This window comes from Salmo salar, chromosome ssa17 (assembly GCF_905237065.1).
Source record: "Salmo salar chromosome ssa17, Ssal_v3.1, whole genome shotgun sequence".
In the NCBI taxonomy this organism is placed as follows: domain Eukaryota; kingdom Metazoa; phylum Chordata; class Actinopteri; order Salmoniformes; family Salmonidae; genus Salmo; species Salmo salar.
Genome location: NC_059458.1, coordinates 4189755 through 4261425, shown reverse-complemented (window position 1 = coordinate 4261425; position 71671 = coordinate 4189755). Strand labels below are relative to the sequence as shown.

Below are 71671 nucleotides of genomic sequence, written 5' to 3'. Positions count from 1 at the left end.
TTAAAACGACAAGAAAACATTAGTAATGTTCAAATAACTTTTTAAATATTATATTGAAAATCCTATACATTCTGTCCTCTGCATCAACAAAACTCTCTCTAGCCTATATCTTGTTAAGTGTGTTCAGGTGTGTTGGTCGAGCCCACTAATTGGCCACACCCGATTTTAATGAGTGCTTGTTTCCCTTTGAAATGGGGTCTGTTTGAATAGACCAAAATGAACAGCTTTGTATGAGTTTAAAAAAATACTAGCTCCATCCTGGTGGTGCAATGGACTAATTCCATGGATAGAGAACAGAAGATCATAGGTTCAAATTGCACTGATGCTGTGCCACACATTATTAATGCCAAAGCAAATTAATTTCCATGTGTCCTATCTGTGCCTGGAGTTCAAAACCGTTAACCTAAGCGAGCAGTCCTATTGAAAAATTCAGTGAATGTTTTATGGAAGTTATACAAAAAAACTCTAAATAACCTCTAATTTCGGTTCTCAGAACAATAACAAAACCTCACAGGAAAACTTTCAGGAACCCATAGTAAAATGTTCTCAGAACCTCCCGGTTACCTAAAAATTAACGTTCCCAGAACAAGTTTAAAAAACGTTCAGTTTTACCGGTCAGGAAACGTATGACTTCGTTCCCAGAACCAATGGGAAACCAAAGACGTAGGTTCCCACAACTTCCAAGGAACCAAATGTGCTAGCTGGGTGTGTAGGAATATATATGGTGACTGCTGTGCTACATCCTGAGAGCATTGGCAGAGAGAGGCATGGAAAAATCTAACGGGGTATGCGTGCATACATTGAAGGGTATGTTTTTTTTCTAATGGAGGAGGAGAGGGACATGGCTCCAGTTTTTTGTATGCTGACTTTGAGGTGTGTGTTGTCTGTGTTCTGCAGGTGAGCTGATACTAAGGTGTGTGGGATCGAGGTGAAAGAGGAGTTCGCTGGGAATCATGTGATTGGACAGCGATGTTTACCTGCATCATGTGACTTCACAGAGAAGATTATACTATAGAGTCTCCATTATGGCTGTTGTGATGTGTATCTCTCTCCTCCTATTCCTGCTCCTCCTCTTCCTCTCCCTCACTCCTCTCCTCCATCTGCATGCCTTCCCCTGGCCACAGAGGCACCACCTCACCCACACACAGACACACAGACAGATGTACAGGTTTCACACACATCCCTTTAGGGGCCTCCTGGGCTCTGGTAGGCCTCAACGCTGGAGCCAGAATGGCCGACTCTCTGGGTTGGTTTCCAGAGCTGAGGGGCTCCATACTGGAACCTGAGGAAACTAAGAAACAGGACTACACAGACGAGTTTCAAGGAACTATCGGTGAATACCATGATTTGCTGGAAAGCCCTGAGCAGTCACCTAAAACTGTCCCCAGACAAACAGGGCTGGAGACATTCAGATTCACAGAGGCAGACAGTGTCACTGCATGGATGGAAATGAAACCTCCAACTGGGACCTTATTTAGGAATGGACTACCAGACAGGATCCAGGATGGAGATCTTGAAAACGAGCTAAAAGAGATCAACACCAGGGGGAAGGCTGGATCCCCACTAACTCCTTCACAGGATGGACAAACTCCTCTGATACATCTGTCACTCCCACAGAATGGAGATAGTATTGGTAGACCAACACCCATCCTTCTCTTTCGCTCTGACTATACAGAGACCCCAGGCTTTAATCCACTCACTAGGCCTACTTTACCAACCCCAGTGACAGCACAGCTAGGCTCCACTACTGACCCGGACCAAGACCAACCCATAGCCTTGGCCACAGACAAAGGGTTGCTATCTCTGGACCAACCAGCCACCCCACAAAGAGACATGATGGAAGGAGATATCGTGATGGAGACTGGAGACTTCTCAGAATTGGAGGACTACACAGAAAACCTCACAGATACAGGAACAGGCACAGGTAAGACGAACTTCTCAAATCCAACCCACATTCCCGTCTTATGTCCGCTTTACAATACCCTCAGGATGTTAGTAAGAAAGAATAGGATATTGATCAGAAATAATTGTCCTATTTTTCTATTTTGTGTAACACTGGAGGTGAATTAACTGATGTACTGTGGAAGTGTGACGAGTATCCCCTTATATATTTTCCCTTCATGACATCCTACCTCTGATGTTAGGAAATGTGTATTTTATGTTTACATGCCTCTGTAGCAGTACATAGTAGTAGTAGTATGTTTTCTGTTGAAGTGTGTGTTGGAAAGCGATGGGACTTGTCTGCTCTGTGTCTTCTCTGTGCCACAGTGTGTGTGTGTGTGTGTGTGTGTGTGTGTGTGTGTGTGTGTGTGTGTGTGTGTGTGTGTGTGTGTGTGTGTGTGTGTGTGTGTGTGTGTGTGTGTGTGTGTGTGGGATATGTATTCTGCTAGCAAACACGGTTGTTTTATATTCACAGGGCAGTTTACTCCACGCCTCCTCATCTCCCACTCCTTCAATCCCCGTTCTCTTCTCCCCTCTCTCAATCCCCCCTTCATCTCCCATTCATCTCTACCACTCCCTCTCTCTCCTCTGTCCTGTCTTCTTAAACAGCTAAACTGAGGGAGACTGTGAATTAATTCCATGTGAATAACAGTAAATGAGATGAATGGCAAAAACATAGCTGGACTGGTAGTTGTGGGACATCCCGGAGTTGCCTCTTCACTGTTGACGTTGAGACTGGTGTTTTGCGAGTACTATTTATTGAAGCTGCCAGTTGAGGACTTGTGAGGTGTCTGTTTCTAAAACTAGACACTCTAATGTACTTGTCCTCTTGCTCAGTTGTGCACCAGGCCTCCCACTCCTCTTTCTATTCTGGTTAGAGCCAGTTTGCGCTGTTCTGTGAAGGGAGTAGTACACAGCATTGTATGAGATCAGATACTCAACTAGTCTAAAGAAGGACAGTTTTATTGCTTCTTTAATCAGAACAACAGTTTCTAGCTGTTCTATCATAATTGCAAAAGGGTTTTCTAATGATCAATTAGCCTTTTAAAATGATAAACTGGGATTAGCTAACACAACGTGCCTTTGGAACACAGGAGTGATGGTTGCTGATAATGGTCTGTACGCCTATGTAGATATTCCATAAAAAATCAGCCGTTTCCAGCTACAATAGTCATATACAACATTAACAATGTCCACCTTGTATTTCTGATCAATTTGATGTTATTTTAATTTAATGGACAGATAATGTGCTTTTCTTTCAAAAACAAGGACATTTCTAAGTGACCACAAACTTTTGAACAGTAGTAAGTGTATATATATGTGTGTGTGTGTGTGCGTATGTATATACAGTTGAAGTCGGAAGTTTACATACACTGAGCCAAATACATTTAAACTCAGTTTTTCACAATTCCTGACATTTAATCCTAGTAAGAATTCCCTGTCTTAGGTCAGTTAGGATCACCACTTTATTTTAAGAATGTGAAATGTCAGAATAATAGTAGAGAGAAAGATTTATTTCAGCTTCTATTTCTTTCATCACATTCCCAGTGGGTCAGAAGTTTACATACACTCAATTAGTATTTGGTAGCATTGCCTTCAAATTGTTTAACTTGGTTCTAACGTTTCAGGTAGCCTTCCACAAGCTTCCCACAGTAAGTTGGGTGAATTTTGGCCCATTCCTCCTGACAGAGCTGGTGTAACTGAGTGAGGTTTGTAGGCCTCCTTGCTCGCACATGCTTTTTCAGTTCTGCCCACAAATTTTCTATAGGATTGAGGTCAGGGCTTTGTAATGGCCACTCCAATACCTTGACTTTGTTGTCCTTAAGCCATTTTGCGACAACTTTGGAAGTATGCTTGGGGTCATTGTCCATTTGGAAGACCCCTTAGCGACCAAGCTTTAACTTCCTGACTGATGTCTTGAGATGTTGCTTCAATATATCCACATCATTTTGCTTTCATGATGCCATCTATTTTGTGAAGGCCACCAGTTCCTCCTGCAGCAAAGCATCTCCACAACGTGATGCTGCCACCCCCGTGCTTCATGGTTGGGATGGTGATCGTCGGCTTACAAGCCTCCCTCTTTTTCCTCCAAACATAACGATGGTCATTATGGCCAAACAGTTCTATTTTTGTTTCATCAGACCAGAGGACATTTCTCCAGAAAGTACGATCTTTGTCCTCATGTGCAGTTGCAAACTGTAGTCTGGCTTTTTTATGGTGGTTTTGGAGCAGTGGCTTCTTCCTTGCTGAGCGGCCTTTCAGGTTATGTCGATATAGGACTCGTTTTACTGTGGATATAGATACTTTTGTCCTTTGCTGTTGTTTTGGGATTGATTCACACTTTTCGCACCAAAGTACGTTTATCTCTATCTCCTTCCTGAGCGGTATGATGGCTGCATGGTCCCATGGTGTTTATACTTACGTACTATTGTTTGTACAGATGAACGTGGTACCTTCAGGCATCTGGAAATTGCTCCCAAGGATGAACCAGACTTGTGGAGGTCAATGTGGAGGTCTAATTTTTGGGGGGAAGTCTTGGCTTATTTCTTTTGATTTTCCCATGATGTCAAGTGAAGAGGCACTGAGTTTGAAGGTAGGCCTTGAAATACATCCACAGGTACACCTCCAATTGACTCAAATGTAGTTAATTAGCCTATCAGAAGCTTCTAAAGTGATGACATCATTTTCTGGAATTTTCCAAGCTGTTTAAAGGCACAGTTAACTAGTGTATGTAAACTTCTGACCCACTGGAATTGTGATACAGTGAATTATAAGTGAAATAATCTGTAAGCAATTGTTGGAAAAATTACTTGTGTCATGCATAAAGTAGATGTCCTAACCGACTTGCCAAAACTATAGTTTGTTAACAAGAAATTTGTGGAGTGGTTAAAAAACAAGTTTTAATGTGTGTATTTAAGTGTATGTAAACTTACGACTTCAACTGTATGTTGGGTATAGTGTGTATATTTTTGTTGTATTGTACAGGCGCATTTGGAAATGAGACCTAAATCTTAACATGTCTTCCCTGTTAAAATAAAGATAAAACAAACTCACGCACACATGCATGTGAAGAGGAGGGACCAGAGGTCTTGTCGCAGAGCTCCTATCCCTGTACTGTATTTACTGTATTTCTCTATGAAGAGGCAGTAGGCAGGCACATAGGGAATAGAAGTGTCTACATTATTCAGATGGTATGTAATCATAGGGGACAGACATATGGAATGTGTATGTGCACCTACAATACTATGTTATAAATTATGTAATGTTAGTGAGTGTGCCAGTTTCTGCGATTTATAAATAGTTCACAAATGAGAACAGCAATGGGGTCAATACTACCTAATCTGCCCCCCCCCTCCATCTCTCTCGCTCCCCTGGCTCTCTCTCTCTCTCTCTCTGACCCAGTTAGAGATTCCCAGTTACAAGCATGTACTTTTGCAATAGATTACACCACACTCGCTGATGTTTCACCCTATGAAACGCCTCAGATCTGGGGATAGGGGCAAGGAGTTGATTTGGGCATCAGTTTCAACCATCTTTGTTTCTGTTTTACAGGTGTGTCTCCAGAGGAGGTGTGGCCTAAGTCAGCCACCAATGAGACACCTATCCTCGACTGCAGCCTGGAGACCAAGGCCACACCCTGCAACACAAATCTATCCTGGAGCCCTGTTTACCCTGATGACATCATCTCAAATAAATCCCAGCGCCCCATTCTGTCTCTAACCCCTCCTCTCTTCGTGCCTCTGTATTCTGATTGGAACTCAGCTCTGGCCACCTGGGGCTTTGCCTGGGAGGTCCACATCTACGGTCTGGGATCTGTGTTCGCTGCATTAGGTCTGATATCTGTACTCTGCCTGTTAGGCCTGCCCCTGCGCTGCCCCCCGGGAAGCCCCTACTTCACCCTGCTGCATCTGTTCCTCCTGGCCACTGGAGGCACTAGAGCATTCACTCTGCTGTATGATGCTTATAGTCACCAGGACCGCCTGTCTGCTCTGGGCTCTCTCCTACTTTCTGAGCTACCCTTACCCTGCCTCACCTCTGCCTTCTCCCTCTCCTTCCTCCTCCTCTCCCTCCGCTCTCGCATGCACCTCTCCCTCCCTTTCTCCCTCTCTCTCTCTCTCCCTCTCTCAGCTCTGCCCCGGCCCTGTCTCTTGTTCTCCCTCTCACTGTTGCACTTTGGGGCCTCCCTGGGTTCCATAACTCTCTTCCATGTCTTCCCCAGCCTCCCTGTCCTCCTCCTACTCCCCCAGGGAGTGTTCATCCTACTCTGCCTCCTCCTCTCCTGCTCCTTCCTCCTCTTCTACTGCTTTGTACGACAAGACACCAAGCATGTCCAACGGCTGAGTGATGGTGAGGGAGAGGTAACAGGTTCCCCGGTGTTGGTGGAGAGGCCGTCCCGCTGCCCATTCGCTGAGGCTGGGGAGTGGAGCAGGCGGCAGGGGCTGGGGTGGGAGGGTCTCTGTGCCTGTTAAGCTGTGGGGGGCTCCAGCTGTATGGGATGTTACATGCAATGGGGTTTGGAGGGGTGAGTGCTGGGGCGGGGTTTCAGCCCTGGCCTTGGTGGGGCTACCAGCTGGGCTGCAGGCTCTGTGAGGTGGGGGTGTGTCTGTCCTTGTCAATCATCGGCACTCATCCCCTCCTCTTCTGTTGCTCCAACTCTAACTCCTGCCCCTGGACTAAACCCAACTGCAACCCCCGTCCGGGGTCCTGGGTGCAGCTGCCCTGTGGCTCACCCTCAGGAGGGCCTAGCCACCCCCTTCCCCTCTCCCCAGCCCTCCCCCTCACTACCCCTGGTCCCTGGGGCAGGAAGAGAAGCTGGTGGTGTGTGATGTCATCAGTAAGTGCAAGTCTGAAGCGTTCCCCCCTTTATACACTAATGGACCCCCCTCAAACGGACTGAACCTGCATCCTAACCCTAACACCCACCCCTGACCAGACCAGAACCTCCAGACACCCCCACCTCCCTGACCCTCCCAGCCCACCATGGATGCCTCAAGCTGGGGTTGCATCCCAGGGCTCTTCCCAGGCTAGTCTAGTTCTGGACACTGACTCCACAATGTACCTGCGCCCCCCCTCTCCAATCGACCTGTCCCGGAGCATAGACCAGGCCCTGTACAACGAAACCCTGTTCCCCCACAGTCTCTTCAGTCATCCCAGGCTACTCCATGCATCCTCCAGCCTCTCCCTGAACTCCCCTGGCTCCCACCTCAGCCAGAGTGCCTCACAACCTGGACACAACTCAGCCGACAGCTCCCTCTACCGGACCTCTTCCTGTAGGGATGTGGATATGTCTCCTACACGGCCACCCCAGCCTGAGTGCATCCTCCCAGGCCACGGCGATCCCATCTCTCCCCCTGAGCGCTGGTGGAGAGGTAGTAACTCCAGCTGCATGTGCCAGGAATCCCTGAGTGGGTCTTCCCAGGGTCTGTTCTCCAGCCTGGGGGCAGGAGGGGCGCATTCGCATCCCCCCTCCAAGAGAGGGCAGCTCCATTCCCAGAGCAGTCTGCCCAGGACGCTCCCCAACCTCACCCACCACAGACGCTACCGCACCCTCAGCTCCACCTCGCAGGACAGCCAGGGGGAGGGGCGGCTGGCGGGCAGAGAGGACCTGAGTGAAAGCAGGTTGCTGGAACGGGATCTGGCCGTACAAGCGGAGTTCGTCAACGTGTGCCGACAGATCGATGCTCTTAGCGTGTGCAGTGACACTATTGACTTGTAGGTAGATACTACTGGGTTTGAACCATGAGTCATCTATGCGCCACAAGACACTGTTAGTCTGCCGAGCTAAACCAAGATATTTATCTGTTATGTAAGGACATAAGGATATGATGTAAAATGCACAGAGATTATATATTGACCTCTAGAGCGATCTAAGGACTTAACTGATAAGCTAAAGTTTGTGTTTGAGTGGTTAACATTGAGCTCAATTATCTCTTTCACTGCTACATCAGACGTGTTTGGAGGAATTACTATTAATTACAGTTTTCTGGGATTCTACATGTAGAAAATAGACATAAGTTAGACTTAATTAGAACTAAATAAAGAGATAAAGTTCTGGTTGATTAGTTCTAAGTGTACAGTTATAGAGTTACAATATGTGCTAAATGAAACAACTTTCTGAGCCAACCAATGTAGAGTAGATTAGAACACTAATGTCAGTGTAGTGTTGACGAAAGCCATAGAAATGTGCAAGATCACTTCATGCTTTAGTGGCACTTACTGGGGGAGAGTGAACATAGTGTAACAGATGCTGTCATACTGTACATTATAGCTGTTTTTTTTTATTAAAACATTTGTTCTTATAAAGCATTTATAACTGGTGCCCTACCTCAAGCGTATCTGTTTAAGTCGCAACAGCAATGTCAACCAGGAGTTGTGTTAGAGTGTCCAAGTGCCAAATGTAGCTATGGAACCAACACCAAATCAATCAGAGAGATCTAACAACGTTTTTCAGACAGGAACAAACCAGTTCATTCTCTGATATTCACACTGACTTCAAACCTTTTTTCTACAAAGAGTATATGTGTCATACTGTACATACATCATTAAAGGCTGTGTAAAATGTTTATTTGTAAACACAATGTACATGGAAAACATTTATACTGTATGGCATGTATCATAGACAAGGTATGATAAACAAAACATTAAGTTTATGATGTTTGAAAACACAAGTCATTAATTGTAGTGTATGAACATACAACAGACACTATAGATAATACTGTAGACTTTTAGGGATTCTCCAACTCTATACATTGTCATGAGCTACAGGCCATATCACATGGAGTTGTTTCAGTTGAACTTACAGTACCAGTCAAAGGTTTGGACACACCTACTCATTCAAGGGTTTTTCTTTATTTTTACTAATTTCTACATTGTAGAATAATAGTGAAGACATGAAAACTATGAATTAACATATATGGAATAATGTAGTAACCAAAAAAGTATTTAACAAATTTAAATATATTTTAGTTTCTTCAAAGTAGCCACCCTTTACCTTGATGACAGCTTTGCACACTCTTGGCATTCTCCCAACAAGTTTCACCTGGAATATTTTTTCAACAGTCTTGAAGGAGTTCCCACATATGCTGAGCACTTGTTAGCTGCTTTTCCTTCACTCTGCCGTCCAACTCATCCCAAACCATCTCAATTGGATTGAGGTTGGGTGATTTTGGAGGCCAGGTCATCTAATGCAGTACTCCATCCCTCTCCGTCTTGGTCAAATAGCCCTTACCCAGCCTGGAGGTGTGTTGGGTCATTGTCCTGTTGAAAAACAAATAATAGTTCACTAAGTGCAAACCAGATGGGATGGCGTATCGCTGCAGAATGCTGTGGTAGCCATGCTGGTTAAGTGTGCCTTGAATTCTAAATAAATCACAGACAGTGTCACCAGCAAAGCGCCCCCAGACCACCACACCTCCTCCTCCATGCTTCATGGTGGGAACCACACATGGGGAGATCATCCATTCACCTACTCTGTGTCTAACAAAGACGTGGCGGTTGGAACCAAAAATCTCAAATTTGGACTCATCAGACCAAAGGACAGATTTCCACTGCTTGTGTTTCTTCGCCCAAACAAGTCTCTTCTTCTTATTGGTGTCCTTTAGTAGTGGTTTCTTTGCACCAATTTGACCATGAATGCCTGATTCACACAGCCCCCACTTAACAGTTGATGTTGAGATGTGTCTGTGACTTGACCTCTGTGAAGCATTTATTTGGGCTGAATTTTTGAGGCTGGTACCTAATGAACTTATCCTCCACAGCAGAGGTAACACTGGGATTTCCTTTCCTGTGGCGGTCCTCATGAGAGCCAGTTTCGTCATAGCGCTTGATGTTTTTTGCGACTGCACTTGAAGAAACTTTAAAAGTTCTTGAAATTTACCAGATTGACTGACCTTCATGTCGTTTCTCTTTGATAATTTGAGCTGTTCTTGCCATAATATGGACTTGGTCTTTTACCAAATAGGGCTATCTTCTGTATACCACCCCGAGCTTGTCACAACACGACTGATTGGCTCAAACGCATTAAGAAGGAAAGACATTCCACAAATGTACTTTTAACAAGGCACACCTGTTAATTGAAATGCATTACTACCTCATGAAGCTGGTTGAGTGAATGCCAAGGGGTGCAAAGCTGTCATCTGGGAAAAGGGTGGCTAACACGTTTTTGGTTATTTCATAGTTATTTCATAGTTTTGATGTCTTCACTATTATTCTACAATGAAAGAAAAACCCTTGAATGAGTAGGTGTGTAGAAACTTTTTGCTGGTACTGTAGGTGTTGAACATTCAACATAGTTTGGAGTTTTTTTCAGTAGTCAGCAGCAATAGTTAAAAATAGAAATAGTAATGAATTCAATGTCTGTTCATCTAGCTACCACAGATGTAAATCTGTAGTGTAAGCCTTGAGTGTGGTTTATGTTGCTATTAAACAGGTTAGGCTTGGGATAAGAGTTACGAATGGAGTGAGGAGAAAAGGGGTGAAATAAGGAGAAAGAGAAAAAGGGAGAAAGGGAGAAAAGGAACGAGCAAGGGAGCAAGCATAACAAAGACCAAATTGTCCTCTGTTGGTGTGGAAAAAAGACGCTGTCGCAATGTTAGTAATGACGTTATGGGCAGCAACTGATGTAATGATGTGATGTAATGTCATTAATCAGCTCATTAATCATGATAGGCCTACACAACATACATACACCAAATAAGGAGATCAGTAGATTAGTCAACTTCTTTATTCTGGTTTATGCAACAGCATGGTACAGCTTGAGTGAATTAAAAGCCAGAGATTGAGATCACCAGGATATAACAAAATAAATAACACTAATAAAACATCTGATCAGCTTTTGTGCAATGTTCAGCACCCAAGGTTCACTTCAAACAAAGGTTAACACAACAGACAGAGTGGTTCTGTCATTGCTGGTGGTTGACTAACAACTGATAGTGGTCTACTGTTATAAACTAGCTGCAGGTCTTCTACAGGAAGAAGATTTATGTAATGGAAGATGGATAAACAACATTTCTTCACTCACTGCCACCAGGTACAGATGTAGAATCTTCATTTGAGCCAGTTTGCAGGAAAATAATCCTGCATCAACAGAAATGTTGAATTATTATGTGGATCACTGGAGGTTGGTGTGGTAATGGCTGGAGCGGAATAGGTGTGGAATGGTATCAAATATATCAAACATGGTTTCCATGTGTTTGATGCCATTCATCCCCTCAGCAGCCTCCACTGATGTGGATTATAATTAAAATTGACATTTTTTGTAGGGGTTGATACATTTTTGTTGAGGCAAATCAAGTCTGACATTTTAAACTGGAAATTACAAACTTTAGAAGCCTTTTTCAAACTCAAATACACTCAAATACACACGCTTGCATTTCCTGCTGTGTAAGAACATTCTCAGCAACAAAAGAGTGATCAAATTAAGATCCTACATCTGTAGTAGCAGTACATTCAGCCTGGTTAACAAGATAATTATAGAAAGACATCCAGGGATGGTTTCCAGGACACACACTCCTCATTGAGCATGCTTAAGTCCATGGCTAGGCTTAGTCTGTGTTCAGGAAACCAGCCCTAAGGTATATTACACGGTATACAGTATTATATTGTGGCCTACATATATATTCCTTTTCTCAAATCCACTCAAGTACTACAGTATATATTTACAAATACATCATATTATTAACAGTCTACTGATAAACTAAAGACTAGGCCAAAGTCACTGTACAATTATGCTGTCATCAGAAAACACATCACAAAACTTTACACACAGACAAAACAGTATTTGGCTATCTACTTTCTATCTGTTTTGTTTGATTCCAAACTGATAAGAATCCAGTGAGAACCTGATTACAGCAATATCCACAGTGTAGACCAGTGAAGTAATCAACACACTAAACCTCGAGTCAGAGTCGAGTCCAAAGTCCCTAGTGTTAAAGTCCTAGTCCTTTATACTTGAGTCAAGAGTCCCTTGGTAGTGCTAAAGCTGTGGTCCAACCATTTTAAAATCTAAATTCTGTTACATTGTTGCACATTGTAAGGATATGTACATAATACAGCACTCTAACATTTGCTGGTGTAGCTACTATGTTAAATCATGCAACAAAGTCACTACTAATCGAGTCCAAGTCCAAGTCCTCACTGGTCGAGTCCGAGTCGAGTCATAAGTCATGAAAATCGTGACTCGAGTCCAATTCAAGTCCGAGTCCTGGGACCTTATTTATCAATATTGCTTAGAAATTATTATAAAATACTACTTACGAAGGGAATTCAGAATGTTTAATAAGCTAGGCGTATGTCGCACGTCACTAATTCACAGGAGAGGCATTTTAACAAATAAATTTTTTAGCAAAATGTGTTTTTTGGCAGAAATGCCTTCTGGAACATGTGAACTTTCATGTGCCTAGCTACAAACCAAACGGAAAAGACATGCTGCTGTGAAGTGTTCATCCATGTACAAGTCTAGCTACATTTTCAGATATTATACATTTCTAATTTTGTCAGAAAGTCGTTTTCATTGCAAGTTAAAGCATACTGTTAGTTAGCTAGATCACTAGCTAACATTACGTGTATGATCTGTGTAGTAATATTATTAGGATCTCAGAAATCCATTTGCATTGCTAGTTGTAGCCTAATGTTAGCTAGCTAGCTTTGAACCTAGTTTGTTTGCTTTAGCTACCTGCAGATTCATACTCTAGCATTTTATGCATAGTGGCAAGCTATGACAATCCATTTGTACTGTAGCTATGGGTTGGGAATATAGTTAATTGTTTAGCTTGGTAGCTACATGTCTAAACAAGACTCCACTTCGCAAGATAATGATTACTAGACCCATCAAGTTAGCCAAGTGTGTCTGAGGTTGATTATGGCCATTTATTGTATTTCAGGAACATGTGTACATGTATAGACAATAGTGACCCGTACAAATAACTAGATGTGGTTGGGGGTGGTTGTAGCATTTCTTTCACATGACCCATCAATGTAGACAAGTGTCTGGGTAAGCATCCTGTAATTATAAATATTTTTTATCTGGACACTTTCAAAGTCAGATTAGGATATAGGCCAAAGAGTAGATAAAGTTGATTTTTACCTTTAGGTTTTCCTTATTGTAAAGAGATGGGTGGGGCTAAGGCTTAAGAGGGTGTGAATGATGCGGAATAGGTGTAGACAAAGAGCTCTCCAGTAGGTGTACCATGTACAAAAACATTCAAGGGCCCTTTCCTCAAAAGTGGGGTTACAAGTTTATCAACTTTCAAAGCAGAATTACTTTCCCATTGTTCCTCAACTGCAGTGTATGGCTGATGTACCCTTTTGTAGCTCTGAGTCTCTACTTTATTCCAATTTAAAAGTAAAAATAAAAATGTCATGTTGCTACTAGAACCGAATCAAGCCGGTGGGTCACATATGGTCAAAATAATCTCTTTAAAGCCTGTGGGGAATGTACAACGCCGGACCATGAAATATAACCTACAACGGGCAAACAAAAAAAGCTATGAAAAAAAAGTACTTTTCCAAGACTGAAATAGAGGTGCCTAGTGTCAGAGATTGAGTACAATCAAAATGTTTTACTTTGCTCACTCAGTTGTGGTTACCTGTACAAATTAAAACATAGCTACAAAGAGAGGACCATTAGGACAATTCAAGTCGCTTTAGCAATGGCAAATATACTTAAAATGAGTAGCTAGACAACTCACTAATATGCCATCCATCCTCAACAGCACCCTCCTGTAGGCATATACAGTGCCTTGCAAAAGTATTCATCCCCCTTGGCGTTTTTCCTATTTCGTTGCATTACAACCTGTAATTTAAATGGATATTTATTTGGGATTAATGTAATGGACATACACAAAATAGTTTAAATAGGTGAAGGGAAATGGAAAAAATAACTTGTTTAAAAAAATTCAACAACAACAACAAAAAATACGGAAAAGTGGTGCGTGCCAATGTATTCAGCCCTTTGCTATGAAGCCACTAAACAAGATCTGGTGCAACCAATTACCTTCAGGAGTCACATAATTAGTTAAATAAAGTCCACCTGTGTGCAATCTAAGTGTCACATGATCTGTCACATGATCTCAGTATATATACACCTGTTCTGAATGGACCCAGAGTCAGCAACACCACAAAGCAAGGGGCACCACCAAGCAAGCGGCACGGAGCTCTCCAAACAGGTCAGGGACAAAGTTGTGGAGAAGTACAGATCAGGGTTGGGTTATAACAAAATATCAGAAACTTTGAACATCCCACGGAGCACCATTAAATCCATTATTTAAAAATGTAAAGAATATGGCACCACAACAAACCTGCCAAGAAAGGGCCGCCCACCAAGAAATACGGACCAGGCAAGGAGGGCATTAATCAGAGAGGCAACAAAGAGACAAAAAGACAAAGATAACTCTTAAGGAGCTGCAAAGCTCCACAGCGGAGATTGGAGTATCTGTCCATAGGACCACTTTAAGCCATACACTCCACAGAGCTGGGCTTTACAGAAGAGTAGCCAGAAAAAAGCCATTGCTTAAAGAAAAAAATAAGCAAACACGTTTGGTGTTCGCCAAAAGGTATGTGGGAGACTCTCCAAACATATGGAAGAAGGTACTGTGGACAGATGAGACTAAAATTGAGCTTTTTAGACATAAAGGAAAACACTATTTCTGGCGCAAACCCAACACCTCTCATCACCCTGAGAACTTTATCCCCACAGTGAAGCATGGTGGTGGCAGCATCATGCTGTGGGGATGTTTTTCCATCGGCAGGGACTGGGAAACTGGTCAGAATTGAAGAAATTATGGATGGCACTAAATACTGGGAAATTCTTGAGAGAAACCTGTTTCAGTCTTCCAGAGATTTGAGACTGGGACAGCGGTTCACCTTCCAACAGGACAATGACCCTAAGGATACTACTAAAGCAACACTCAAATGGTTTAAGGGGAAACATTTAAATGTCTTGGAATGGCCTAGTCAAAGCCCAGACCTCAATCCAATTGAGAATCTGTGGTATGACTTAAAGATTGCTGAACACCAGAGGAACCCATCCAACTTGGAGGAGCTGGAGCAGTTTTGCCTTGAAGAATGGGCAAAATCCCAGTGGCTAGATGTGCCAAGCTTATAGAGACATACCCCAAGAGACTTGCAGCTGTAATTGCTGCAAAACGTGGCTCTTCAAAGTATTGACTTTGGGGGGGAATGAATAGTTATGCATGCTCAAGTTCTGTTTGTTTCACAATAAAAAATATTTTGCATCTTCAAAGTGGTAGGCATGTTGTGTAAATCAAATGATACCAACCCCTAAAAAAATCCATTTTAATTCCAGCTTGTAAGGCAACACAATAGATTAAATGCCAAGGGGGGTGAATACTTTCGCAAGCAACTGTGCCATTGCCGTTCTGCAGAATGAACGTGTCGTGCTTTCCACATGGCCACCCTGCCACCACATTCAACAACTTATTTTGCGCATTATTTTGCCTATCACCCGCAGATGAGTGGAAGCCTTTTCTGTTCACACGCTGGCTGAGGCGGCATAGTTTAACTCGTTTTGGGATGGTTCTTTTATGGCGATGTGGGTGCCATCCATTGCTCCGTTCATTGTTGGGAATGCTGATGGACAAAGAAACCCCTATTGACTTCAACCTGTTGTGCGATGGTGTATGGACATTTTATGTAACTGGTCGTTTTGCTGATGACTGCATCCAAAACATAGGCTTATCAAGGGCTGTGAGATGCTGATCGGCAAGCTCACACTGAAAAGTTCCCGTTGGCAAAAACCAGAGGGTGGATAGCACTTGCATGTGCACCGGAATAGCATGTGTGTGTGCCTTTCTAAAGCAGGTCTTAAATAAAAATCCAATAAGATTGGTTTTGGGAAACGATATCTGATGAGCCAATCTGTACTTTCTGCAAAAAAGTCCCACCGATCTCTAAAAACACACTCTCTGCGAAATGCAGCGTGCCGAAAGAGCAAGCTCAGCTGTCTCTCGTTCGATTTCCCATCTGTCTTTTACAGTATTTCACCTGCGCCTCTAATTTAACAAATGACTGTAGCCTACTTTATATGAATTATTATCATAACAGATGCTCTGACATGGTCCAATTATACAGTACCAGTCAAAAGTTTGGACACACCTACTCATTCAAGGGTTTTTCTTTATTTTGACTATTTTCTACATTGTAGAATAATAGTGAAGACATCAAAACTATGAAATAACACATATGGAATCACATAGCAACCCAAAAAGTGTTAAACAAATCAAAATACATTTTATATTTTATATTCTTCAAAGTAGCCACCCTTTGCACTGATGACAGCTTTGCACACTCTTGGCATTCTCTCAACCAGCATCATGAGGAATGCTTTTCCACCACTCTTGAAGGAGTTCCCACATATGTGTAACCGATGTGAAATGGCTAGTTAGTTAGCGGTGGTGCGCGCTAATAGCGTTTCAATCAGTGACGTCACTCGCTCTGAGACTTGAAGTAGGGTTTCCCCTTGCGTTGCAAGGGCCGTGGCTTTTGTGGCGCGATGGGTAACGATGCTTCGGTGGGTGTCAGTTGTTGATGTGTGCAAGGGTCCCTGGTTCGAGCCCGGGTTGGGGCGAAGAGAGGGACGGAACCTACACTGTTACATTGGTGCCGTGACCCGGATCATTGGTTGCTGCGGAACAGGAGGAGGTCAAAGGGGGGGTGAGTGTAACCGATGTGAAATGGCTAGTTAGTTAGCGGTGGTGCGCGCTAATAGCGTTTCAATCAGTGACATCACTCGCTCTGAGACTTGAAGTAGGGTTTCCCCTTGCGTTGCAAGGGCCGCGGCTTTTGTGGCGCAATGGGTAACGATGCTTTGGTGGGTGTCAGTTGTTGATGTGTGCAAGGGTCCCTGGTTCGAGCCCGGGTTGGGGTGAAGAGAGGGACGGAACCTACACTGTTACATATGCTGAGCACTTGTTGGCTGCTTTTCCTTCACTTTGCTCTCCAACTCATCCCAAACCATCTCAATTTGTTTGAGGTTGGTGATTGTGGAGGCCAGGTCATCTGATGCAGCACTCCATCACTCTCCTTGGTCTAATAGCCTGTACACAGCCTGGAGGTGTGCTTTGGGTCATTGTCCTGTTGAAAAACAAATTATAGTCCCACTAAGTCCAAACCAGATGGGATGGCGTATCATTGCAGAATGTGGTAGCCATATTGGTAAAAAAATCTGTGAAACCACCCCCACACCTCCTCCTCCATGCTTCACGGTGGGAACCACACATGTGGAGATCATCCGTTCACCTACTCTGTGTCTCACAAAGACACAGCGGTTGGAACCAAACATCTCACATTTGGACACATCAGACCAAAGGACAGATTTCCACCGGGCTAATGTGCATTGCTCGTGTTTCTTGGCCCAAGCAAGTCTCTTCTTCTTATTTGTGTCCTTTAGTAGTAGTTTCTTTGCAGCAATTCGACCATGATGTCCTGATTCACGCAGTTTCCTCTGAACAGTTGATGTTGAGATCTGTCTGTTACTTGAACTCTGTGAAGCATTGATTTGGGCTGCAATCTGAGTTGCAGTTAACTCTAATGAACTTGCCCTCTGTAGCAGAGGTAACTGCAGCAGAGGTCCTCTTTTCCTGTGGCGGTCCTCATGAAAGCCAGTTTCATCATAGTGCTTGATGGTTTTTGCGACTGCCCAATTTTCCGTATTGACAGACCATCATGTCTTAAAGTAATGATAGGCTGTTTCCCTTTGTTATTTTAGCTGTTCTTGCCCTAATATGTACTTGGTCTTTTACCAAATAGGGCTATCTTCTGTATACCACCCCTACCTTGTCACAACACAACTGATTGGCTCAAACGCATTAAGGAAAGAAATTACACAAATTAACAAGGCCCATCTGTTAATTGAAATTCATTCCAGGTGACTACCTCATGAAGCTGGTTGAGAGAATACCAAGTGTGTGCAAAGCTGTCATCAAGGCAAAGTGTGGCTACTTTCAAGAATCTCAAATATATTTTGATTTGTTTAACACTTTTTTGCTTACTACATGATTCCATATGTGTTATTTCATAGTTTTGATGTCTTTACTGTTATTTTACAATGTAGAAAATAGTAAAAATAAAGATTCACAATAGAATACAATTAAATCGAAAAATTATTTAATTATTACTCTCACAATTTCACACATTTTCAACATACAGAATAATTCCCCCATTCTATGCTTGACAAGCAGTTCCCTTATTCCGCCACTTTACACTGTGCCTATGCATCGTTATGGCTGTGCATAAATGTCTGCACACTCTCAAGCAAAGTTCATAGTGATAAATCTTACACTTTGCATGGAAATGATCCCACACATGGTTTACCCACAAATTTGATAAAATGAGGCCCCCGGACTCTAGTACTACAACACTGGTATAGCCTTCATGTGCAGTCTTAAGGCGCTGTGGTTATCCCTGATTTAAGGCTAACGCTTACCTTATAGCTTATCCTAGCTTTGGTCCTCTCTACAGTAGAGCCACACAGACAGACCTCTATGCTATTTCATACAGTAAAAAACACTACTGAACCTCCAAACCAGTGGAGGCTGCTGAGGGGAGGACTGCTCATAATAATGACTGGAACAGAGCGAATGGAATCAAACACATGGAAACCATGTTTGATGTATTTGATACCATTTCACTCCAGCCATTACCAAGAGGCCGTCCTCCCCAATCAAGGTGCCAACTGCCTCCTGTGCTCCAAACACATCTGAGACCAAGGACCATGATCAACCAGAACAGGTTTAAAGAGTTCCAGGGTACATAAAACAAGGATTATTATGTTCAAATAGTCTCTCCCAGGACACAGTAGTCACAGTTCTACATTAGCTACGTACATTATAAAAATTGTCAAAGACTCCAGCCACCCTAGTCATAGACTGTTCTCTCTGCTACCACACGGTACCGGAGCTCCAAGTCTAGGTCTAAGAGGCTTCTAAACAGCTTCTACCCCAAGCCAGAAGACTCCTGAACATCTAGTCAAATGGCAGCCCAGACTATTTGCACACCCCCCCACACACACACAACTGCCACTCTCTGTTGTCATCTATGCATAGTCACTTTAATTAACTCTACCTACATGTACATACTACCTCAACTAACCACATTGACTCTGTACCGGCACCCCCCTGTACATATATTGTTATTTTTTACTGCTGCTCTTTAATTACTTGTTACTTTTATCTCTTATCTGTATTTTTTGAAACTGCACTGTTGGTTTGGGGCTCGTATGTAAGCATTTTACTGTAAGGTCTACACCTGTTGTATTTGGCGCATGTGACTAATAAAAATTGATTTATACAGCCCGATGGCTCTGTGCCATAACCCAATACATCTGACCATTGACGCTTAGTCCCTAGTCCCTGTGGTTTATGTCATAACATCAATTAAGTCATAGGTCAGAGGTGACTCTTGGTCTCTCAAAAGCATCTTACACAACACAGAGAAAGAGTAGGTGAAGGGAGACGAGAGGAGAGGAGTCCAGCGGTCTTCCCTTGTATAGCCAAAAGGTTATGTAATGGTTGAACTGAGTAGTAGCTATGGTTAGGTCAGATGTGGTTACTTGGGTGGAGGTTGAGTAGTGGTTGTAGGTAGGTCAGATGTGGTTACTTGGGTGGAGGTTGAGTAGTGGTTGTAGGTAGGTCAGATGTGGTAACTTGGGTGGAGGTTGAGTAATGGTTGTAGGTAGGTCAGATGTGGTAACTTGGGTGAAGGTTGAGTAGTGGTTGTAGGTAGGTCAGATGTGGTAACTTGGGTGGAGGTAGGTAGGTCAGATGTGGTAACTTGGGTGGAGGTTGAGTAGTGGTTGTAGGTAGGTCAGATGTGGTAACTTGGGTGGAGGTTGAGTAGTGGTTGTAGGTAGGTCAGATGTGGTAACTTGGGTGGAGGTTGAGTAATGGTTGTAGGTAGGTCAGATGTGGTAACTTGGGTGGAGGTTGAGTAGTGGTTGTAGGTAGGTCAGATGTGGTAACTTGGGTGGAGGTTGAGTAATGGTTGTAGGTAGGTCAGATGTGGTAACTTGGGTGGAGGTTGAGTAATGGTTGTAGGTAGGTCAGATGTGGTAACTTGGGTGGAGGTTGAGTAGTGGTTGTAGGTAAGTCACATGTATCCGTTGTGCCTGGTGGCTGCTGGTGAGGGTACACTGGGTGCTGCTCGTGAGCTCACTCTTCCTCCTCCCTCAGTATAGCCGCTTCTCATAACTACAGGAAGACAACACACAGAGACAACTGTCAGGAATACAAGTCAAGCTTAATTGAAACTCATATTACACTACATAAACTAGATTGAGGGTTTAAGAAATTGGTAGAGCTTTAAAAATTCACGACCTCGACTTTTGGGTCTTCCTGAAAACAAAAAGAGACCAACAGAGAAAATTGCAGTAGGAAAGAGTTAGAGTTGTGAGCACAGGGAGAATGTACTTACATGGCACAAAAGAATATCTATGATGAGAGCATGAGTCAGAGAAAGAGAGAAGACAGACATTGTGATGTTTAGCTTGCTTCAGTGTTACTGTTTAGCTCAGGGGTAGGCAATTCTATCCACAAATGGTCAGAGTGGGTGCAGGATTCTGCCCCAGCTAAAGCCATGACACATCCAAAACAATAAATCAACCAATCATAGTCAAAAGTGAATTACTTGCATCTGCTGTTACTGCTTTGGCTGGAGTGAAAGCCTGCACCCACAATGGACCTCGTATGGTATGACTGCCAATCCCCGGTTTAAGTAGCAACTCCTAAACAACATATAGTAAAGGAGATATGGACGCCACTGGTGAGAACAAACACACTCACTCACACTACCACCCAGGCTAGAGATAAAGGACATCGGACACAGAACATGGGACACAACAGGACAGGTTAGTCGATCACAGAGGAGAGGAGCACAGGATCTACAACGAATACCAGGATGTGTAACGATGCCAGAGCCAGGCAGGGGCAAACTTACGAGTGGAGCCCGTGTACTCCCCCTCAACCTGAGCTGACATAGTCCTCTTCTCAAACTTCAGCTCCCCAGAGTACATCATGGACCTGAAATAACATACAACAATACAATTTTATCACAACAATGGAACAAAGAGACACAGATCATATCAAAGTGGAATACAATAACACAATCTAACATCTGTTCTGACTTACCGCAGTATGCAGAGGCTCTTGGCTCCGATGTCTTGGCAGCCATGTTGTATGCCAGCGATGAGGTAGGGGGCAAACTTATGGATAGAACCTTTATCCTGAACCGACCCTGACACACCCTGAGCCACCTTCACCTTGTCCCCCTCACTGTCGAGATAAACACACAATCACAAATCACTGCAAATAGACAACACACACACACCTTCTCCCCCTCACACCTCTGGCCTTTGCCCTATTACTGGAAATACACAAGACACACCGTGTCTCTCTTTCTACCTGAAGTAGCGTTTCTGACTGCTGCTGTTCTTCTCCATGGCGTCCAGGGAGCCCATCCCACGGTACTTCTTCAGCCGCACGCCATCTGAGAAGAAATACTCCCCCGGGGCCTCTGTGGTTGCTGCGAGCAATGACCCCATCATCACTGAGGGCACAGAAGTCAGAGGTGGAAGGAGGTAAAAGTCAGACCATCGATAGTATGGTGTAGATTTTCCTGTTTGTGGGAAAAGGCTAATAATAATGCTTGGTGGGTTCAACACACACACACACACAAATACACACCTGTGGATGCCCCAAGAGCGAGAGCTTTTACCACATGTCCAACGGTCTGGATGCCTCCGTCTGCGATGACGGGCACACCGAAGCGCCTGGCATACTCTGCAACCTTGTACACTGATGTGCCCTGGGGACGCCCACACGCCATCACTGGCACACAACACAAACATAACACAAAGCATCATGTCAGCAACGTGTCAGCAATTTGACAACAAATAGTTTGTCTTTTTAACTAAACATTTGGCAAACTGTACACTCTCCTCCCTCCTCATTTGCTGTTCCTCCCCTGTCTCTCGTTACCTTCCTGGGTGATGCAGATGGAGCCGCAGCCCATCCCCACCCTCAGAGCGTCCACACCCGCATCGATCAGATTCTTAGCCTGGGCTGCAGTCACCACTACACACACACAGAGAGAGAGACAGAGATACAGAGAGAGAATGTAAATTGAGAATGGGGAAGAAAGAAAGAAAGAAAGAAAGAAAGAAAGAAAGAAAGAAAGAAAGAAAGAAAGAAAGAAAGAAAGAAAGAAAGAAAGAAAGAAAGAAAGAAAGAAAGAAAGTGAGATTAACGTGAAAGAGACATTGCTAGAGAAGGTAGAGGAGACTCACCGTTTCCTCCCACCACCTGTAGTTCAGGGTATTTCTGTTTAATGTAGTTGATCATGTTGATCTGATAGACAGAGTTCCCCTGGGAGGAGTCCTACAGCAGTAAACAGACAGGGGTTAGAGAGGAGTGGAACCCAAAGATAAGACAAGTAACCAAAAATACAATATAAACAACTCAGCCTCTTCCCCAGACCCACCAGCACTACCACGTCAACCCCAGCCTGCATCAGCAGGTCCAGTCTGCATTTGTCCTCCTCTCTGGTTCCGATGGCCGCTCCACACAGCAGCTGTTTCCTGGAGTCTTTAGAGGCAAGTGGGTAGTCTCGGTTCTTCTTCAGGTCTGTCCTGGCGATGATGGCAACTAGCTCATCACTGTCATTCACTATGGGCAGTTTACCTAGGAGAGACAGAAGTTCCAAACAAAGACTAATCTTTTGTCATATCCTATCTAACTAAAGTGTCACTACAGGACATTTTGTGTCACTACCATACAGTACCTTTCTTGCTGCGCTGCAGGATGTCGTTGGCCTCTTTCAGTGTGACGCCAGCTGGTGCAACCACTAAATCTTCTCTCTTTGTCATAGCCTGCAAGAATCATCCATTCATGTAAACCTCACAGGAATAGTATTCAATTATACAAGAAATAGACTCATCCAGTTTACAATATATGTTTTGATAATAAATTGTCAATATATTGGACGTGTACAAACAAGCATGTCATCCACACACACACCTCTTCCAGGGGTCTGTCATGGTCTTTCTCTGAGAGGAAGTCAATGTCTCGGGAGGTGACGATGCCCACCAGCTTGCTGCCCATCTTGCCCGTCTCGGTGACAGGGATGCCAGAGAAGCCGTGGCGGACCTTTGCTTCGAATACGTCTCCCACAGTGTGGCGAGGACTCATCACCACTGGGTCTGTGATGAAACCCTGCTCAAATTTCTGACCACAAATAAATAAACATCATTCAGCGAATGTACTTTTGTATTTATTAAACCAGCTAGTTTAAGTGTATTCATGTACTGTTACATTGTCAAATGACGTTGTGACATGAGACTTTATACTGTTGATATAACGGTCTATCAATATACTGTATATCATCATGTTGTCTAACCGCTAGCCACCATCTTACCTTAACCAAGCGGACCTCATTGGCCTGGAACTCTGGAGTACAGTTATGGTGCATGATCCCGATCCCACCCATGAGCTATAACACACAGAGCACTGACCAATCAGGGTTAGCCGAACAAGACATTTGTCCAATCAGACTTCAATATGCGTCAAACAGAGTCCATGTATTACAAGACATATATTTTATTTTTATTTATGGAAATACATAAAAACTCATTACCACAACCAAAAATACCACTAGTAAATTAAGTTTTATAACAGATTTGTGGTCTTGTCTTATTGCTGTTGGCTGGCTGAGGAGGTGAGGAGTGGCTCTATACTCACAGCCATAGCAATGGCCATGGAGGACTCAGTGACTGTATCCATGGGAGATGAGATGATAGGAGTCTTCAGGGTGATCTTCCTGGTCAGAGCTGAGGTCAGGTCCTAGAAACAGGTAGAGGAGGAAATAGATAATTATCACATTGCAGTGATCTGAGAAGAAAAACTTAACTACATAAATAATGACACCCTGTCACCAAATACCTGTGACTGTAAGGCAAGACCCATCTGAACATGCAATACCTCCTCATTGCCATTAGGTGGCACCATGGACATCAGCTGTCCCTGCTCAGTCCTGTATGTACAGCCATATACAACAGGAGGCATACCTTTCTGCCAGTAGAGAACAAACAAGCTAAAAACACCAGCACCTGTAGCCTACTAAAGCAATTACACCGGGCATGACTCTGACTCTCAGCCATGAGGGACTGGTGTTGCTATTCTCAGTGTTGTTGTCGAGTGAAGTGGTCTGGCTGACTGTGTTACCAGCAGAGAGTGTGTGTGTGTGTGTGTGTGTGTGTGTGTGTGTGTGTGTGTGTGTGTGTGTGTGTGTGTGTGTGTGTGTGTGTGTGTGTGTGTGTGTGTGTGTGTGTGTGTGTGTGTGTGTGTGTGTGTGTGTGTGTGTGTGTTTATTCAATTGAGAGGAACATAAAGCAGCCTCCTATCCTCTTCAGGGAGGCAGAGAGGACCACAGGAGAGGAGAGGCTGCACACACACACAGGGCTATACTGGACTGTGTATGTATGGGTATGACATCATATGCCAGAAAACAGCAATGGAGTTGACTAAAGCAGTAGCATGGCTATGATAATGTAGCTTCTGTTGTTAATTAGCAAATAAAAGGTTAACCAAACACACTGGATACTCACCACTTCATCAGAAATAAAGTCTATGAAACCAGGCAGAATCAGGAAATCACTGTAGGGGGAGACAAAAAAATGAACAGAGAGAGAATATTGTGTGGTCTACGATCACTGACATATCATGTTGTCCTGAAAGGTGGATACACATCATTCTGCCAAACAGTGAGGGAACTGTTGTGTGAACACTTCCCACCTCTTGCGTCCCAGCACCAGTCCCCTGACCCCTGGCCAGCACAGAGTCACATCCCTACACCCTCAACCACTTTGCATATCACACACCCTCACACAGACTGGAAATAAAGCCTCTTTCTAATCCTCCCACTGTACTAGATGTGAGGATATGATGTTCTCTCTGTGTAAATCTCCATTAGGACTGATAACACAAGCCTAATATACTCATTCTAATTTGAAAATAAACAAATTCCTCTTATGTAAGGCATAATGATGATTATTCTACTGGTCTGGTCTCACCATATCATCACAGCAGTCAATGAGTGTTTTTACTCTGTCAGTATCACACTAACACTTATAAGGTCTTACTGAACGAAAGGTCGAAGTGGGTCTCTGCTGAGAGAGGATTTGTTATATCTATGATACATTAGTGTGGACATTAAGATAATACACCAGCCATATCCGCACATATTCAGCCATCTATGAGATGTTTCATATTGAGGTGGAGGAGCACATGTCTACTAGTATCAGAACTAGGCCTACTACATATCATACTCATTTGAGTGTCCCGGATGTACTGTATGTTTACTATGCTGATCTATGAGACCAGGCTGAGTCACTCTCTGTCATACACTTTCAATTGGAAACATTTCAGGAATTTCAATCAAGATCATTGGAAATGCTCCTCTGTAAGTCTGGTAGAATGTATGAAAAATAAATCTTACTTGTATGTGAGTCCATCCCCGATAGAGAAGAGCTGCTGAGCCGTCAGTCCATCTTCAGGCACGTACCCTGTCCCTCCACTGATCAGGTAGTCAGCCATGCTGGAACACACACACACAGTATATATACTGTACATGTGTGTATATATAAACTCAGCAAAAAAAGAAACATCCTCTCACTGTCAACTGCGTTTCTTTTCTGCAAACTTAACATGTGTAAATATTTGTATGAACATAAGATTCAACAACTGAGACATAAACTGAAGAAGTTCCACAGACATGTGACTAACATAAATTGAATAATGTGTCCCTGAACAAAGGGGGGGGGGGGGTCAAAATCAAAAGTAACAGTCAGTATCTGGTGTGGCCACCAGCTGCATTAAGTACTGCAGTGCATCTCCTCCTCATGGACTGCACCAGATTTGCCAGTTCTTGCTGTGAGATGTTACCCCACTCTTCCACCAAGGCACCTGCAAGTTCGCTGACATTTCTGAGGAGAATGGCCCTAGCCCTCATCCTCCAATCCAACAGGTCCGAGACGTGCTCAATGGGATTGAGATCCCGGCTCTTCGCTGGCCATGGCAGAACACTGACATTCCTGTCTTGCAGGAAATCACGCACAGAACGAGCAGTATGGCTGGTGGCATTGTCATGCTGGAGGGTCATGTCAGGATGAGCCTGCAGGAAGGGTACCACATGAGGGAGGAGGATGTCTTCCCTCTAACGCACAGTGTTGAGATTGCCTGCAATGACAACAAGCTCAGACCGATGATGCTGTGACACACTGCCCCAGACCATGACAGACCCTCCACCTCCAAATCGATTTTTCTCCAGAGTACAGGCCTCGGTGTAACGCTCATTCCTTCGACGATAAACGATCTGACCATCACCCCTGGTGAGACAAAACCGTGACTCGTCAGTGAAGAGCACTTTTTGCCAGTCCTGTCTGGTCCAGCGACGTTGGGTTTGTGTCCATAGGCGACATTGTTGCCGGTGATGTCTGGTGAGGACCTGCCTTACAACAGGCCTACAAGCCCTCAGTTCAGCCTTTCTCAGCCTATTGCGGACAGTCTGAGCACTGATGGAGGGATTGTGCGTTCCTGGTGTAACTCGGGCAGTTGTTGTTGCCATCCTGTACCTGTCCCGCAGGTGTGATGTTCGGATGTACCGATCCTGTGCAGGTGTTGTTACATGTGGCCTGCCACTGCAAGGACGATCAGCTGTCCGTCCTGTCTCCCTGTAGCGCTGTCTTATGCGTCTCACAGTACTGACATTGCAATTTATTGCCCTGGCCACATCTGCAGTCCTCATGCCTCCTTGCAGCATGCCTAAGACACATTCATGCAGATGAGCAGGGACCCTGGGCATCTTTCTTTTGGTGTTTTTCAGTAGAGTCAGTAGAAAGGCCTCTTTAGTGTCCTAAGTTTTCATAACTGTGACCTTAATTGCCTGCCGTCTCTAAGCTGTTAGTGTCTTAACAACCGTTCCACAGATGCATGTTCATTAATTATTTATGGTTCATTGAACAAGCATGGGAAACCGTGTTTAAACCCTTTACAATGAAGATCTGTTTAGTTATTTGTATTTTTATGAATTATCTTTGAAAGACAGGGTCCTGAAAAAAGGGACGTTTCTTTTTTGCTGAGTTTATATATATCACACACAGTGAATTCGGAAAGTATTCAGACACCTTGACTTTTTCCGTATTCACCTCAATCTACACACAATACCCCATAATGACAAAGCAAAAATGTTTTCAGAAATGATTGCCCCCCAAAAATGTAAAAATGAAATCACATTTACTCAGTACTTTGTTGAAGCACCTTTGGCAGCAATTACAGCCTCAAGTCTTCTTGGGTATGGCGCTACAAGTTTGGCACACCTGTATTTGGGGAGTTTCTCCTATTTTTCTCTGCAGATCCACTCAAGCTCTGTAAGTTTGGATGAGGATTGCCGTTGCACAACTATTTTCAGGTCTCTCCAGATGTTTGATCGGGTTCAAGTCCGGGCTCTGGCTGGGCTACTCAAGGACATTCAGAGACTTGTCCCGAAGCCACTCCTGCATTGTCTTGGCTGTGTGCTTTGGGTCGTTGTCCTGTTGGAAGGTAAACCTTCACCCCAGTCTGAGGTCCTGAGCACTCTGGAGCAGGTTTTTCACCACTTTGCTCCTTTCATCTTTCCCTCGATACTGACTAGTCTCCCAGTTCCTGCCACTGAAAACCACAGCATGATGCTGCCACCACCATGCTTCACTGTAGGGATGGTGCCAGGTTTCCTTCAGACGTGACGCTTGGCATTCAGACCAAAGAGTTCAATCTTGGTTTCATCAGACCAGAGAACTTTGTTTCTCATGGTCTGAGAGTCCTTTAGGTGCCTTTGGCAAACTCCAAGTGGGCTGTCATGTGCCTTTTACTGAGGAGTGGCTTCCGTCTGGCCACTCTACCATAATGTCCTGATTGGTGGAGTGCTGCAGAGAGGGTTGAGCTTCTGGAAGGTTCTCCCATCTCCACAGAAGACCTCTGGAGCTCTGTCAGAGTGACCATCGGGTTCTTGGTCACCTCCCTGACCTCCCGTTTGCTCAGGTTGGCCGGGCGACCAGCTTTATAAAGAGTCTTGGTGGTTCCAAACTTCTTCCATTTAAGAATGATGGAGGTCACTGTGTTCTTGGGGACCATCAATGCTGCAGAGATATTTTGGTACCCCTTCCCAGATCTGTGCATCGACACAATCCTGTCTCGGAGCTCTACGGACAATTCCTTTGACCGCATGGCTTGATTTTTGCTCAGACATGCACTGTCAACTGTGGGACCTTATTTAGACAGATGTGTGCATATCCAAATCATGTTCAATCAATTGAATTTACCACAAGTGGGCTCCAATCAAGTTGTAGAAACATCTCAAGGATGATCAATGGAAACAGGATGCACCTGAGCTCAATTTCGAGTATCATAGCAAAGGGTCTGAATACCTATGTAAGTAAGGTACCTGTTTTTTATTTTTAATACATTTGAAAAAATGTCTAAAAACCTGTTCGCTTTGTCATTATGAGGTACTGTGTGTATATTGAGGAAAAACATTTACTTCATCAATTTTAGAATAAGGCTGTAACGTAACAAAATGTGGGAAAAGTCAAGGGGTCTGAATACTTTCCGAATGTACTATATATAGACAGAACCCAGCTGACAATATATAGGGGCAAAGTTCTTCTAGACTCTAATACAGGATGTGTAGTTTTAACCCTGCAGATTAAAGGTGCACTATGCAGAAATCGCTCTGCCATTTCCTGGTTGCTAAAATTCTAAAAGTTTACCTAATTTCAGCTTATGTGACAAAACAAGCAACTGTAGAGAATCATTGTACTATTTTAACCACTGTGAAATATATTTTCCATAACCCCAAATATTGTATTTTCAGTTGTTTGTAGCTGGTGTACAAAACCGAAAGCAAAAGACGCAAAATAGAAATTTAACGGGAAGTATAGAAATAGCGCACATAGAACAGATCCACCACTTCTTAGACTTTCTTTCAATGCGAATGACAGATCTATAACTAACATTTCTAGGTGAATTTGGTAGGGTCGCCCAAAAAGCTTCATATTGCAGCTTTAAATATATAGACAAATTTAATGATGCATAATACTGTATCTCCATGTTGCACCTGCAAGGCTGTCAGTGAAAATTCAAAAGACCTCCTGGGTACAATACATGCTCCTAAGAAAGTGTTATCCAGAGAGAACATATTTCTGTAACCCACAGTTTGTTGTTTTTACATAATATAAGGGAATATACAGTTGTGGCCAAAAGTTTTGAGAATGACACAAATATTAATTTCCACAAAGTTTTCTGCTTCAGTGTCTTCAGAAATTTTTGTCAGATGTTACTATGGAATACTGAAGTATAATTACAAGCATTTCATAAGTGTCAAAGGCTTTTATTAACAATTACATGAAGTTGATGCAAAAAGTCAATATTTGCAGTGTTGACCCTTCTTTTTCAAGACCTCTGCAATCTGCCCTGGCATGCTGTCAATTAACTTCTGGGCCACATCCTGACTGATGGCAGCCCATTCTTGCATAATCAATGCTTGGAGCTTGTCAGAATTTGTGGGGTTTTGTTTGTCCACCCATCTCTTGAGGATTGACCACAAGTTCTCAATGGGATTAAGGTCTGGGGAGTTTCCTGGCTATGGACCCAAAATATCAATGTTTTGTTCCCCGAGCCACTTAGTTATCACTTTTGCCTTATGGCAAGGTGCTCCATCATGCTGGAAAAGGCATTGTTTGTCACCAAACTGTTCCTGTATGGTTGGGAGAAGTTGCTCTCGGAGGATGTGTTGGTACCATTCTTTATTAATGGCTGTGTTCTTAGGCAAAATTGTGAGTGAGCCCACTCCCTTGGCTGAGAAGCAACCCCACACATGAATGGCCTCAGGATGCTTTACTGTTGGTATGACACAGGACTGATGGTAGCACTCACCTTGTCTTCTCTGGACAAGCCTTTTCCAGATGCCCCAAACAATCGGAAAGGGGATTCATCAGAGAAAATTACTTTACCCCAGTCCTCAGCAGTCCAATCCCTGTACCTTTTGCAGAATATCAGTCTCCCTGATATTTTTCCTGGAGAGAAGTGGCTTCTTTGCTGCCCTTCTTGACACCAGGTCATCCTCCAAAAGTCTTCACCTCACTGTGCGTGAAGATGCACTCACACCTGCCTGTTGCCATTCCTGAGCAAGCTCTGAACTGGTGGTGCCCCGATCCTGCAGCTGAATCAACTTTAGGAGACGGTCCTGGCGCTTGCTGGACTTTCTTGGGCACCCTGAAGCCTTCTTCACAACAATTGAACCACTCTCCTTGAAGTTCTTGATGATCCGATAAATGGTTGATTTAGGTGCAATCATACTGGCAGCAATATCCTTGCCAGTGAAGCCCTTTTTGTGCAAAGCAATGATGACGGCACGTGTTTCCTTGCAGGTAACCATGGTTGACAGAGGAAGAACAATGATTCCAAGCACCACCCTCCTTTTGAAGCTTCCAGTCTGTTGTTCGAACTCAATCTGCATGACAGAGTGATCTCCAGCCTTGTCCTCGTCAACACTCACACTTGTGTTAACGAGAGAATCACTGACATGATGTCAGCTGGTCCTTTTGTGGCAGGGGCTGAAATGCAATGGAAATGTTTTGGGGATTCAGTTAATTTGCATGGCAAAGAGGGACTTTGCAATTAATTGCAATTCATCTGATCACTCTTTATAACATTCTGGAGTATATGCCAATTGCCATCACACAAACTGAGGCAGCAGACTTTGTGAAAATGTATATTTGTGTCATTCTCAAAACTTTTGGCCAAGACTGTACTGTACGTAGTTGTCTTTCTACAGCACCTAATGATATGAATGGATAGGGGGATAACATCAAAACAACACTAATTTACTTTCAGTGTGGTTGTTTACCTTTCGATTAGATAAATAGCTTGGCTCTGTAATCTGGAAATGTTGATGAACCTACAGACTCTATAACCCTGTCAACGGAAAGTCTTTCACTCTGTGTGACGGTCAAGCAGCAGGTAAGAGGCTTTAGTTACATCACTGTCTCCTGATAGCAGCTAACTGGGATTTATAAAGCTCACTGACAACGTCAATGAAAACACCTTGACTGGCAGATGGATGTTTGGTAGTTCATTCATATAGATGAAAGCCAGTAATTCACTAGGTCAGTGGGGTCTGGCACCTGGGACCGAGCTAGGGCCTAGTTGTTGACTGGTGGTTAGAGCAATTGTAGTTTAGATGATGACGAATGGTATAGGTTGACCAAATGTGTTTGTTACCTGTGTGCGTGTGTCTGGCTCACCTTTCAGGTTCGTATCCGGCTTGGATGCGTGTGGCACTATATCTCTGCGCGGCCGTCTCGTGCCCGTGGCCGTGAGGGTTGGTGTGCGTGTAGGTTCCACGGAGGTTGGAGTTGGGGTGTGTGTGTTCCCCTTCACGGGCGAGAGGCGCGGCCTGGCAGGCTCAGTGTCACCAACTATACGGCGGTAGTCGATCTGGTAGGTGTCTTGCTCAAGCTCACCAAACCGGTCGTAGCCTTGACCCTCCATCTCTGAGAAATCCAGGGCTAAGGCCTCCACGGTCGTCGTCTCACACACACAGACCTGACTGACCCCTTTCACACACACACACACACACACAACCTGACTGACCTCTCACACACATACACAACCAATTCTTCTGACACACTTGAGGCCTCTATCAAGTCTCACATGCACATTCAATGCCTTACAATTACAATGCCTCATTCACACACACCTGGCATATCAAGGACACCTGCACACCCAACGCCACTAGAACAGACTTCCCCAGAGTGTGTTCTTTCTCCAACACACTGCTGACACGAGTGGTCTGTGTCCATTCACTGCCACAGTCGATATCAGAAATACACAGACACACTGTCTCACAACTGTGTGTCAATCAAATAGCCCTCCTCTAAATCCTCCTGTCTCTGTCTTTGGGGTGTTCTCCTGTCTCTCTGCAGATACAGTCTATGGGAGATAAGGCCTAAAAGTGGGAGCTCTGGTGTTCCTGAGACTGATGTACAGAAAGATGGAGAACTACCTCTCTCTTCGTTAGACAGAAGTAGGGAGGGTGGGTCACGCTGCAGGCTCAGGAGTCCTCTGAGGAGGATACAGTTGCAGTGAGCTGAAGTCCTAGGTCCTGGGTGAGGCTGAGTGAGTGTCCCCTGGATGTCCTCCGGTCTCAGGCAGGGTGGTGAGTCCCAAAAGGGAGAGGGAGCTGGGAGGGTAGATCAGCCCCCTAAGGCCTGGAGAGCTTTGGGAGCTGAGCTAGTGGAAATGTGAGAGCAGTTTGTTCCTGAGACTACCAGCCTATTTTTCCTCCTCTCCTGGCTTAGCTCTGTTTGTGACAGTAGTAGACGTCAGTTCTACAAAGAGGATTGGAGGAATTAAAGCAGGAGGGGCAACTGGCTGGAGAGAGAGATGAGAGAGGGAGTGAGAGTTCAGTGATAGAGAAGGGGTGGAGAGAAGGGTTGGGGGTGGGGAGCTGTAAAACACACTTTCCCAGTATCTCCATGGTGAGGGGTGTGTGTTATTAGTCTCAGACTGTATTTTGTAGGCAGGTTACATAAATGTAACTCTGTACTCTGCTGAAACCATTGACTGAGGGGAGAGTGACTGGGTTGCTAGGGCCATTTTCATGAACATCATCTGCAGATGATTAGTGCTTGTGACAGTTGCTGAGGGATTGGACCAGCAAAGCCTATTTAATACTCACTTACAGTCTCTTTCTCTCCCATTCTCTTTCTTTCTCCAGTATACTCTCTATCTGCCCTCTACTGGTAGCCCCTGAAGCCTCTCTCCTCTAATCCCATTGACCATATTGAAAAAAAAGTATTCATATTTTACTCTGTGGACGTAGGCCGATCTGTATTATACATGTAATACAATCATGCTTTTTTTTTTACATAACACATTGGAACGCAACAAGTATATTTGTATCCGAACTTCCACCACTTTGTGCCATGCCCCAAGTGGCATCCGTGATGATGACGTATAATAAACGTGACTGCCATTGCAGTTGTAAAGACGCGACGAAAATGGCTACGTGGGTAATGCTACGTTGCTTGTCTTCCAACTTTACCTCTGCCATGCCCTTTCTCTACAGTTCGGCACAGCTAACTCCCTCACGGCTGGTATCCAGGGCATATGTACTACGGACTCTGTTCACTACCACCCGACTCTCATCAGGTACTTGGTTGTGGACCTCGCAACACAGGTGGCTAGCTAACACGCTATCGTTAGCTAGTTCATAACAAGGACGTTCTTGTTTTGCATAGCACGGACATAACGTAGCTAGTTAGCTAAGCGTGTAGACTAATAACTGTTTTTAGGTTTGTCAACTTCTGTGTAACTACTCGAACTAATTGCAATTTTCGCCTGAATTCCACAGCTCTTAAATTCACAGACAAACACGAATGGATACGAGTAGAGGGAGAAGTAGGGACGGTTGGCATCAGCAAATTTGCTCAGGTGGGTTGTTCTCGAGGCATGCTACCACTGGTTCTTAAAGACATGTTTCGGTACTTGAGTGACAAAGAAATTATTTAAACCTGTTTTGGGCTGGATGTGTCAATGTGTAGTTCATACATGCAAAATTAGCCATGAAAGTGACTTTTCTTGAATCTGTGCAATGCCATTTTCACTACATCCCCTAGCAATTAGAGTTGTAGCCAATGAGCTTCAGCCCCTCCCATTTGAGTGACGACTAACAAAATGCCTGCCCTGTGTTATCCAATGAGTTTGCTGGGTGGACACAGCTCATTTAATTGGTCAAATATAAATCTGTGTGTCCTGCAGGAGGCTCTAGGAGATGTGGTGTACTGTGGACTACCAGAGGTTGGCACACAGCTGGCACAGACTGGTAAGCAGCAGTTACTACCCTACAGACTTGTGTGGATGGTAACATGATACTGGTCATCTTGGGTTATACTAGTAAATCTTGCCTTCCTCAAGACCTGTTCATGACCTGGCCTATCGCTGTCCTCTTTTTAGATGAATTTGGAGCATTGGAGAGTGTGAAGGCAGCCAGTGAGCTGTACTCTCCTCTAACCGGGGAAGTCACAGAGGTCAACACACTCCTGGCAGACAACCCCAGCCTCGTCAACAAGTCCTGCTACAAAGACGGTGAGCACACATACACACACCCGCCCGCAGACATAGTGAGCTCCAAAAGTATTGGGACAGTGACACATTTTTTGCTGTTTTGGCTCTGAACTCCATAACTTTGTATTTGAAGTGATACAATGACTGAGGTTAGAGTGCAGACTGTCTGTTTTAATTTGAGGGTATTTTCATCCATATCGGGTGAACCGTTTACAAATGACAGCATTTGTTAGACGCACAAATATACAAGAGATTTGTGCTTCTGTAGCTTTCTCACTTATTATTCACGATTCATTCAGGATTATCCGTAATCATGGTAGCATCCACATTAATGTAGGAGAGTTTAGAAACATGTATTCTTATTTACAATAAGTCACTCTAAAATGACTGTTATTCACCATTCATTTCTATTGGACACAAAATAATCTGAAACCCAACCAAAACGGACAACAAATCCATCCAACAAATTTGTAGTCACAAGCTTGATGTGGCATTGCATGTTATGATTATGGGACCAAATACTTAACTTTTGACTACTTTAATACACATAAGTGAATTTGTCCCAATACCTTTGGTCCCCTAAAATGGGGGGAAGACTGTACCAAAAGTTAAGTAATTTCCAAACGGTCTACCAATATGAATAAAAATACCCTCAAATTAAAGCTGATAGTCTGCAGTTTAACCTCATAGTCGTTGTATCATTTCAAATCCAAATTGCTGGAGTACAGAGCCAAAACAAAATTGTCACCGTACCAATACTTTAAGCTCACTGTATATGCATACACTAGTCTACACGCATTCTTGACACGCACACAAACACACATCAGTGATTATTTTAGAAATAATATTCAAACAAGGCCTGTGACTAGGCTCACCTCTGACTTCTAATCCTTGCTGGGACAGGATGGCTGATGAAGATGACCATTGCTAACCCTAAGGAGCTGGATGCTCTGATGGATGAGAAGGCTTATGAGAGATACATCAGATCCATAGAAGACTAGCGCGGCCTAGACGCAACCCTTATCACCCCCACCCCTCGCCTGCCTAGCAATCCCTACTAGAGAGGAAGTGCACCAGTTGTGCCGGGAGTCAGATGTGACACTACACCGGGAAACCACCAGAAATGCCAGAGGAGCAGCAGAGCTCATCCATATTGACTTGCCAGTGTTATTGTGGTCTGAATGTTAAGTCTTTAGTGTACTGGTAATGACTATGACCTAATGGGGATGCTGGGAGCAAATGTCTTACACACGTGGCATGACGTACTGTATGTGGCTGATGTAGAGTGATACTGTACGAGTCCTGAAGCATTCCCTGGCTGAATCAAGTCTTATCCTTGATTCCTTGTGTCCTTTCTCCACCTCCTTAAAACATTAGAGGGTTTCATTTTGATGTTTTGAGGAGTTAAGGACACAAAGAATTGAGGAAAAGACTTAAGATTAATCCTCAGTCTTCCACTCAAAGCCTTCCCCAAGCACAGGGGATGAGAAACTTATGCTGCATTCATAATTAAGTGAGGTTAATTATACCAGTTGTGAAATCGTAAATACCAGTTGGATGTATTACATCCTTTTAACTCGTTTAGAAATGGGATGATAGATGAGTTTCTCACTTGCAATTACATTGTGTAGGGGGGTTTAAGTGGATTTCTTTCCCAGTTGTATGTGGTAAATACCACCTTCCCACTTGGTTATGAATACAGCGTCAAGACTGAACAGTACTGGGAAAAATAGTGCAATTCTGAGGACTATCAAATACAGCTGTCTGGATCAGTCCATCTGGTAGGGGAAGGGCTAATAATAAAGCACTTTGGATCTGGAGCAGGCTGGTTTCTACTGTATGTTGTTGTGCGTCTGTATGCACAGCATGTACTGGCACTGAAGATTACGAACAAATAAAACTCTTGACTTGCACTTCCTTGTGTGTTTACTTAGTGCAAGTCCTGTCCACTTCATCCCCCCCCCTGAGATGTCTGTGTAGCCTCTGATACTAGTTTGGAAAGACAGTACTTAAAGATTGTATCTCATTGATGTTTATATTTGCTTGAATTCCTTAGTACAAATATTGCACTTTAACACAACTAGTAGCAGTGCTTGCAGTTGATTCAGCCTGCATTACTGAATTATCTTAAATGACTGGTAAAGGACTAAAATGTAAACCAATACATTTAAACAGCAGTTTGTCCTTGTTACAGACTAACCACACTGTTCCCGCACAAATAAAATGGATGTCGATTAAGGCAGCCCCCCCCCCCCACCTCTGATTCAGAGGAGTTTGTGTTAGATGTGGAAGACACATTGCAGTTGAATGCATTCAGTTGTACAACTGACTAGGTGTACCCTTAACCTCTAACCCATGATGTGGTACCCAGTTTTGTAATAGTTCTATCAGTGTAGTCTTTGGCTGATCTTTAACCCCTGCCCTCTTGGTCATCTGTGAAACGTAGCCACTCCCCTAGGCACAGAGGATAACCTGGCCTTAGCAGCAGGGGTCCTCCTAACCCTTCCCCGGGCCATATGGAGGTGTGCCAGTCTATATCTTTCTCTGGTCTCTCTCCTGTCTCTCCCTCCCCTCATTCATCACACTGGCCATGAAGTCTGTCTGGTTCAGGAAGGCGATGGTCTCATCCCACCTGCGACTCACATGGGGGTTAGAGGCAGCGTCTGGATCATCTGATTGGTGTTTGAACTCCATGCGGGTGATGACAGGCAGGAGGAACTGCCTATCTGTGTTGACCACACCTCCCTGAGAGAGAAGTTGTCACTCACTCAATTTAGCAAAATTCACAGCGTGACATTTGTACATAAAATACACCATTATAAAATGGCTCAAGGCATTAAAAAAAAACATTTAGGCAAGGAAAGAAATCAAACAGGAAAAACAGTATTGAGGACCACTCATGAGTCACGATACAATAGAAGCAGTGAGTTGATGCACACCCTGGGCCTCCGAGACCAGGCGGGGGGACCAGGTCGCACCCCGAACGGGGGTCCACGTGCTCCTCAAAATGCCTCCACACCAACTTCACGTCCTGCAGAGAGTGGCTCCTTTCCTCCAGATCTGTCAGTGTAGAGCAATAAGGGAAATGTAACACTCACAATTCTATACAGAGAAAACATGAGAGTTGAGTTAACTTAGGAGCAAGGCTATGGTAGGGTTATGGTAACTACGGTAAGGTTAGGTTAAGGCTAGGGTACGGTTATTACAATGAGGTTAGAGTAAATCTGGTAAGATAAGGGTAACTCTATGGTAAGGGTATAGGTTAGGATAAGGCTGGTGCTCTTGTCTCACCGGTGTGGCGCAGTGCAGCATGGAGGCTGGACACTTACAGGGTTTGTGCATGAAGTCATCAGGCACAGCAGCCAGCTCAGGGCACCACGTCCTGGCGTAACTTCCGTTAGGGTCACAGGTCATGGCCGCGTCAACAAGATGCATGACAAAGTTTCAGTGGTCCAGACCACACATGCCTCCATTCTGCCACATCACGGCATCTATGGCCACATCAGCATCTACCAGGGTGTCTTACACACACAGTAAAATGTGAATTAATTAAACAGACAAACCTCTATATTCTGGTGTGTGTGTTTCACCTGGAACCAGCAGTATCCCTCCTGCCATGGTAGATGGAGGTAAACTATGAGGAAAGATAGTTGTTCATCCATTCAGTCAGCCACAGCTGTCTACTATACGCAGGGTTGGGCAGTTCCAGTCGTCAAGGGCCTGATTGGTGTCACAGTTTTTCCCCAGACCCAAATAACACACCTGACTCCAATAATCACCTAATCATGATCTTCAGTTTAGAATGCAATTTGATTAATCAGCTGTGTTTGCGAGGGATGGAGAAAAGGTGTGACCAATCAGGCCCTCGAGTACTGGAGTTGCCCACCCCAACCTGTCCTGCCTCTCTGCCGTGCCTTCAGATGATCCTGCTCGCTGCTCCACCGAAGGGCCTGATTGGACAGAAACCAGGAAGCGAGTGAGTGTTCTGCTTTCATTGGATACAACCCAGGAAAAGGATCAGTGTTAACACTGTCCTTACCTTGTCTCAGTGGTTCCCAAGGCAGGTCAGGGAACAGTGTTAGCTGCCAGTAGGCCAGGTCCTTCCAGGAAAGTTTTTGTATGAACTTGGGGGGGTCGGCAGCGTGCCCCTTTCACGTCCCACAGCGAAAAAACTACTGTAACTGACACTGCCATAATATTTTGAATATCCAAAGTGTATATCTAGAATGAGTCATAATCATCCATGAAAAGACATTGTTAAATGTACATTTCTTTGAATTTTTCATGAGTTTTTCGATTATCAATTCTGGTGATAGTAGGAGAGAAGCGAGTAGGCTGGGTCGTCAGTAGTTACCACAGCCACAAAGACATAAACCCCGCCTATTTCTACATTTATTTTCTTAAAATTTGATTTTAAACCTAACCCTAACCTTAACCACACTGCTAACCTTATGTCTAACCTTAAATTATGACCTAAAAGCTATTTTTGTTTTAATTAATCTTTACGATATAGACAATTTTTACTTTGTGGCTGTGCTATCTAGTGAAACATGAACGATTTACTCAACAGCTGATCGCTAGTTAACCCTCCTGCTGTGTTCTGGTCGAATTGGACCAATTTACAAGTTTTCTCTCTGAAAGAAAATGTAGTAAATTTAATCTGATTGTCATAAGGTTCCATGACTTTGCCCACACAGGGCATCTGAACATACAAAATACATTTGGATGATTTTCATAAAATGTTGGTTGTTTTATTTAACTTTTGGTCATTAGAAATGAATGGGTGAGACTACAATTAGTGTATAAATGTGTGTTTGAGCGAGCACACACACACACACACACACACACACACACACACACACACACACACACACACACACACACACACACACACACACCTCATTCCCCTTCTTGGCTTCCATCGCAACCCCCACGGGAACCTTTCCCCAATAGAATCTTTCCCCCACGGGAACCACACCTGTTGGCATTCTCACAAACAATCGCAACATTGTTTCAACTAATATATAGAAGTTTTCTTGCAGCTCTGGTATATAAAGCTTTTTTGAGGCCTTGCTCACAATTCATTCTGTGGCAGCACAATGACCAAACGGTATACTGTATGTGAGGCTCTTGATCATATCTTTGATCATGACACTGGTGAGGAGGAGAGAGTCTTTAAACTTTGACACAAAGTAGTTGTCACGTTCGTCGTAAAGATGGTACCAAGGCGCAGCGGGAATGTGAATGCTCATCTTCTTTTATTAATGAAGAAGAAAACGCAACAAAACACTTAATACAACAATGAGAAACAGTCCTGTAAGGAACACAACTACACAAGGAACAACTACCCACAAAAACCCATGAAAAAACACCCCTACTAAATAGGACCTTCAATTAGAGGCAATGAGAAACAGCTGCCTCCAATTGAAGGTCAAACCAATAAACTAATTATAGAAATAGATAAACTAGACACAGAAATAGACTAACATAGAACATTGCCCAACAAACCCCGAAACACATTAAACAAACACCCCCTGCCACGTCCTGACCAAACTACAGTAACAAATAACCTCTTTACTGGTCAGGATGTGACAGTAGTCTGTGATAAATAGCACAATATGTTTCATCTGAGTATTTGTTATAGTCAAAATAATCCATACATTATGCTTTTTTTACTCAAAAACTAGTTGTATGCGCTCAGGTCAATGACGCCTACAGGCCATAAATAGCAAAGATAAATCGCAAATGAAGTTCAAAACGTGTAATGTTCACAAAAACTTAAGTTGATATAAAGATCTAACACAACATTAGGTGATAATATATGTATTATTATGGATTTATAATCAGCCATAATGGGGTGGTCATTTTGAACCGGGAACACAGAATTAATGAACATGAAACAAACACAACAGGAGGGTAAACAAACACAGTCCAACACTGTTTTGTAATCTGATGCTATGCAATGCAACATTTTGACCAGTAGAGTGCACACAAGTCTAAAATATGACAGCCATGAGTCATTTTCTACGCTCATGGTGCTCCAGAGTACCCCTCAGCTCCCCTCTCCACACTAAAGACAAATCAAATCATCATAATTATCATCATCATCCAGTCTAGCCATCCTACAACCTCTCCCACCAACTTTCATAACCTTCATTTATTCTCTTGATCCTCGTACTATACTGAAAGGATGCGGGAGAGGGAGAGGGAGAGGGAGAGAGAGATCAATAGTGTTTAGACAGGGTATGTAGTCTCTAAGTGTGTGATCAATAGAGAACAGGGGGAGATTAGCTGGCTTCTCTCAGTTTCCCACTAACAGACAGATCAGTGAATGGACCAATCTGCCCTCAGGCTAAACACATTGACCTGCTGTTTCAGTCTTCTGTCTTGTGCTATCAATAAATATCTGTTTTGAATACATACCTAAGAGATCAAAGAGAGAGACAGAGAGAAAGGTGAAAAAGAAGAGAGGAGGTGAGGACGGGAGATGAGAGGAGAGCAAGAGAGAGAGAAGGGAGAGAGATTACGAGTAAATGAGCAGACAATAGTGTTGCGCTGTACCTCCAAGTCTTTGTCCTGCCAACAGGACACATGTCCACAGCTCTGTCTCTTTAACACACAGGTACACACGTGCACGCCCCTATAAAATCACCATAACATCTCCAGGAGAATTCATGTAAAGACAGATTAAAAACTAAGTGAGGAGAAACGGGCCACTGGAATAGCTATTTGCAACTCATAAATCATTCCGACACACAGGCCCGCGCGTGCGTGCGTACACACACACACACACACACACACACACACACACACACACACACACACACACACACACACACACACACACACACACACACACACACACACACACACACACACACACACAGTAATTAAACACTGGCTATGTACTCTCTCTTGGTGTAAATCAGACATGCAGACACAGTTATCACATTAGGGAGGTCTGCCATGTAGAAACACGAGGGAGAGGGGAGGGACCAAATACACACGATTGCATCCTCCTCCCACAGCAGGAGGAATATTTTTATTTCTTCACCATAACCATGGTTACGGTACATAAATACATAACCTGAACCATAATATCCCAATTCGGCACTTGGTCCATGATAGCAAAGACTTTCCCATTCACCTATCCTCTCTCTTGTTCTCTCTCACCCTTTCTCCTCTCTCTTTACTTCTCCCTCTACCTCTCCGTCTCTCCTCTGTTTTCCCACAGTGGTCGATAGCTCTTTAGAAGCATTGAGTGAATCAGCTGGTGGAGAACAGGAGGACAGAGAGAGGCTGAGGGGTTAATGTAGGTAAGCAGGAGGACAGAGAGAGGCTGTGGGGTTAATGTAGGTAAGCAGGAGGACAGAGAGAGGCTGAGGGGTTAATGTAGGTAAGCAGGAGGACAGAGAGAAGCTGAGGGGTTAATGTAGGTAAGCAGGAGGACAGAGAGAGGCTGAGGGGTTAATGTAGGTAAGCAGGAGGACAGAGAGAGGCTGAGGGGTTAATATAGGTAAGCAGGAGGACAGAGAGAGGCTGAGGGGTTAATGGAGGTAAGCAGGAGGACAGAGAGAGGCTGTGGGGTTAATGTAGGTAAGCAGGAGGACAGAGAGAGGCTGAGGGGTTAATGTAGGTAAGCAGGAGGACAGAGAGAAGCTGAGGGGTTAAGGTAGGGAAGCAGGAGGACAGAGAGAGGCTGAGGGGTTAATATAGGTAAGCAGGAGGACAGAGAGAGGCTGTGGGGTTAATGTAGGTAAGCAGGAGGACAGAGAGAGGCTGAGGGGTTAATGTAGGTAAGCAGGAGGACAGAGAGAGGCTGAGGGGTTAATGTAGGTAAGCAGGAGGACAGAGAGAGGCTGAGAGGTTAATGTAGGTAAGCAGGAGGACAGAGAGAGGCTGAGGGGTTAATGTAGGTAAGCAGGAGGACAGAGAGAGGCTGAGGGGTTAATGTAGGTAAGCAGGAGGACAGAGAGAGGCTGAGAGGTTAATGTAGGTAAGCAGGAGGACAGAGAGAGGCTGAGGGGTTAATGTAGGTAAGCAGGAGGACAGAGAGAGGCTGAGGGGTTAATGTAGGTAAGCAGGAGGACAGAGAGAGGCTGAGGGGTTAATGGAGGTAAGCAGGAGGACAGAGAGAGGCTGAGGGGTTAATGTAGGTAAGCAGGAGGACAGAGAGAGGCTGAGGGGTTAATGGAGGTGAAGAGACACATGGAGAACACATATCTTCATTGCCAGGTATCAGAGCTGAAGTCTAGCTATAAAACAGGGAGAACACATATCTTCATTGCCAGGTATCAGAGCTGAAGTCTAGCTATAAAACAGGGAGAACACATCACTTCATTGCCAGGTATCAGAGCTGAAGTCTAGCTATAAAACAGGGAGAACACATCACTCATTGCCAGGTATCAGAGCTGAAGTCTAGCTATAAAACAGGGAGAACACATATCTTCATTGCCAGGTATCAGAGCTGAAGTCTAGCTATAAAACAGGGAGAACACATATCTTCATTGACATTTATCAGAGCTGAAGTCTAGCTATAAAACAGGGAGAACACATCACTCATTGCCAGGTATCAGAGCTGAAGTCTAGCTATAAAACAGGGAGAACACATCACTCATTGCCAGGTATCAGAGCTGAAGTCTAGCTATAAAACAGGGAGAACACATATCTTCATTGCCAGGTATCAGAGCTGAAGTCTAGCTATAAAATGGGGAGAACACATCACTTCATTGCCAGGTATCAGAGCTGAAGTCTAGCTATAAAACAGGGAGAACACATATCTTCATTGCCAGGTATCAGAGCTGAAGTCTAGCTATAAAATGGGGAGAACACATATCTTCATTGCCAGGTATCAGAGCTGAAGTCTAGCTATAAAACAGGGAGAACACATATCTTCATTGCCAGGTATCAGAGCTGAAGTCTAGCTATAAAACAGGGAGAACACATATCTTCATTGACATTTATCAGAGCTGAAGTCTAGCTATAAAATGGGGAGAACACATCACTCATTGCCAGGTATCAGAGCTGAAGTCTAGCTATAAAACAGGGAGAACACATATCTTCATTGACATTTATCAGAGCTGAAGTCTAGCTATAAAATGGGGAGAACACATATCTTCATTGCCAGGTATCAGAGCTGAAGTCTAGCTATAAAACGGGGAGAACACATATCTTCATTGCCAGGTATCAGAGAAGAAGTCTAGCTATAAAACAGGGAGAACACATATCTTCATTGCCAGGTATCAGAGCTGAAGTCTAGCTATAAAACAGGGAGAACACATCACTCATTGCCAGGTATCAGAGCTGAAGTCTAGCTATAAAACGGGGAGAACACATATCTTCATTGCCAGGTATCAGAGCTGAAGTCTAGCTATAAAACAGGGAGAACACATATCTTCATTGCCAGGTATCAGAGAAGAAGTCTAGCTATAAAACAGGGAGAACACATATCTTCATTGCCAGGTATCAGAGAAGAAGTCTAGCTATAAAACAGGGAGAACACATATCTTCATTGCCAGGTATCAGAGCTGAAGTCTAGCTATAAAACAGGGAGAACACATCACTCATTGCCAGGTATCAGAGCTGAAGTCTAGCTATAAAATGGGGAGAACACATATCTTCATTGCCAGGTATCAGAGCTGAAGTCTAGCTATAAAACAGGGAGAACACATATCTTCATTGCCAGGTATCAGAGCTGAAGTCTAGCTATAAAACAGGGAGAACACATCACTCATTGCCAGGTATCAGAGCTGAAGTCTAGCTATAAAATGGGAGAACACATATCTTCATTGCCAGGTATCAGAGCTGAAGTCTAGCTATAAAACGGGGAGAACACATATCTTCATTGCCAGGTATCAGAGAAGAAGTCTAGCTGTGATGTATGCTCGACGGGACCACCTAGCCCTATAGCAACCGCCATAGCAACACACTCTGCCATCTACGTGAACAGCATAATAAGATTACAGGAATACACACACACCGTCAGAAGCAGAAACATTAACATACACACACACCGTCAGAAGCAGAAGCAGAAACATTAACATACACACACACCATCAGAAGCAGAAATATTAACATACACACACACCGTTAGGAGCAGAAACATTAACATACACACACACCGTCAGAAGCAGAAACATTAACATACTGTACACACACAGAAACACACACAGTGGAGGTTGGGTTCATATTCCTGATCAAACACTCAGCTGTTGGTTTTGTGGATCACTGTAGGGATGTTTAGAGAGCAGAAATAGAGTGAGGAAGAGAGGAGGGAGAGGAAATGAAAATAGAGGAGAGGTGAGGAGAGGAGAACAGAGGTTGGATATGAGAGACCATCCCTTTCTGAATGCTTTGAGAGAAGGAAGGGGTGGAGGGGACAGGAAGAGAAAGAGGACAGTAGAGAAAGAGAGAATGAAGGAAGATAGTCATAGCTGCAGGAAGTATTTTAGGGGGTGGGGGGGGGAATTTGGCCACTCAAACAGGATTAATAAAGCCCTATTTCACACAAGACTCATCTTTTTTTTCATTATTATTATTGTTATTATTATTTTCAATTTGTCAGGGGGTGCTGCAGCACCCTCAGCACCATTACATCCCGTGGCTATGAAGATAATACAGAGGCTTGACAAAAGAAGAATGGAAAAGGAGATGTGTGTGATAAAATGGAGGGTAGAGAAAAGGAGATAAATTAGAAGAGAGAGGGGATGAAGGAAAGGAGAGAGAGGATGGAGGATGAAGGAAAGGAGAGAGAGGATGGAGGATGAAGGAAAGGAGATGGAGGCTGAAGGAAAGGCGAGAGAGGATGGAGGCTGAAGGAAAGGAGAGAGAGGATGGAGGCTGAAGGAAAGGAGAGAGAGGATGGAGGATGAAGGAAAGGAGATGGAGGCTGAAGGAAAGGCGAGAGAGGATGGAGGCTGAAGGAAAGGAGAGAGAGGATGGAGGATGAAGGAAAGGAGAGAGAGGATGGTGGATGAAGGAAAAGAGAGAGAGAATGGAGGCTGAAGGAAAGGAGAGAGAGAATGTAGGTGTGCAATACTGGAGCATAGAACAGAAGTAGAGTTCCTCCCCCTCCAGCCTTGCATAAATTTCACACTTCATTTGCATATTCACTACTTTCACTACATGACTACATACATGATATTCATTAGCATAATAACCATCTATTATAGTAAGCTTTGTTTGAGGATAAAGGAGAGTTTAAAGGAAAAACAATATGAGGAAGGGAACAACACAAGGAAGTGTGTGTGTGTGCATGCGTGTGTGTGTGGGTATGTGTGTGCGCTTACGCATGTTTGTGTGTGTGTGTGTGTGTGTGTGTGTGTGTGTGTGTGATCTGGGATTCCTTTCCTGGATTCCTGGTGCATGTGTTTATTGTGTGCTGTATGTTATATATACCCCAGAGGGAGGGGGTAATCAAACTACCTTCAGGGCTTCAGCTGAACTCAACACACAAGGAGCTGGGAAGAGAGAGACATAGAGACAGACAGAGACAGGGACAGACAGAGACAGAAAAACAGAGAGACAAAGGCAGACAGAGAGACAGACACAGAGAGACAGAGAGATATATAGAGGGAGAGACAGAGAAAGAGGCAGGGAGATATAGAGGGAGGGAGACAGACGGGGGAAAGAGGGCGGTGGATAGAGGAGCTGCGAATGAGGTTGGCACGGTGCCATCCACTCAGGGCTGGTTCCCACACACTGGCATGGGGAGGGTGGTGTAGAGGGGCCAGGATAAGGAACAGAGAGACTCTTTCACATTGCTACACCAATGCCCAAAGACAGACAAGATACTCAGATTTAGAGGTCGTCATTGCAACAACAAAAAATGTTCGCAATTGACATACCTGGGTAAATGAAGGTTAAAAAAAGATAAAGAGGAGATGCAGAGGATGGAGGAGGACATAAGGAAGAGCCCTTGAGACCCCTGGAGGGTAGCCGAAACAAGACGACTAGATCCAGGAGGATGAAGAGAGGAAGTAGAGAAATTAGGGTGAGGATGGAGGGATGAAAAGGAGGACGATGAAGAACATGGACTCTGCCGGGCGATTTGAGAGTCACATCAATGGCAGCTGGCGTTCGGAGGACAGGCACCATACCATCAACAAAGTGTCCACTCCCTCCATCCTCCTCTCTTTCTCTGCTCCCATCGCTCTCTCCTCCCTGTGCCAGCTAGTGGATGACATTCCATCCAGCTGCCGTGACACGCTCAAAAACAACGGAGCTAGCAGCAGAGAAATGTCTCATTTGGAGAGAGGAGATTCACTAGAGAGGATTCATCGCTATTCAATGTTTGTTTGTTTGTTGGATTGTTTGGACAAATCTGGCCAGGAGTGCCAGGGCAACGGTTGCCAGCTTCCCAGCGATGGCATCTTTCAGCGGGGGGGAGGGGGGGGTGGCAGACCAAGAGTTGGCACTACACCAGGGGAGAAAGACAGAGTTGGCACTGCACCAAACACAACACAACACAACAGATGCTTACGGCCGCTAACAGGCTGGTTAAACACTAAAGAAATAGCTTTCACATGCTTATGTGACTGACAGGTTCGAACCTGGGGATCAAAACGTTTTAGTCCGCTAAGTCAATGCAACTCTTCAGACGGGATCAAAACGTTTTAGTCCGCTAAGTCAATGCAACTCTTCAGACGGGATCAAAACGTTTTAGTCCGCTAAGTCAATGCAACTCTTCAGACGGGATCAAAACGTTTTAGTCCGCTAAGTCAATGCAACTCTTCAGACGGGATCAAAACGTTTTAGTCCGCTAAGTCAATGCAACTCTTCAGACGGGATCAAAACGTTTTAGTCCGCTAAGTCAATGCAACTCTTCAGACGGGATCAAAACGTTTTAGTCCGCTAAGTCAATGCAACTCTTCAGACGGGATCAAAACGTTTTAGTCCGCTAAGTCAATGCAACTCTTCAGACGGGATCAAAACGTTTTAGTCCGCTAAGTCAATGCAACTCTTCAGACGGGATCAAAACGTTTTAGTCCGCTAAGTCAATGCAACTCTTCAGACGGGATCAAAACGTTTTAGTCCGCTAAGTCAATACAACTCTTCAGACGGGATCGAAATGTCAACAACAACCAACAACCAGTGAGTGGCAAAGGCATGGGGGGGGGCGGCACAATATCCTCATGAACCCAGGAGTACAGCAATAAGGAGAGGGATGAGACTGCTACTTCCTCTATACTAGTACCTCCCTCTCTTCTCTCAGTATCTGAACCGCTAAGCAGCGAACACTGAACCCCTGTGTTGGAAATCTCCTACACTCTTAGAAAAAAGGGTTCCAAAAGGGTTCTTCGGCTGTCTCCATCGGAGAATCCTTTTTGATTCCTTTCTACAGAGGGTTCTACATGAAACCCAAAAGGGTTACACCTGCAACCAAAAGGGTTCTACCTGGAACCAATAAGGTTCTTCAAAGGGTTCTCCTATGGGGACAGCCAAAGACACCTTTTAGGTTCTAGGTTTCCTTTTAGGTTCTAAGAGTGTATGGTGTATCAGACTGAGGGAACATTTACAACAGAAGAATAATGAGATCTTAAATATGTTGACTTGTTATGGATTTCAAGTTCACAGAGAAAACAAGGATGGAGGAATCAATGAGAAGATGGATTTCAAGTTCACAGAGAAAACAAGGATGGAGGAATCAATGAGAAGATGGATTTCAAGTTCACAGAGAAAACAAGGATGAAGGAATCAATGAGAAGATGGATTTCAAGTTCACAGAGAAAACAAGGATGGAGGAATCAATGAGAAGATGGATTTGAAACTTTTGGGATTCACCATGTGTGTTATTTCCGTACCAGCCAGATTGCTGCAGTCCAAAGGCCAGATCACAGACACAAGCAGAACCAGGCAGTAGGCGCTGCTGTATGTGTCTGGTTATCTCCTCTGTTGATAATGAACAGTGACGGACTAATTTCAACAGCCAATCATAATTAGTGATTTAATCGCTCTGCAACATTTTCCTCACCCTGCTCCCCACCACCTCACCCCAACTCACACCCCTAAACCGTGCCACATGGTTGGACGTGACTGGATATGCTAATGTCTGGAGATTGTGCGTGTAGACAGAGAGAATCTGCCAGGACTAAAAGGGATGTGTGACAGTGTGAGATCACGCAGCAGTAGTTCCGTTTTTTGTTTTTTCTTCACTGGTTATTTGGATTTATCATGACTGGTTGAAGACGGGCTTAAACTGCTTCACCTTGGCTGGTTTGCGTGTGTGTGTTTGTGTGTGTGTGTGTGGGGGGGGGGGGGGACTTCATTTTTGCCAGAACTCAATTTCTAACATGTATGTGCACAGAAGTGAATCGCATTGCAGCTGACCCAATTACCTGAGATTTTATTTATGGGTGCAGAGATTATCTGGAGACTAACGAGCAGTGGATCAACCTCTTCCCTCTCTTCATCCCCTCCCTCCTTCTATCCCCTCCCTACCACTCATTTTACTCCCGCCATCTCTCCCTCCCTCCAGACTCCTGTGGGATCTTAATTAATCGCAGCCTTCATTATGCAAATACAGTGCAATAAACGACAGGAGAGGAGGAGCTAGACACAGTCTAATGGAGGGAGAGGTGGGGGAGGGAGAGATGGAGAGGGGATGCAAATCTGGTTTTACCTACAGTATGATCTCACCAATACCATTGAACATGTTCTGATAAAGGATTGGTACATGTTTATAGCAGAACACAAGACTATAGTGTCATTTCTCCATCAAGCACCTGCTCTCCCCAGACTGGTGGCCTTTTCTGCTTCAAGCACACAAGGAATATATGTAATACTTGCAGAAGCTCAGCAGCCAACGCCATCTTAGTTTAATCATCACACAGGATCATAGGGTTCATGCGAATTTCATTTGCATATCATTAAACGGTGAGACTCATTTGGTGCGGCCAGCAGGAATGGGATTGGATGAAGAAAAAATGAAAAAAAGCATCTCGTTATTAAACAGCAATGTTTTATAGTCCGCCAGCCAATCCATTTAACTTGGCCGTAATTAAAATGTGTCAGAGACAATCAATCATTCTAACAAGGATATTACCAGCATCTCAATCTGGAAGAACACTTGATACTGGAAAGGAACCTGTGTATGGAGCTTAAAGGTATATTCCCCCATAACACATCCAGTATACTGTATGTGGCACAGGAAGTTGGTGGCACCTTAATTGGGGAGAACAGGCTCGTATTAATGAGTGGAGCGGAATAGGTGGAATGGTATCAAATACCATTCCATTAGGGCCGTTCCAGCCATTAACATGAGCAGTCCTCCCCTCAGCAGCCTCCTGTGGTATGTGGTTTACATTACGCTTGCCTTTCCAGTTTCCCTTCTCTGAACTCTGTGTTACTGTGGAAAGAAGTGAAACACACATAAAGAGTCAGATGGAGTCAGATGTCATATCTCAATGATGCCACAATGACCTTAGCACTGTGTGTGTGTGTGTGTCTGTGTGTGTTTGTGTGCATGCGTGCGTGAGTGTGTGCGTGTATGTTTATGCATAAAACACTTTTTACCATAAGGGATATAATTAGACTGCTGATCTTTTTGCATGCAGATCAGTTGGACAGCATGACAATTGCTCAAACCTGACACACACACACACACCCCCATGACCCACCCCCTATCATGGGCAGCATGTGGTGTTGTCTGTGGGCAGAGTGTATTAGGATTAGCATAATGCGGGGTGAGTCTATGTAACAGCCACGGTGACGCGTGCTGAACTCACTGTCCTGCTGTTGAGCATTCAAATCACCTAATGGATGTAAAGAAGCTAGCTACCCAGGAGAGGGGTATGCGTGTTGGGGGTGGGGCATAACAATGAAAAAAGGCATAGATAGATCAAATGTAGACATAAGAAAAAAGTATAAAATAACAAAATTACATATTTGTGTGAACTATTTGAGTGAACTAACCCATTTAAGATGCTCCTAAAAGCAGACAATTCTGGCCCTCTTACAATATAGAGCCTTCAGATACTGCGGAGAGAATGTGTTCCAGAACATTCGCATTGTAAATAGACTTTTACCAGGCTATCTCTCCCATATGACTGATTAGAACAGCCTGGCGACCATTATAAAATCATTAAGAAGATGGATAGAGAGCACATCTTCTAATAAAAACCGCTCTATACCTGATGAAGCACTGAACAAACTCTTCCTCAATGACATTCACTGATTACTGCCCAACAGTGTGTGTGTGTGTGTGTGTGTGTGTGTACTATTAATACTGTACTCCATTAGTGATATGGCTATTGCAGTATAGTATTCCAGCAATCAGTTTACCATCAGGACTGTGTCTGTACTGGGATTTCTAGTACTGAATAAAAACATGATACATTGATAATGTGAAACACACACACACACTGAGAGAAATCATGGAAAAGCATCTGCCAGGGGAGGGGTTGAGGCTGGGGTAGGGGTGTTATCAGTGAAAACAGAGTCCTGTCTCTTTAACTGGTGGCTGAGCTGAAGGACTCATGAATAAACATGAACTTTTTCCTCTGCTCACACAGAACCAATCTAAATCTAAATGAGCCTACATACACACCAACACCAATGACATTATAACCCTTCTGGGTTAACCCCCCCCCGGATCACTGATGCTCTAGTGTATGACATTACAACCCACTATCCCTCCTTAAAGTAACCTCCCCTGTCCCCCCAACAGCATTCAAAATACGTACACGAGTAGGCAATAGCATTATATCCCCTACACACACATAGACCCTCCCCTTCCTTCAACCCCCTTCCCCCAGCCCCACTTCCAGCATCATCAACAGCAGCAGCAGTATAATTCATGCGAGGTCATTAATATTCATCATATCATTTTGTCACAAAGGAAAGTAATCTGGCTGGATGTCACTGACGTAATTAATGAACTGACCTCTGGGTCCAGGGATCTACCCAACACACACACACACACACACACACACACACACACAAGACATTGGGCAAATGTGTCCACCAAACCAGACTTTATTTACCTCAGTGGCTATGGAAAGGGGAGGGGGAGAGGGAACACAGTTAACCACTGGGGCAAGAGACTGGGACAGGTGCACAACACAGGTATCTTTTGGTTATCACTACGGCAACAGCTTCCAGGAACGACACAATATTTACATCTTACAGTTATTCAGAAAATAAGCAAAAGGAATAAAACAACAATATGTACATAACAACTGCCAAGTGGTACAGTATTTGGAATTTCAGTACAGAAGAAAGATCATTGGTATTGTGGTAAACATTGGTCAGATATAGAGCTAAGGGTAAACAGAGTTAGAATCCTTTGGAAGGTTAGCCTGGATGACAGACTGTTTCTGTGTTCAGTATCACTGCATGGCTACATAGCTACATGGCTACAATCTGTGTGGCTACATGACTACGTGGCTACCCAGGTACATGGGATACGTGTCTATGTCACTTCATGGCTACATTGTTGCCTGGCCTATAGCAGAGACAAGCATGGCTACATAGCTACGTGGCTATAAGGCTACATTGTTGGCCTAAAGCAGAAACAAACATGGCTAAACAAGCCAGCGACACAAGATCAGAAACATACCGGTACACAGACCTGTGGAAGGTTTGGGCTAGATACAATCCAACCTGCCATAGAATAGCTATGCAGGATCTTAAGTATAGAAGTATCTTATCTTTATAGTATCATTGTAACTTCTTTGTATCTTTGTTTAGAAACCACTGTCCACATAGTAATACATTACTGAGTAAATACTGGCGCCCCAAGTATCTCTTTGTTAACATCAGAATAAAAGGTCAGGTTATGAACAGCGTCATGTGTGTTATAACAGTTTGTTGTTATTAAAGTATTACAAAATACGTTAGCAGCCAACTGGACATCCTCAAAGACTGAGATGGAAGAATCTATCTGGTCAGAAAGACATTGAGGAGGAAAACATTTCAACCACTCTACACACTGCAATGGCTCTGAAGTAGTTCCCTACTGAGTATGGTACACTAGGGGCTGGGGTTTGGTTCCCTACTGAGTATGGTACACTAGGGGCTGGGGTTTGGTTCCCTACTGAGTATGGTACACTAGGGGCTGGGGTTTGGTTCCCTACTGAGTATGGTACACTAGGGGCTGGGGTTTGGTTCCCTACTGAGTATGGTACACTAGGGGCTGGGGTTTGGTTCCCTACTGAGTATGGTACACTAGGGGCTGGGGTTTGGTTCCCTACTGAGTATGGTACACTAGGGGCTGGGGCTTGGTTCCCTACTGAGTATGGTACACTAGGGGCTGGGGTTTGGTTCCCTACTGAGTATGGTACACTAGGGGCTGGGGTTTGGTTCCCTACTGAGTATGGTACACTAGGGGCTGGGGTTTGGTTCCCTACTGAGTATGGTACACTAGGGGCTGGGGTTTGGTTCCCTACTGAGTACACTCCTACTGAGTGCACTAATAGCTGGGGGGGGGGGTTGCTCCTCCATCCTAGTATAATAACAGGTTTTGGTTTTTCTGGAGGTTACAGTGTACACTCACCAGTGGCCTGGTGAAGAGGCAGATACAGCAGTTCTGATACAGTCACTCTTTCTTCCCAACAATCAATATTACATTATCAAGTAAACTTTTTAAGTTGTTTTCTGTGGCATTTATGCATCGATGGTTACAGTGTTATTGTCTTTGGGTTGTGTTTTAAAGCATTCAATATTATCATAGTTATTACTGTTACTATTACTACAGTAATATTATTACATTTAGAGAACAAAAAGAGGAGAGATGAGAGAGAAAAAGAGAGAGAGAAAGAAAGACGGTTAGAGTGTGTGAGAGAGTTAAGTGCACACAACATCCAAAGTTTTCATCAGTATTACGTCAGTAACTCTCAGTGAGTATGGTCCGTCAGAACAGAGGCAGTCTCAGGGGAGACTGAGTCGACCATATAAAAGCTACATACTGTACATTAATTTACTCCTCACACCATTTAACATTGTAATAATGGAACTATCAATTATCGGTCAGAAAGCTCAGATATCTGAAATCCAGAGAGGTTTCTTTAGAACTACCATTATAGGAACTTCATATCAACAGTCAATATTTACATCATAAGGTTTCAAAACAGACTTTGTGTCTGGCATTAGGAACAGAAGAGAAACTAGTACATTACTAGGACCAAATAAAAAACAGTTCAGTTGGCCTGAGTATAGTATACATGGGATTATATTACACAACATACTGGTATTTACTCAAATAAGAAGAAAAGGCAACTCCACATCATAACGCCTACATTATGTTCTCATACACCACAAAATAACACTTGTCATATCAAAGCATAATAACGACCGTTAATCCATTGTATTCATATTCATTAACATTTACTAAACACAGACAATGTTGTGTAGTGTTTGGTTAAAGTTGTGACATATATTGGTCGAACGTTATCAAAATAGCTTCTTATACGACCTCTCACATAAAGGACAAAGTGGACTTAGCTCAGTGCTATTTGGCCTATTTTCCACATAAGGAGCGTTCAGTACATGTGCAGTAGAGTCATCATTGGCTTGAGAAGGTTGAGGTCTGCTTCAGCACCACATAGACCAGTCAGTCTATTGATACGCACCAGTCTCAGATCTACTCTTCACTGTATGGGCTGTACTGTGGTTTGGAAATGAAAAACACCATGTTGACAACACAATCCACGGACATGTAAGGTTTTGGTTACGAGCTTTGGAATCCAAGCCAGTCTTTGCAGATGCTCTTTGTAAAGAATATTTGAATTTTTTGTTTTCCGTAGCTGCTTTTGTTTCTTTCAGTTTTCTTATACTTTGAAAGAACGTTCTATACACTAAAACATCGAACAGTTTGATACTTGCACTAGTAGTCTTTAAACACAAGTGAGACGGGCACCTACTGTGTCCTGGTTCTCCAGATTCTATTGTCAGAACAGGGACATCTGTTGGCATGGAGGGGTTAACTCCTGAGGTATCGGTTGGAGGACAGGAGAGGAGGGGAAAGGAGAGAGAGGAACACAGGAGTGGTGTCTTAAAGCTCTAGAGGAGGTCTGCCCTGTGATGTTTTGGGGCTGATTAAGGGGTGAGGTACACTGGTAGAATGCTCTTTGGCTTCTGTGGCATCCGGTTGGTTTATTGTTGTGAGTGACGTGCACTTAGTTCATGGCTGTGTGCGTTCTCTCCCCTGTCCTCTGCTGCCTTTCCCTCTATCCTGTGGTGGGGTCAACTCTGAGGCTCCTTGCCCTCTTCTCCTTGGCCCGGCCATTCTGAAACCACACCTGCACCACCCTGCGTGGGAGCCCCAGCTGCCGTCCCAGGCCCTCACACTGCAGGGGACTGGGGGTGGGGTGCTCCCTGTAACAGGCTCTGAGCTTGATCACCTGCTGGGGGGTCATCTGTGTACGCTGCCTCTGCTGCTGCTGCTGTCTCGGTCCATGCCTATCCACACTCTCAGACAGACTTGGACTGGAGTTCTGGTCACAGTCTTGAACGTTGAAGCTTGCCATCCCATATTTGTATCCCAGAGACAACAGATTGCTATGGTTACCCACATGAGCCTGGTCAGACGAAGGGAATATTTTTACTGACAGACCTTCTTCCTCTTCCTCCTCTTCCATGTCGGGTTCGTTCAGGTCAAAGGTCAAATCTGTTTTCCCAGAAATGTATTTTCTCTCAGTGGGGATGGCCCCGGGGCTTGGGGAGGGATGAAAGGGGTTCGGGGAGGGATGGAGGGGGAAGGGAGAGAAGGATGGTGGGAGAGAGAGGGAGAATGCTGGAGGGGCAGTGGGGGACCCTCCCTGTCTCTGTAGGATCCATGGTTGTGAGAAAAGCTGAAGTCATCAGCGGAACCTATCTGATGAGACAGACCATAGGCAGGTCTGTCAGTCTGGGACCAGTGGCGGGCCCTAACATGGGCATCCAGGGCACTTTGAGCCTTGAACAAAGCCCTACAGAATGGACAGCGCCTGTGGTTGTCACCCAGACCCACACCTAAACCTCCTCTCCCCAGGGTCTGGAGCTGGCCCTTCCTCTGACGAGCCCTAGTGTTCTGGAACCATACCTGAGGAAGGACAGACAACCACAGCATTATTACACAAAAGATGATTCAGCATTACAGAATTATAGAAATGTTACTATGAGAATGATAAAGTACCTGCACCACACGTTTCTTCAGGCCTGTGTCCCTGGTGATGCCCTCCAGTACAGAGCGGGTTGGGTTGGAGTTCAGACTGTAGCGCTGGTACAGAACCTCTAGCTGCTCCGCACTGATGGTGGTCCTCTGGCGCCTATCCCGCCTCTGCTCATCCCCCTCTCCCTCCCTCTCTCCCCCTTCCTCTCCATCACCGGCCATCACATCACTCATAGGCCTAACCTCTGTCCCTTCCTCCAGCCTACGCTTCAGAGAGGGCAGGGCTGGGCTAGGAGCAGAGTGGGTGGTAGTGTATGGGGGCAGAGCTGGGCTAGGAGCAGAGTGGGTGGTAGTGTATGGGGGCAGGGCTGGGCTAGGAGCAGAGTGGGTGGTAGTGTATGGGGGCAGGGCTGGGCTAGGAGCAGAGTGGGTGGTAGTGTATGGGGGTAGAGCTGGGCTAGGAGCAGAGTGGGTGGTAGTGTATGGGGGCAAGGCTGGGCTAGGAGCAGAGTGGGTGGTAGTGTATGGGGGTAGGGCTGGGCTAGGAGCAGAGTGGGTGGTAGTGTATGGGGGTAGGGCTGGGCTAGGAGCAGAGTGGGTAGTAGTGTATGGGGGTAGAGCTGGGCTAGGAGCAGAGTGGGTGGTAGTGTATGGGGGTAGAGCTGGGCTAGGAGCAGAGTGGGTGGTAGTGTATGGGGTAGAGCTGGGCTAGGAGCAGAGTGGGTGGTAGTGTATGGGGGCAGAGCTGGGCTAGGAGCAGAGTGGGTGGTAGTGTATGGGGGTAGGGCTGGGCTAGGAGCAGAGTGGGTAGTAGTGTATGGGGGTAGGGCTGGGCTAGGAGCAGAGTGGGTGGTAGTGTATGGGGGTAGGGCTGGGCTAGGAGCAGAGTGGGTGGTAGTGTATGGGGGCAGAGCTGGGCTAGGAGCAGAGTGGGTGGTAGTGTATGGGGGTAGGGCTGGGCTAGGAGCAGAGTGGGTGGTAGTGTATGGGGGTAGGGCTGGGCTAGGAGCAGAGTGGGTAGTAGTGTATGGGGGTAGAGCTGGGCTAGGAGCAGAGTGGGTGGTAGTGTATGGGGGTAGAGCTGGGCTAGGAGCAGAGTGGGTGGTAGTGTATGGGGGTAGAGCTGGGCTAGGAGCAGAGTGGGTGGTAGTGTATGGGGGCAGAGCTGGGCTAGGAGCAGAGTGGGTGGTAGTGTATGGGGGCAGGGCTGGGCTAGGAGCAGAGTGGGTGGTAGTGTATGGGGGTAGAGCTGGGCTAGGAGCAGAGTGGGTGGTAGTGTATGGGGGTAGAGCTGGGCTAGGAGCAGAGTGGGTGGTAGTGTATGGGGGTAGAGCTGGGCTAGGAGCAGAGTGGGTGGTAGTGTATGGGGGCAGGGCTGGGCTAGGAGCAGAGTGGGTGGTAGTGTATGTGGGTAGAGCTGGGCTAGGAGCAGAGTGGGTGGTAGTGTATGGGGGTAGAGCTGGGCTAGGAGCAGAGTGGGTGGTAGTGTATGGGGGCAGGGCTGGGCTAGGAGCAGAGTGGGTGGTAGTGTATGTGGGTAGAGCTGGGCTAGGAGCAGAGTGGGTGGTAGTGTATGGGGGCAGGGCTGGGCTAGGAACAGAATGGGTGTTGGTGTATAGGGATAAGGGTGGTTGGTGGCAGGATGATAACAGGGACTGGTACTGAAGCATTGACTGGAGGGCTATGGGCTGCATTAGACCAAGGGGGAGGAGAGAGGGGTCTATGGGGAAGGGAAGAGAGGAGAGGTTGGATAAAGGAAGACGGGGGAGGGGGAGTTGGGGTAAGGGGAGAGGGGGTATGGAGAGTTTGGGCTTGTGTATGATAGTTTGAGAGGGGTCAGGGCAAGGGGTGGTTGTCGTTGTGGTACCGTCCTGCTCTGAAAGTGGTTGTGGTTGGCGGGGGGTGGAGGAGGAGAGGGTGTTGGTGAGGCTCTGGCTTGGACTGGGGAGAGGAAATTAACTGGGGCTTGGTCTGGGGACAGGGTTACAGATACGGATGCTGGTGGTGGGGGCACAGCTGGGTCTATGGCTGTTAGGGTTGCAGCTGGGGTAAGGGCTGGGACTGAGGTTTGGGAGATGGAGAGGAATTGGGCTTGGTCGAGGGTTGAATCTGAGGCTGGTGCTGAGGGTAAAGGTGCAAGTGCAGGTGCTGAAGCTGGGGTTAGGGGTGCAACAATAGTTGTCTCAGTGTCCCCCGGTGTGAAGGGTCTGAGGGGGTAGAGGCGGTCGTACTGCAGCCTGTACTGTCTGGAGAACATCTCCAACACTACAGGAGGGATCATCTGGCGGTGAACAAACTCCTGGTGGCTCTTCAGGATCAGAGAGTCAGAGAACAGCTTCCCACATTCTCCACACTGCTTCTCCTCCTCCTCCAGGCATCCCTCCATCTCTCTGTTCTGCTGTCTCTGTCTGCTCTGAGTGCTTTGTAGGGCCAGTTCCCAGCCGTATCTTTCCAACAGAACTCTGAGGGCCTTCTCTGCTCTCTCCTTCTTCTCACTCTCCTGCATCTCTCCGTTCTTCTCTCCATCTCCATCAGGAGGGGAGGATGGGTTGTATTCTTTCTCTGTCTGGTGGAGGGGGGAGTCACTGTCAGCGGTCTCAGCCTGGGTTTCACATTTCGGAGCATGGGCTGGAAACTGGATTCTATTCGTCTCTGGCTGTGGAGAGGGAGGTCCAAGCCTCTCTATCTGGGGGCGTTGGTCCGAGGTGGTCTGAGGGGAGACAGTTGAGGTGGTCTGAGGGGAGACAGCTGAGCTGGTCTGAGGGGAGACAGCTGAGGTGGTCTGAGGGGAGACAGCTGAGGTGGTCTGAGGGGAGACAGCTGAGGTGGTCTGAGGGGAGACAGCTGAGCTGGTCTGGTTCATAAGGGTTGTGTTGGGGTTGAGTAGCAGCCCTCCAGAAAGGTAGAAGGACAGTAGCAGCTGCTGCTGTAGAGAGAATAGGCTGTCTGGCGATAAGGGGAGGGGAGGGAAGAGGTTCCCGTGTTGGAGAATCTCTGCTGCTGAAGGGAGGTGCTGCTTTAGGAGGTTATGTTGCAGTAAGGGGAGGTGTGGGAGCAGTGTTGGACTAAAGATCTGGGGCTGGAGGAGGGCTGTGTGTTGCTGTATCTGGGCCTGGGCTAATTGCTGTTGGAGTAACGTCAGGTCCTGCTGTCCTGCGGAAGCGGTCAGGTCCTCTACTCTCCTCCTCTTAGCCTGTTGACCCTTAACCTGGCCGGAGACACCCACACTCAGCTGGGCTTCACTCAGGGAGGAACAGGGACTTGGGGAGGCAGGGGCTGGTCTGGTGACTGCTGGGGGGGTTCCCCTGGTAGATGCCTCTTCTCCTCCAGGCGAAGGGCTGGAGGCAGGGGTCTGGGTTTGGACCAAGGATGGGACTGGGGTGTGGGGAGGCTGGGTTGAGGCTGAGGCTGGAGCTAGAGTTTGGTGAGTGTGGGGGTTCAGTGGTAGCTGGGTCCGAGCTGCACGGGCTCGTGTCTGGTGCAGTACAGAACGGAGGTGGATGTCCAGGGTGGAGCTCTGGCTGTAGGCCACCCCACACATTCTGCAGCGGTAGGGCCTGGGGTCAGAGGCCAGGCTGCACCGGTAGGGGCTTGGTTCCAGGCCCTGGGGGGTGTCAGCATAACTGGGGCTGCAGTCATGCAGGGCCCGTCTGGCTTTGGCTCGGTGGAGGTGGGACACAGAGTTATAGTGGACCAGCAGGATGGTTCTCTGAGTGAAGGACTCACAGCAGACTGAACACTTGTAGGGCCGAGCCGGGTCCAGGAACCGCTCCAGAGTCGGTTTTGAGCCCTTGATGAGGGGGCTGGATTCTGACCCTGTCTCCTCCCCCTGCTGCCCTGAACCCTTGTCACTATTACTAACCCCTGGACTGGGCCTCTCCTCCTCATCTGGGTCATCCTTTTCATCCTCCTCTCCTTCATTTCCCTCCTCCTCATCTTCCTCCTCCATACTCTCCCCCTCCTCTTCCTCCCCCTCCAGGCTGGTTGGTCGTTGGACGTGTGCTCCACTCTGGTCAGGGTGTGTACCCTGTAGGTGTAGGTCCTGTAGGTGTGTGTTGAGCAGGTGTCTCTGCAGGGCCTCTTGGCTGCGGCAGCGTCTGGGGCAGAGGTGGCACTCTGTCGCCGCCCTCATGGCATGGTACTGCCAGTGCAGCTTCAGCTTCTCCTGTGTCCGGAATGCTAGACTGCACCTGCCACAGCGGAACCTGTAACCATGACGATCAGAGGAGGGAGGGGCATCGCTGAGAGGAGAGGGGGGTAAGGCAGATGAAGGGAGGTGGCTGAGGGAGGGAGAGGGAGGAGTGGGGGGGGGAGGGGATGAGCTGGGGGACTCTGGGAGGTGAGAGGTGTTGTCCTCTGCTAGATGCTGGTCCTCACAAGGACGGGTGGGCAGAGCAGGGACATCTTTGGCTGGTATCACTTCTTCTTCATTTATATGGGAGTCGTTTGATTGAGACTCATTTCTGAGGGACTCCTTTGCGTAAAAGTCCATTGTGTTGGAATCGTTTGTTTGATATTCGTTTGTGTTGGAGTCGTTTGAATGGGAATCCCTCTGCAGTGTCTCTTTCTGTAGAATCTCTGGCAGCTCCACTGCCACCTGGAAAAGAATCCAACAACAAAGGTTTTCAATGTCAGTCTGAACCTATCCAGATGACTGATTGCCTTTATAGTCAGTCAAAACAGTGTCTTTCCTGTTTGATAGTGCAGATGGAATAATAATTGTGATGCTCCTTTATTGTCTACATCACCTCATTCTCCCATTACACACTTTACTTCTAAATCAATGAATAATAATACGAGATGGAGGGAAATAGAATCAAGAGTGTTTTAAATCAACCACACACAGAAAGAAGACACACACACATGGCATGGCAGAGACAGAAGAGAGCATACACATATGCGGGTGCAGCAGTGAGAGAGTGAAGGTCAGGCTTAATCTTGAGAGAGTAATTGGAAAGCGAGGAACATAATGGCCATCATCACCCCAGACTGAATTAATGAACCTACACTACTATCAGAGAGAGCGGGAGAGGGGTGGAAAATGGGGGCTGTGGTAGCAGAGAGATGGAGAGAGAAAGCGAGGGGGGGTTGAGAGGGGCGAGAGAGAGAAAGAGGAGGCGCAGAGAGAAAGATGGAGAAAGAGGGGGTGGAGAGGGGGGACGAGAGAGAACAAGGGGTGCAGAGAAAAAGATGAAGAGAGAGAGGACGGGTGGAGAGAAGAATGAGAGGTATGAAAAGGGAGTGAGAGAAAAAGGGAGAGAGGAGAGGGTAAGAGAGATGAGAGGAGGGGTGAGAGAGGGATGAGGGGAAAACAGGAAGACTAAAAGGAAGAAGGCAGTCAAGTGAAGTCAGAGAGGGAGACAAAGAGCACTTAGCATCCTGGGTAAAGTAATGGAGGTTGGTGATGTGGAGAGATGAGCACTCTTTGTTTGCTAGAGACACTAAAAGCAAACTCCTTCAGCTTGATTGTACTTCTGCTTATGAAAGGTAGCTAGAACACACACACTTACAGTGCTCATGAGCTTGTCCACACAGTCCTGGGCCACACTATGAGTGAGTGTGAGGTGACGTCTCAGGTGTGTGTGTACCAGTGTGTCCTGGCACAGTGGGCACTTGGCAGTAGTCTGTTGGTCAGTGGTGTGCTTGTCTGTTCTGGGGCGTTTGGGAGAGAGGGGGCTCTGTGTCTCCTCCAGCCAAGAGAATGATCGCTTGGCTGGGGATAAGGAATCTCTCCTCTCCCCCTCCTCACTGCTTTCATCTAGAAAAATAACACATATGTTAATACACACACACACACACACACACACACACACACACACACACACACACACACACACACACACACACACACACACACACACACACACAGATTGATCCATTATTGATTTTCTATTAAAGAGCCTCCTGAGATTCAGACCAGTTCATTCAGACCAAATACCTGCTATTGACTGTTTAATACAGAGTAGCAGACAGAGTTAGACCAGATTTAGACCGGACAGAGATAGAACAAAGTACAGGTGGAGTCATTAGAACGGTACTCGGAAGTCTAGTTTCTGACCCTCACTAAGCCTAGTCATGGACTAAAATGCATGCTCAATGGAGAATCTCTATTGACAGTGTCTGGGTAACTGGCCCTTAAAGTTCTATTCTGGAATATTACAGACATTTTAGTCATTTAACAGATGCTCTTATCTAGAGTGACTTACAGGAGCAATTAGGGTTAAATGCCTTGCACAAGGGCACAACGTCAGATTTCTGTTCACCTAGTCAGTTCTGGAATTCCAACCAGCAACTTTTCGGTTACTGGTCCAAAGCGCTTAACCGCTAGGCTACCTGCCACCCTACAGTTCAATAGCAGTGAGTCGGTAGGTGCTTGTTAGCGTTGTCGGGGTGATAGGGGATGTAACGAGCATGTGCATCGACAAATCAATTAACCCAATTGACCCCTGACCATAATCAATCATTCCTTTTCTCTCAATCACTCTCTCTTCACCTTGCTCCATCACCTTTCTTCTAATTTCTTCTCGCCGTTGACTTATCCTAGGCCTGCAGTTCATTTTCTCTATCCTATTTATACATTTGTTCTGGACTGATGTACAAAATATGGTTGAAATTCCCTCTTGCCAATGTCTACAATAATCCCATACTTTTAAATTCCTCAGGAGGAATGAACAAGTGCACACTTCAGAGAGAAGGGAATGGGAAAAGACGAGCTGAATTTCTTACCCATCTCAGGACTGGTACACTTCCTGATGCTGAAGATGGCAGCTAGCTCCTCTCCTTTATTCAGGCTCCTCCTTTTCACAATCTGCAAGCGGTGAAGCTCCTCCCTCTTATGATGACCCGTGGAGTGGGTGTGTCTCAGTAGGTGGAGTTTAGAGCGGGAGGAGTAATTACACAAGACACAGTGGAACGACAAGGAGCCTCCAGCTACTGCACTGTCATACTGCTCTAAGAACTAGAGAGAGAGAGAGAGGGGGGGAAGTTGGAGTTATACAAGGTGTGATAGAAAGAAATATGTACAAAATAAATCTGGTCTCTGTGTTTTATTTGCTGTCTATATGCCAAATATTTAGAAACAATTGTAAAGCCCAAGAACAGCAAATATTGTGTTTGTACTGACCCTGTAGACTCTGAGGCTGTCCTGGTGTTGGGAGTTGACACTGTGTATTCTCAGTTTCTCCAAGCTGCTGGTCTGGAAGTCACACACGTTACACTTCAGCTGGACCAGGTTGCCTGTAGCAACCAACTTCCCAACTTCCTCCCAGTCCACAGCCTCCCCCTTTTCCCCTCTCTCCCAGAGGTGGGCAGCCAGCTGGTAGCGGGCCCTGTGTCTGTCTGTCTGGCAGTGCAGGGTGAAGTTAGCTGTGAGGGGGGTGCTGTAGCCACACAGCCTGCAGTAGCAGCCTCCGGCCACCAGACAGCGCCACTCAGACTGGGGCAGGGAGCGGGGGGCACTCAGGTGAGACCCAAGAGACTCCAAACTGTCAGAGGAGAAACTGAAACACACCAGGCACCGGAACACACCACGGTAGAGTGGAGACGAGGAGGAGAGAGACAGGGGAGGAGGGGGAGAGGGGGAGAGAGACAGGGGAGAGGGGGATGGAGAAGGGGATGGTGAGGAGGAGGGAGGAGGAGAGGGGGAGGGGGTCAGGGTTGATTCTGGGGCAACTGGCTCCTCTGCTGTTAGTTGATGCATATCCAAAGACTGCTCCCCACCTAGAACACACACACACACACACACACACACACACACACACACACACACACACACACACACACACACACACACACACACACACACACACACACACACACACACACACACACACACACACACACAGACACACAGACACACAGACACACACACAGACAGGCCGTGACAAAACATACATATAAGCATGGATATAATCAAGTATCTACCTACAGTAATTAAGTATGTGTCAGTGTGTGTGTGGTCTCTCACCTATGCTGTGTAGCAGTGTGAGTTGAGGAGGCAGACTCCTGCAGTGGGCCAGGTAGTAGCTTCTCTGCAGCTGCAGCACGTTGTGTGTGTGTTTCAGGCGCAACACATTTTGTGTGTGTTTCTCGCTGGTGGTGTGTATGCGCAGGTTCCGCGCAATGCTGGTCTCATAATCACACACCTCACACCGCCACCTCTTACCCTGGGAGGAGGGATGGCTGGGGTAGGCCGGTGTGTTTTCCGGGGGCTGCGTGACTTCGGGGTGTGTGTGTCCGTACACCTGATCGCCTGCTGTGTCTCTGACAGAGGAGCCCCCGCTGTGTGTGGAGTGTGTGTGTGTGCTGTGCACATGTTGTGTTTGTCCCGCTGCCTGTACGTTGCTGAGGTGTTTGTCTGACTGCATGTGTATGCTGAGGTTTCCTTTAGAGGACGTGGCGTAATCACACACACCACAGCGGTAGGGCTTGTACCCACAGACATAACTCTCCCCCCGGGACAGACGAGGATGGGCCTTCCCTGTGCTACAGTACAGACACACACCCCTTGACCCTCCACAAACACAATTCTCCCCCAAGCCCCCACAGACACATGAGCCCCCAGACTCTGGGTGTTTTTCTCTGAGGTGGACTTGCAGTGTCTGCTGGGACTTGTAATGCCAGTTACATTTGGGGCATTTAAGCGTCTTGCAGGAGTTCCGGGAGTGCATCAATGCCATGTGACTGTTCAGTGAGATGGGAGAAGAGGGTGAGGAGGAAGAGGAGGGAGAGGAGTGGAGGTACTTAGATACAGTCTCTATGTTCTCATCTCCCTCTCTTTCTTTCTCTCCATTTCCCTCATCATCATTTCTTTCTATTTCCATCTCTCTATCTCCATCTCTCACTTCTGGGTTGTTGTTTGGTTTGGGAACTTTGGCGGTGTCTCCATTGGCAATAAGGGAAGTGTGAGTGGCGTCTGCTCTACCATCATCCTTAGCGGGTGTGCTGGTGGACTCAGACAGAGCAGACTGCTGGGGTTTAAAGCTCAGAGGAAAACTAGGACTATTGCCCTGCACTTCTCCTGTGTCTCTCACCTCTGTCTCGTTCTGACGATAAGGAGAGGAGGGGAAAAAGCTGGAGCGCTTTGGAGAATTGGAAGGAGAGGTAGAGTGCTTTGGAGAATTGGAAGGTGATAATGAGAGCTTTGGACAGGTAGAAGGAGAGGTAGAGTGCTTTGGAGAATTGGAAGGAGTAATGTGGATGTTGCTGTTCAATGTGCCACTGGCCATAACAGTGCTGGAAGCAGAGCTGTGCTGGCTCTGTCGAGGTAATAGACTACATTTGGATTTGGTTTGGCTTTGGTTTGAGATGGCCTCTTCCCTCTCCTCCTCTTCCTGTTCCTTCTCTTTTTCCTCTTCTCCTCTGTCTTTGCTGCTGAAGGCTGGTGCAAGGTTTTTTCTTCCCGTTTCCTCTCTGTCATCCACTAGTAACAATCTTTCTTTCTCCTTCTCATTTAGCTTCTCTTCCTTCTCTTGCTCTTCTTTCAGTGTCACACCATTATTCTGTGAGTATATACCCCCCTCCCCTTCTGGGGTCTCCTCTCTGCCTGCGGTCCCCTCTGCTCCCCCCTGCTCTGTCTGAGTCAGGTTGGAAGGCTCTTTGGCAGGGGCCGGGGCTGAGGTACGAGAGGGCGACCCCTTACAAGGAATCACTTCCGGGGTCAGGAGAGGATGAGATAACGGCTTGGTGCTGATGTCAGGTTCTCCTCCCTCTCTCCCTCCATCCCTTCCTCTCCCTCCCTCACCGCTGTCCATAATGGCTCCTACAGCAGCCACGCATCACTACCCCACCTGAGAGAGAGATGAGGAGAGAGAGAGAGAGAGAGAGAGAGAGAGAGAGAGAGAGAGAGAGAGAGAGAGAAAATAATTTAAAGGAAGAAATACATGTACATAGTACTGAGTGTTAATTACTGCAACACAATAAACAATAGTCTTTGTCAGGTGAAGTTCTACCTCTACTATAGCTACTCCACTGGCATTGACTCTAAAGGTTTTCATTTACACAGATCAATAGCCTAGTCTATCGATAACAAATCTAAAATGATTTACACAATTATTCCCTACTATATGTCTATCTAGTATGGGAAACCATTACTTAGGGAAAGTGTGTGTGTGTGTGTGTGTGTGTGTGTGTGTGTGTGTGTGTGTGTGTGTGTGTGTGTGTGTGTGAGAGAGAGAGAGAGAGACAGAGAGGTGGGGGCATACTGGTTAACGGGAATTCGACTGAATGAGTCGCGCTTTAGAGAGAGAATGATATCCTACCCTGATAAAAAAATAGGGCCTACCTCCCCAACTGAGCTGAAAATATTGAACCGACAGGAAACGTAGATGATTACGTTTGTGTGCATTGTCAGCGCGGGAAAAACTCACAAACCGAGGAACTAGCGCTGGCAGTAGCCTGCAACGGCTGATGTTAACCAGTATAGGCTACACCAGCTGACACCGACATTATTTAACTGGAATGGTGACTATGACGAGGTTTATATTACTGTAGCGTACTTCTGTCTTTGTTTAGCCTACTCAAGAGATAAAAACCGCAACAGCCTATAACGGCACAAAGCTCTTCTTTCCATTCAACAGCACAGCCAATATCCGCGATATCCCCCAGTAGTTTGAGGGATATCACGGACAGTTAGAAACAAACGCAGACTCACATCTGTGCGGCTGTGGCGGCGGCGTCTCTGGACTCCTTGGACTGTATCTGTATCTGTAGTAATCCAGTCAAATAGCGGGTCTACTGAACATCCACATATTCCCTTTGGACCAGAGAGCGTGCAGGAGAGGACAGCCGCAAAGAGAGCAGCATAACACAGTCCTCCTCTCTGTGTTCCTAAAATCGTCTTCTTAAAGCTATATCTACAGTAAACAGAGGGACGGAGGGGTGTGAGAGGGGGAGAGGTAGAGTGAGGTCTGAACATAGAGGAGAGAAAAACACTTAGCTCTTTATTCCTGCTAATTGGTTTCCTGCAGATGGCTGAGGCTACCCCACTGCGCATGTGCAACATTGCGCAGGCAGCATCAATGGGATGCGGCGGAGGAGAAAGGGAGGGGAGAGAGGGGGAGAGGGACCGAAGAGGGACTATGTAGAAGACTAAAGAGGATACAGATAGTCGGAGAAAATAGTGAAGTAATAGAATTATCATTGTAATGTTGATATTGTAAGAAAGGGTTGGAATAATTGGAATAATAATTTTGTCACAAAAGGTTAAAGTGACATGTAGCTGTATATGTAGATGTATGACAAATATATATATCGCTTATATCCCATACACCTTGTATCATAGGCCTACCATCAGTCGCATGCTTGAAATATAACACATTATTTGCCAAGTATTTATTATTTCAATCCACACAAAACTATACTACTGCTACATTATTAAATAATATTAAATAATACATTTTATCAGCGTTAGGCTATATCTGCCGCGCTTCAGAGAAATAGGCCAACACTAGCCATATTATGACTAAAAGGAGAAACAACGAATTGTAAAATGTCTTCTATTTTTGGTCATAAATGGCTAAGGCCTACACATGTATTTATGATCCGTTCAGCTTTTTCTTACATAAGCTCTCTCTCTTTCCTCTTTTTCTCTCTTTCTATTGTCATGATAATGTAATTGTGGATTTCACAATCTGTCGGTCTCTCGAGGCTCAACAGACTCAACGTACAAAAACCCTGCGTCTTCACGACAATATTCCATAAACCTACCGTGATTGTATAATTCAAATGTTTATTTGTTTTCATCCTTAAAAACTTGAACAAATAATTGTTTAACAGAATCTGAATTATTGTTATGATAGGCTTATTATAATTGTTCATAATAATCCAGGCTAATATAATATAGGATAATATATTATAATACAGCCTAATACAATTAATTATATATAATAATTATTTCAGAATTATTATTTTAATAAATCACATGCTATAATTACATATCTGATAGAATATGCAATTGCAATACAGGATTCATGAACATTTTAATTTGTACTGATTTGTAATGATTATATTTTAGAGAAATGCGTATTATCTGTGTAAATAATAGGCCTAATTAACATAGGCCTATGTTGGGACTTTTTCACTTCCAGTGCATCTCTTCCTAAAACCCTGTATATCGTGCATTAAACATAGAGATGGTTATTGTGAAATAATGCATTACAGTATTAAAGTAAGCTTACTTACTATGTGATACGATGATACGAGAAGCATCTGCATAGATAATTCTCTAGAAGATTACACCACCTTTGCTTCTATATTCCGTATGCACTCCAGAATTATAGAAAATTGTAAAAAATAAATAAAAAATGAAATATAGCACAAAGAAAATACTTTTTTTGTCTGCTTCTTAACCAGGTCTCATGTTGCTATATTATATCCATTCCACACATAATGTATTATTCAACATCATGACCTCGTGTGTGTGTGTGTGTGTGTGTGTGTGTGTGTGTGTGTGCGTGCGTGCGTGTGTGTGTGGGGTGTATTTCAAGACGCTTTGCTATGAATGTTCTATTTTTCATTTTTAATTAAACGAAAACGTAAAGTAGGCTATAACTTACTCATTGCAAACCAATTTAAAATCTTCAATAAAAACTGCTGTAGCTTAACCTTTTCTGACACAGAATTTAAAGGCATGTTGTACTGGGATTCAAATATTGAAATTGTCCTCTGCACCACTGTTGTTGCTTATATCCGGTGAAAGGCTATAAGGCAATATGACCTATAGCATTTCAAGAATAAACCTAAAAAATGTATGCATAATTAAATACTTTTTATTGACCTATTATCACATGTATTAGTTGATGTTGTTGCTGTTTTTGATATAAATTCAATATGCTGAATAAATCGGATTATTTTTGCATAGCAGAAAGTGGATCTAAAGAACCCCTAAAGAGCATCCCAGATATGCTGGAACGGTTTATGAGTTCGCCATTGTAAATACTCGTAACAATAGGTTACTTATCTGAAAATGTGTTGTTTATTTACGTTTATATTAATCAACTTTTGAATGTAAATGATGGTGTATTTCTGTAGGCCTACATTATATTATGATCAACATTTGATGACACTCTTCTGCATGTATGTGAACGCATTCTGGTCTTATTAAAGTCTACTGTTACATTATTAAAACATAGATTCATCAAATTTAGATAATATTTATAATAATATATTATACAGAGGAATTAAAAATAAAACAGAATTTACCATTGTGTTTATGTACGATTTTATGTCAGGCGCAGCGCGTGGAGAGATCTCTCAGGGGAATATGCGCGTGTCTAATCCTTTGAGTGAGTCAGACGCAGCCATTATATATTCACACAGAGACAATCTAGTGGACGGTCAGAAGCTAAACACACGTGTGCAGTCTCGATCAATAAAACAACCATCAGTGCAACCAACCCAACATTATACACACACTCCTGGCCTGGTGCCAGTCCCCCCTCCCATGCCCCCCAGGCAAGATTTACCCTGTTCCTGCTAATGGGTCAGTAACCACTGGTACGCTCCCTCCCCGTCCTGCCCCCTGGGCATAACAAGACCCCCAGCACCTCCAGCCTCCAGCCTCTTCCCATGAACCCAAACCTCCAACCCCCACCTTCTCCAGACCCTATATAACATGTCTATGTCTGTGGGTACAGCAGGGGGAGGAGAGGGGGAATACATTGGGAAGGGAGACTCATCCAACACCCCTCTCTTCTCTCCAACCCATGGTATCCAATGGTATCCTACCTAAACGAGCCATTGCTATGGTAACATCCTGTCTGGTCAACCTGGCAACCCCACTCAGGTCCAGCAAAGATGGTGCACAGTGAGAGAGAGACAAACAGACAGGCAGAGAGAGAGCGAAAGCGAGAAGGAAAGAAAGAGAGAAATTGAAAAAGAGCAATGTAGTGAGAGGGCAAGTAAAAAGGTAGTTGGTAGTAAGATTTGCGTGGGCAACATACCTCACCATTCACTAAACAACAGTGCTCTCTGGTGGAGAGAAACTGTTACAGGGAGCTGCACAGACAAAACATTGTCTGATGGTCATGTGGATAATATAGACCTTCCCTGTTGGCTAAAGTATCTAAATGTATCAGCAAAGATATTTCATTCCTCATCTGATGTTCAACTGTTGGATCACAGTAGAGGCTCTCTGTTTGTTTTTACTCCACACTGGGTCACTTGATAATCCACCTTTAATCTATTTTCGTCCAGGTTTTAAAACAGGCTGTTCCACAAAGTTGCACATGCATCTATCATAAATGTCTTCCTGTTTGAGAGGGGAAAGGCAGAGCAACAACCTACCAGGCAACCGTAGCTAATCTAGCTATCAAATTCCCATATAATGTTCCTGCCCTGGCTTACCCACCTTTCCTTCCTCCCTTTTCTCCTTTGAGAAACCAATACAAAGAAGCTACAGCCTACAGAAACATTCTCATACTGAAGAACCCATCTCAGTGAGAAAAAACATGGTAAGCATTATAGCCTGTTTCTGTTTTTTGCTACAACAAAACAGAAAGTTATTGAAGGAGAAGAATAGAGCAGTTGGGGAAAAGGGGAGACTAAAGGAATAGCCTACTTGAACTGTTGGTCCTGCTTGATAACTGTAACCAGATAGATTTATTAAACAAGGCAATACTTACAGAAAGGACCACCTTGTTCATTTAAATCTGAACCAATCATAGACATTCACAGACGTCCAGTCCGGACAGACCAAATATAGACGTCTATAATTGGTTCAGATTTGGTCCGGTCCGGACCAAATCTGAACCAATTACATTTGACATTTTAGTCATTTAGCAGACAGTCTTATCCAGAGCGACTGACCTTTTGGTTACTGGCCCAACCTCCTAACTGCTAGGCTACCACCCAGCCCACAATCATAGACATCTACAAGTTTGGACAGCACAGCACAGTGCATACAGTACAGTAGAGCATAGCAAAGTACATTACAGTACACAGTACACTAAAGAAAAGTACAGTATAATACAGTAGAGTACAGTACGATACAGTAGAGCACACTAGAGTACAGTAAAGACAAGTAAAGTATAGTGTACTGTATTGTACCTTAGTTTACTCTAATATACTCAACTCTACTGAACTAAACTGTACTCAACTCTACTGGATTAAGCTGTACTGTACTCTACTGTACTCTACTGTGCTCTACTGAATTAAACTCTAGTGTATTGTACTCTACTAAATTAAACTATACTTTACTGTAGTGTATTTAAATTAAAAACACCTTTTTATTTAACCTTTATTTAACTAGACATGTCAGTTAAGAACAAATTCTTATTTACAATGACGGCCTGCCCCGGCAAACCCGGACGACTCTGGGCCAATTGTGCACCGCCCTATGGGACTCCCAGTCACGGCCGGGTTGTGATACAGCCTGGAATCGAACCAGGGTATGTAGTGACGCCTCTTGCAGTGAGATGCAGTGCCTTAGAGCGCTGCTCCACTTAGGAACCGAAGTACAGTGTACTCTATTGTACTGTACTCTACTGAATTAAACTATACTGTACTCTACTTTACTGTACTCTACTCTAATGAATTAAACTACAGTACCATACTGTATGGACTCTACTGAATAAAACTCTGTTCTGTCCCATATCATACTGTACCATATTGTACTATACTCTTTGTTCTACTGTGCTCTACTGTACTGAACTCTGCCGTACTGTAATGTTCAAACTTGTGAAATTTAGCCTAGACGTCAGTGTTGGGATTAGTGAACTACATGTAATTCAAATAGTAATGTAATTACAATTTGCCATAGCTTGGTGGTGGTGGAAATACTCTGAACAAAAATATAAATGCAACATGTAAAGTGCTGGTCCCATGTTTCATGAGCTAAAATAAAATATACAAATTAAAAACCAAATGCACATTGTCTCAAAAAAGTTGTAGACAAGTTGTTTACATCCCTGTTAGTGAACATTTTATCCTTTGTCAAGTTAATCAATCAAATTTCAGTCAAATGTATTTATAAAGCCATTCTTACGTCAGCTGATGTCACAAAGTGCTGTACAGAAACCCAGCCTAAAACCCCAAACAGCAAGCAATGCAGGTGTAGAAGCACGGTGGCTAGGAAAAACTCCATAGAAAGGCCAGAACCTAGGAAGAAACCTAGAGAGGAACCAGGCTATGAGGGGTGGCCAGTCCTCTTCTGGCTGTGCCAGGTGGAGATTATAACAGAACATGGTCAAGATGTTCAAATGTTCATAGATGACCAGCAGGGTCAAATAATAATCACAGTGGTTGTCGAGGGTGCAACAGGTCAGCACCTCAGGAGTAAATGTCAGTTGGCTTTTCATAGCCGATCATTCAGAGTATCTCTACTGCTCCTGCTGTCTCTAGAGAGTTGAAAACAGCAGGTCTGGGACAGATAGCACGTCCGGTGAACAGGTCAGGGTTCCATAGCCGCAGGCAGAACAGTTGAAACTGGAGCAGCAGCACGGCCAGGTGGACTGGGGACAGCAAGGAGTCATCATAC

General features: G+C 45.0%; 4 protein-coding genes and 1 pseudogene across 4 annotated transcripts; 2 read left to right on the top strand and 3 right to left on the bottom strand.

Annotated features, from left to right (window-relative positions):
* Positions 1 to 1182: 1182 nt before the first annotated feature.
* Positions 1183 to 7657, top strand: LOC106561214 (proline-rich transmembrane protein 4-like). The gene is made up of 4 exons (XM_045700361.1): positions 1183 to 1924; positions 5494 to 6385; positions 6711 to 6785; positions 6916 to 7657. Exons 1-4 carry the CDS (start codon positions 1231 to 1233, stop codon positions 7655 to 7657), a joined length of 2403 nt encoding a protein of 800 aa, XP_045556317.1. The 5' UTR covers positions 1183 to 1230.
* Positions 7658 to 18979: 11322 nt separating this feature from the next.
* Positions 18980 to 31417, bottom strand: LOC123728139 (inosine-5'-monophosphate dehydrogenase 1a-like; annotated as a pseudogene).
* A 1576-nt stretch (positions 31418 to 32993) lies between these two features.
* LOC123728143 (glycine cleavage system H protein, mitochondrial) lies at positions 32994 to 36022 on the top strand. The gene is made up of 5 exons (XM_045698741.1): positions 32994 to 33194; positions 33397 to 33476; positions 33804 to 33867; positions 33999 to 34130; positions 35013 to 36022. Exons 1-5 carry the CDS (start codon positions 33044 to 33046, stop codon positions 35108 to 35110), a joined length of 525 nt encoding a protein of 174 aa, XP_045554697.1. The 5' UTR covers positions 32994 to 33043; the 3' UTR covers positions 35111 to 36022.
* Positions 36023 to 52532: 16510 nt separating this feature from the next.
* LOC123728144 (homeobox-leucine zipper protein HAT14-like) lies at positions 52533 to 54796 on the bottom strand. The gene has a single exon (XM_045698742.1). It carries the CDS (start codon positions 54683 to 54685, stop codon positions 54275 to 54277), a length of 411 nt encoding a protein of 136 aa, XP_045554698.1. The 5' UTR covers positions 54686 to 54796; the 3' UTR covers positions 52533 to 54274.
* A 2-nt stretch (positions 54797 to 54798) lies between these two features.
* LOC106561217 (zinc finger homeobox protein 4) lies at positions 54799 to 66178 on the bottom strand (the record flags this gene model as incomplete). The annotated part of the gene is made up of 8 exons (XM_045700360.1): positions 65849 to 66178; positions 63164 to 64985; positions 62321 to 62916; positions 61924 to 62155; positions 60708 to 60955; positions 57065 to 59794; positions 55222 to 55905; positions 54799 to 55128 (listed from the first exon to the last, which is right to left on the bottom strand). Coding segments are annotated over exons 2-8 (6606 nt in total), but the record flags the coding sequence as incomplete, so codon positions are not given.
* Positions 66179 to 71671: the final 5493 nt, after the last annotated feature.

Excerpts from the sequence above, each read along its gene's own strand:
- LOC106561214 (XM_045700361.1), top strand. The coding sequence starts at position 1,231 with ATGGCCGACTCTCTGGGTTGGTTTCCAGAGCTGAGGGGCTCCATACTG. Across the intron at positions 1,925-5,493 it reads AGATACAGGAACAGGCACAG|GTGTGTCTCCAGAGGAGGTG; the intron begins GTAAGACGAACT and ends TCTGTTTTACAG. Across the intron at positions 6,786-6,915 it reads GATGTCATCAGTAAGTGCAA|CCCACCATGGATGCCTCAAG; the intron begins GTCTGAAGCGTT and ends TGACCCTCCCAG.
- LOC123728144 (XM_045698742.1), bottom strand. The coding sequence starts at position 54,685 with ATGGAAGAGGAGGAAGAGGAAGAAGGTCTGTCAGTAAAAATATTCCCT.
- LOC123728143 (XM_045698741.1), top strand. The coding sequence starts at position 33,044 with ATGGCTACGTGGGTAATGCTACGTTGCTTGTCTTCCAACTTTACCTCT. Across the intron at positions 33,195-33,396 it reads TACCACCCGACTCTCATCAG|CTCTTAAATTCACAGACAAA; the intron begins GTACTTGGTTGT and ends TGAATTCCACAG. Across the intron at positions 33,477-33,803 it reads GCATCAGCAAATTTGCTCAG|GAGGCTCTAGGAGATGTGGT; the intron begins GTGGGTTGTTCT and ends TGTGTCCTGCAG.